General features: G+C 32.5%; 2 protein-coding genes, 3 long non-coding RNA genes and 1 pseudogene across 5 annotated transcripts; 2 read left to right on the top strand and 4 right to left on the bottom strand.

Moving 5' to 3' along the window:
• Positions 1 to 22,954: 22,954 nt before the first annotated feature.
• LOC114405078 lies at positions 22,955 to 24,816 on the bottom strand. Its single transcript, XM_028367757.1, has 2 exons — positions 24,035 to 24,816; positions 22,955 to 23,548 (listed from the first exon to the last, which is right to left on the bottom strand). Exons 1-2 carry the CDS (start codon positions 24,497 to 24,499, stop codon positions 22,955 to 22,957), a joined length of 1,059 nt encoding a protein of 352 aa, XP_028223558.1. The 5' UTR covers positions 24,500 to 24,816.
• A 365-nt stretch (positions 24,817 to 25,181) lies between these two features.
• LOC114405077 lies at positions 25,182 to 40,044 on the bottom strand (annotated as a pseudogene).
• LOC114406354 lies at positions 34,588 to 35,960 on the bottom strand. The gene is made up of 2 exons (XR_003665412.1): positions 34,917 to 35,960; positions 34,588 to 34,821 (listed from the first exon to the last, which is right to left on the bottom strand). It is a non-coding gene; the product is annotated as an uncharacterized LOC114406354 (long non-coding RNA).
• A 16,401-nt stretch (positions 40,045 to 56,445) lies between the features above and the next one.
• On the top strand, positions 56,446 to 57,632 carry LOC114405583. The gene is made up of 4 exons (XR_003665272.1): positions 56,446 to 56,658; positions 57,157 to 57,245; positions 57,400 to 57,465; positions 57,555 to 57,632. It is a non-coding gene; the product is annotated as an uncharacterized LOC114405583 (long non-coding RNA).
• A 559-nt stretch (positions 57,633 to 58,191) lies between these two features.
• Positions 58,192 to 59,713, top strand: LOC114405447. The gene is made up of 2 exons (XR_003665227.1): positions 58,192 to 58,380; positions 59,005 to 59,713. It is a non-coding gene; the product is annotated as an uncharacterized LOC114405447 (long non-coding RNA).
• A 3,311-nt stretch (positions 59,714 to 63,024) lies between these two features.
• On the bottom strand, positions 63,025 to 67,718 carry LOC114406353 (receptor-like protein 7). The gene is made up of 2 exons (XM_028369040.1): positions 64,336 to 67,718; positions 63,025 to 63,327 (listed from the first exon to the last, which is right to left on the bottom strand). The coding sequence occupies exon 1, from the start codon at positions 67,685 to 67,687 to the stop codon at positions 64,343 to 64,345; it is 3,345 nt and encodes a 1,114-aa protein (XP_028224841.1). The 5' UTR covers positions 67,688 to 67,718; the 3' UTR covers positions 63,025 to 63,327; positions 64,336 to 64,342.
• Between the last annotated feature and the right edge of the window lie 4,371 nt (positions 67,719 to 72,089).

Here is a 72,089-nt window from a genome sequence, read left to right as displayed (position 1 = left end):
TTTCATCTTTGAAGATCTAGATACCTTTAATCATGAAAAAGGTAACATCAAAACCTTTCTCTTTTGAAAGTTTATCTTGGTTGAAATTTTCCTTTCAAATTATGATGACTAACAAAATTTTATTTGTTTGTCTTGATTGATTGAAATTGTGAGTATGTTTTTATATGTTCTTGATTGAGTTATTTTTCTTTTTCAAAGCATGAAGTTTTTTTTTAAATATCTTGATTATGTCATTGATTATTTTGATATAATTAAATGTCTACATGATTTTTTTATGATTATACATGATTTTGAATGTGATATGTGAATTACTTGATACTTGATTGAAGTTCTTTCATAAAGTATTTTCAAAATTCAATGTTATATATTATTTTTAAAATATATATATATATATTGATATCCATTCAAATCTCTTTTCCCTTAAAAAGTCATTCAACATTTAGTTTTGGCTGAAATGCTCTCTAGTAATCGATTACAACAATAGTGTAATTGATTACAAGCAGTTAAGAAGGATGTAATCGATTACCAAATACTGTAATCGATTACAATGCATCCCTGCTCCTATATATTCAGATTTCAAAATCTGAAAACTGCAACCCCTCATTCTCTCGTGAAACCCTCGTTCCCAATTCTTATTTCTGCCATATCTCACTCAATTCTTGTCCAAATCACTCCCCACAAAGCCCAAACTTCATCTTTTTTCATTCTCTTTCATTTGAACCGATTGAAATTTCAAATAATTCCTTCAAATGGCAGAACCATCAAAGAAGCAAAAGGGTTCTTCGAGTCAAAGCCAACGGCATTTCGAGACTCAAGAAACGCAGATTTCTTCCTCCATTTCCTCATCCTCATTGTTCTCATCCGAAGAACAACGGATATGGTACACTAATCTTTTATCTTCTCATTCCATTATTGATCCAAAATTCATCGATATGGATTTCTTTTCAAATGAGAGTTTTGAATGCATTCAGGCATTTGAAAACTCCAATCTTATTCCTTTCATGTCTTTAAAATTGCTTGTTTACTCTGATTTAGTTAAAGCCTTCTATTCAAACCTAGAAATCCAAGAAGGCACTTTAATTTATGAAGTTTATGGGATTAAAATGGTCATTGACCAATCCCTATTCTATGACTTGACCCAATTATCCAGTGAAGGTGTACCATTTGAAGGTACACTGATTGATGATTGGAAATATGATTTCTCTGTGCATGATGCCCGCCGGTTGGTTTGCACCAACAAAGCGGATATGACCGGAAGGCTTCTTGCCGGTTCATTGGCTTTTGAGAGTCGCATCCTTCATTATCTCATTGTGCGTATCTTGCTTCCAAGATCTTCAAACCTTGCACATGTTTCTGAAGAAGATCTTATTGTTATGTGGGCTTTTCATAAAGGCCGACAAATTGATTGGGCACACTTAGTCCGATATCGCATGCATAAGGCATTGCAATTAAATGCTCCATTTCCATATCCACACCTAGTCACTCTCTTCCTTCAACACTTCAACATTCCTCTTGATTCTGAACCTTATGTTCTAATCAAGAGATCCTTTCTAATAGGCGCTGTTGTGATTGCATCCTTTGGTTATCGTAAAGAGCATGATGGCTCTTGGGTGAAAAAGGGTGCTCAACCCATTGATGAAGAAGGACATTTACATGATGGAGAAGATGCCTCTCTTCTTCAAAAGATTTTGGACAGGTTCGATGGTCTTCAAACCTTTGTTGGTAAAAGGTTTGATACTTTGGAGTTACAAGTGGACATGCGATTCAATGAGATGGAGTCAAGGATCATCAAGGTCGAAGAAGATGTTTCTTACATTCGAACAAGCTTTGATCTACCACCACCACCGCCACCAACATCTTAGTTTTCTATTATGTTTAATATTATTAGTACTTTGATTTCTAGCTGTGTATTTGGCTATATTATTATGACATTTGAACAAATTAGTATTTCTTTTATTTGCATAGTATGGTTGAACAATTATGAATTATGTTATATGACTATGTGGTTTTTATATATTTGATCTATTCATGTTTCTTGCTTCATGATTGGTTTAGATTTTTTCAATGAATGTCTTGTGAATGATTAGTAATGTATGTATGTTTTATATTTGTTGTCGACTTTGGCTTTTTTGTTGATGCCAAAGGGGGAGAGAAATAGGGATTACATCAAGCACTCACATAAGTAATTAACTTAATTTCAAGTGAAGCATAAACTCAAAAACAAAGAGGGAGAATATGGAGAATTGAGTGATCGACTAGAAAAAAAGTATATGTATGTGTTTCTTGATTTCAGGGTTGTCATCATCAAAAAGGGGGAGATTGTAGAAGCAAGATTCATGATGTTGAATCAAGATTGATTCAAGTTGTTTTGATGATAACAAGAGATGATGACAAAAAGTCCAATAGAATGATTTCAAGATTGAGTCAACAATTCAAGAATCACGAGAAGTTAATGATTTCAAGATTGAGTCAACAATTCAAGAATCAAGAGAAGTTTGATTTCAAGATTCAAGAAAAGATGAGTTCAAGTTCCAAGAGAAGAAATCAAGAAGACTTCACAAGGGAATTATTGAAAAGATTTTTCAAAAAACAAACATAGCACAGTTTTGTTTTTCAAAAGAAGTTTTTACAAAAATTTTGAAGTTACCAGAGTTTTTACTCTCTGGTAATCGATTACCAGTGGCAAAGTTTGTTTTCAAAAGCTTTCAAATGAATTTACAACATTCCAATTAATTTCAAAATGGTGTAATCGATTACAAGATATTGGTAATCGATTACCAGTGTGTTTGAACGTTGAAATTCAAATTCAATTGTGAAGAGTCACATCCTTTCACAAAAATGCTTTGTGTAATCGATTACAAGGATTTGGTAATCGATTACTAGTGACAAGTTTTGAACAAAAATCAAAAGATGTAACTCTTCCAATGGTTTTCAATTTTTTCTAAAGGTTATAACTCTTCTAATGGTTTTCTTGACCAGACTTGAAGAGTCTATAAAAGCAAGACCTTGACTTGCATTTTGGAGATATTCATTACAATACTTACAACCTTTACAAACAACTTTTCCACATATTCTTTTACAACCTTTGAATCTCTTTGAACTTCTTCTTCTTCTTCTTCTTCTTCTTCTTCTTCCTTTGCAAAAAGCTTTCTAAAGTTTTCTGCTTTTCCAAACCTTGAAAACAAAAGTGTGCTATTCATCTTTTTCATTTCTTTCTCCCTTTGCCAAAAAGAATTCGCCAAGGACTAACCGCTTGAATTCTTTTTGTGTCTCTCTTCTCCCTTTTTCAAAAGAACGAAGGACTAACCGCCTGAATTCTTTTGTGTCTCCCTTCTCCCTTGTCAAAGAATTCAAAATGACATAGTCTGAGAATTCTTTTAATTCTTCCCTTTCCTATAAACAAAAGATTTCAAAGGACTAACCGCCTGAGAATTCTTTTATTTCTCCTTCACAAAGTTTCAAAGGACTAACCGCCTGAGAACTTTGTCTTAACACATTGGAGGGTACATCCTTTGTGGTACAAGTATAGGGTACATCTACTTGGGTTGTTGCGACTGAGAACAAGAGAGGGTACATCTCTTGTGGATCAGTTCTAGTGGAGGGTACATCCACTAGGTTGTTCAAAGAGAACAAGGGAGGGTACATCCCTTGTGGATCTTTGCTTGTAAAGGATTTTACAAGGTTGAAAAGAAATGTCAAGGACCATAGGTCGCTTGGGGACTGGATGTAGGCACGGGTTGTTGTCAAACCAGTATAAAACTCTTGTGTTTGTCTTCTTCTTCCCTACACTCTTTATTTTCCGCTGTGCACTTTAATTATCGCTTTTACTTTTGGTTAAGTTTTTATTTCTATTCTTTATTTTCTTAACAACATAGTAAAAGCCTAAGAAGGGTAGATTTTTAATTAGTAAAGGTTCAGTAATAATTAATTCAACCCCCCCCCCCTTCTTAATTATTCCGAGGCCACTTGATCCAACATTTAATCCAACGGTTGGTATTGATGTTTATTTACTACCTTTGATTGATGATCTAAAAAAATTATGGAGTGGTGTTATGACTTACAATGTTTCAAGAATACAAAACTTCATGATGACGGCAGTTTTGATGTGGACTATTAAAGATTTTCCTGCTTATGGGATGTTGCTTGGTTCGGGGACACATAGTAGACTAGCATGTTCATATTGCATGGAGGACACAAAGGCCTTTCAGTTGGTAAATGGGGGGAAAACTTCTTGGTTTGACTGTCATTGTAGGTTCTTAGCTACTGATCATGCATTTAGGAGGAACAAAAATGCCTTCTAAAAAGGGGAAGTAGAAAGGGATGAGCCACCGCATATGTTGACACCTACACAAGTATGGCATAGGGACAGGGATTTGCCAAAAAGTCACAAAAACAGGTCTGCCACCACCAAATATACATGGATATGGGGAGTGGCACCATTGGACAAAAAGAAGCATCTTTTGGAATCTTTCTTATTGGAAAGATAATTTGTTGCGACACAATCTTGATATTATGAACATAGGGAAAAAAATTTTGACAACTTATTCAACATTATGATGAATGTCAATGGTAAGACAAAAAAGACAATGAGAAGGCTAGGACAGACTTAGCTTTTTATTGTAGGCGTAAAGACTTGGAGTTGAAGTCAGCGTCTAACAAGAAGTTATTAAAGTCAAAAGCAAATTACAGTCTAAATGCAGACCAAACAAAGTTAGTCTGTCAATGGATAAAACAACTACGAATGCCAAATGGTTATTCTTCTAACTTGGCCATACGTGCCAATGTTGATAAAGGATCCATGCATGGGATGAAAATTCATGATTGTCATGTGTTCATGGAGTGTTTACTTCCTATTTCTTTTAGCTCATTGTTGCCACATGTCTTAAATCCACTTCTTGAAATAAGTCATTTCTTTAAAGACTTGTGTTCTACAACTTTGATGGAGGATAAGTTGAGTAAAATGGAACAAAATATTCGATTAATTTTGTGCAAGTTGGAGAGAATATTTCCCCCTAGGTTTTTTTATTCAATGGAGCATTTGCCTATTCATTTGGCATATGAAGGTAAACTTGGTGGACCAATGCAATACGGATGGATGTATCCATTTGAAAGGTACTAACATGATAATTGTATTTTCTTTAAAATTCATTTTTAATGCTCATGAACGATGACTTGGTTTTCTTTAAAATATGTAGGTTCATGGGCGATTCTAAATGAGCAGTGAAAAATAAGGCTTGGGTGGAAGGATCCATTTGTGTGTCTTACATACATCGTGAGACAACTTATTTTTGTTCTCATTATTTCAACAACTTCATTTTTTCGTCGCGAAATGTTAGGAATTAAATTTCAATTGAAGCTGAAAGGTGTCCATCAATGTTATCAATGTTTGACCAGCAAGGTCGTCCTTCTGGGAAAGAGTTAATTCACTGGTTAACTGACGATGAGAAAGACTCAATCCATGTTCATGTGTTGATTAATTGTGCTGAAGTTAAACCATACCTCGAGTAAGTCTCACAATGTATTTCATTTGGGATTCAATAATTAAGGTTTTATCTTCACATTATTCCCCCCTAATTGACTCATGCAACATTATATTTGGACAGTTTATTCTTGCAATCCTAGTCAAATGCCTCTACAAATAATCTACATGCAAATTTTCCTACTTGGTTCCTTCAAAAAGTAAATATGTTATTGTATATTTTATTTTTCTACTTTATGGTAAAAAAAAATATAATTGTTCATACTATTGATATTCGTAGGTTATAAATGAGCCTACAAATGTGAGAAACCAACACTTACAGGATTTACCGTATGGTCCCATAAGTTACGTTAAAGAATGGCACACATACTTTGTCAATGGGTACAAATTTCATACTTAAGCATGGAGTGAAGGGAAGAAAATGATAAATAATGGGGTTCACGTAAAGGACCTTACATAAGGAGCTGCATATGATTTTTATGAGGTCATTCAACACATATATGAGCTAGAGTATGATACTACAACCTATCCTAAGCGAGTAGTATTATTTTAGTATCACTGGTTTGATCCAACGAGTAGAGGAACAAGGGTAGATCCTAAATATGGCACAGTGGAAATTCGAATGGATAAAAGCTATAATTTGTTTAACCCATTCATTAGTGCACATAATGTAAAGCAAGTGTATTATGTGTCATATCCAACAACAAGAAGGGACAAACGCGGTTGTTGTTAGTGTATTTTATTTTTGTTGTCATATGAAAGTTTGTTATTTATCTAATTTCCATCCATCCCAATATTTTATTAGAGTATTTATGTTAGAATATTATTTTTCTATATATAGATATGTCATCAGGTAGCACTGACCCTCCTCGACCCCGTCACATGACTCCAATGGGAAAGGGACAACAGCGAAGAAAAGATGATACATGGTTAGACTATTACTACCTCGAGATAGTCTGACATCATCTACCTCATCCCTATCTTTTGTGTCTATCCCAGTTAGGCCTCCCGATGTTGCACCTACACCATCTCCACCTCTGATTGAAGCTAGACCATCTTCATCTCATGTTAATGCACGTGGACCATCTCTGGTACTTGCATCCACACCATCTCCATCTTCCGTTGATGCACGTGGACCGTCCCCAGTACCTACATCCACACCTTCCCCATCCTTGCCTGTGGGCAACATGCCCGTAGATGAAGATGCTATAAATTTGGCGATGGAAGACCCTCCCCTTAATGATTGTCCTATGGTTATGCTAATTAATGGAGCGTAATAATTATAAAATTTATATAATTATCATTATATATGATAAATCACATGATATTTTACTATTTTGATTAATTATTTTTTTATATTTAGGTTTCATCCATCTAAGGTTACAGCAAAGGCTATCACTTTGTCCATTAGGCAACAATTTGGTCAGCCTTGGCCTACATGGGGAGCGATTCTAAAAGAATCATGGTGTGAGGTCGTGGATATCGTATAATTCATGAACATTTTCTACCTGCAAAAGTTGTTTTAAGGGTTGGACTTGAATCAAGAAGATGAGACCCTAACGGATTCTTCGGAGTCTAGACCTTGGGGGTAAAGACACTCTGTTTGAGTGCTCCTTTAAGCCTATATTGATCCCATATGGTTGGAGCATTCTTGCAAAATAGAGTGACCTTGATTGGTCATCTTATGATTTTACTTAGTGAAAGTGACCTGACATATCCATGGTATGGTATGTCTTGTTATGTACTCCTAAGGGCCCCAATTTGGTTTTTCACTGACATGGTACCATATTGCATATAAGCTTGAGTCTTAGTATAATTGTTGCATAACAGCTGTGAATTGTTTATTATGAAATTGATGAGTGTTGTTAAGTCTTGACTCAAGTGTGTGATTCATGTGTAATGTGATTAGTGATTGAAAAATGAATTTTAAATGATAAAGTGGTGAAGTAACGTGGATTATATTAAGTTGAACTATGTTATAAATACGTCTTTAATTTATATTGATTATGTCTTTGTTTATCTTTATTTAGAAATGTGATAACGTACTTTGTGTGTGTTGTTTGTGTTTGAATTCTATGATGGTCTCGAACATTGTGTTCGTGGGAGCAAATGACTAGGTGGATGACTTTAAAAAATCTTGTGCTGGACGCTGAGACACAATGCTCTAATAAGATGTGACATTGAGGCATGAGTTTTTATTTCAATTGCATGATGTTATATTACTTTATTTTATTACACTGTTTAACAAGATTTCTTTTGTAAACTTTGACAGCCTTATTCTAAGCCGGATATATTTTTAATAAGTTTTATTTGGTAATAGTAAATCAAATGTGACCCTTTTACTCACATGAGCTCTTTTATGTTAATTGAATAAAATTATTTTAGTTAATTCCACATTTTTATATGTTTTTCTTATTTATATGTATGTCGGGATATAAGGTGTCACAACGAGCAGTGTGCCAACAACAATGGACGAGGGAACAATCTGTAGAGACGACAACGGTGAAATACAATAATTCACAATAGAGAATGTAGTTGAATAGTATGTTAGAATAAACTTTAGTAGGTTTTTCTTAATGAAAGAGATTTGATGATCAAAACTATTTTCAAAGTGTTGTTGTCTAGTAAAAGAAGGATGTTTTCTTAAGCAAAGGTGAACTATCATCCAATGGATTACAAAACACAGTTCTTAATGTAAAACTTGTGTGCAATGATGTGTCAATAATATGTTTAGAAAATACTTTTACACTAGTTCAGTCAACATGAAGTACGTTCAGTTCTCCTTTACCAACCAATAAAGAGTTCCACTAATTAAATTTTATTACAACACATATTTTATCCTATGAGTCTTGGCTTACAAGTATTCTCTCATAACTGGCACAACCCTTATATTCCTCCAGAATCTAAGAACATTTGAGTATTATTTAGTCACTAAGTCACTTTTGACTTTCACAAATAATAGTTTGATATAAAATCAGAGATTGTTTAACACTCAACGTGAAGATCTTAATCTCAACAATGAAACTTTGTAAATACAAAGAATAAACTATATAAGCTAGGTGTTTCTTTTGAAAATGATGTTATTGTGTTTCTCTTTTAAATATTTTTTAAAAAATTATTTATTTTTAGAACATTTACTATTAAAATAATTACTTACTATTACAAATAAATAACTTAATAGTATTTCAATATATAAAATATAATATGTGAAAATTTAAAAATAAAAATGATCTTTTATATATTTATTAAATAGAAATTGCAAAAACTAATAAAATAAGACAAAACACAGTATTAATTTAATATTTTTCTTAAAAATAACTATATATATATGGGTGTATAAAAATTTAAGAGTCGTCTAATTGAAATTTTAATTCTACAATAGTCTATTGATCCGATTTAATTATGTAACTTTTATGTTAGATCTATAATTTCAAAGGGGTCAATGGGTCATTGATATAACTCAATGTGATGTGACATTATTAATTTTTAAAACAATAATTTACTATTATTTTAATTATTATCTTTTACATATTTATTAGATAGAAATAACAAAAATTAACGAAAAAAGAATAGATGTTGCATTAATAAATAAATTAAAAAATTTCATTTTAAAATAATTTTTAGTTTAAAAAATTTACTTTTACAATAATTATTTACTTTAAAATTAATAATTTAATAATTATTTAATATATGTATATATATTTAAAATATTTTATAAAGGGGCCTAATTTTTTTAACAAAGAAATTAAGTTAATAGCATATATTTCCAAATTAGATTCTTGCATATCCGTTAATTAGACCTAACTAGATTAAAGGGGCCTGATTATATTTAACGAGTAATTAATTAGTATACATTAATGATTTTTTTTTTATACAGGATACATTAATGATATTTAGTAAATATTTTTTTATCATTGAGAAAAAATATTTAGTAAGTATATAATTTTGAAAATGTAAATTAAGTTAATAATATGTATTTTTAAATATAACTGTTGGCGTCTGCATCGTAATATAACTTCATTGTATAATTTTATAAATATTCATGTTAAAAAAGAAGAAAATTAGGAAATTTAAGTGCTTCCACATGTGAGTCTCCAAATAACAATGCATCAGAGTTTCCAAAAAAAATTATGGTATTGCACATTAAAATTACAATTATGAAATGTGACCTTGATTTTCGTTACTCCATTTTCTCATTCTGTAATTAAAGGAAGAAGAAATTATGTAGTATACTTTTTTTTGGTTACTTTAATATAAATTAATATCTATGAATGAATAAATCATGTAAACTTTTTATAATATTAAAAAAAACCCAACAATGGCTGTAAAGATAACAAAACAAAACCAACAATTAATTAATATAAATAATGAAATATGTCTTCAATACATGAAACATATTAAAATGAACAAAACAAAACCAACAATTAATTAATATAAATAATTAAGAGTGTGTTTGGATAGGGGAATTTAAAATTCTGAAAAATTTTAAATTCTAAGAATTTCAAATATTTCAATTAAAATTCTTTTATTTTCAAAATTTTGTGTTTGGATAAAAAAAAATTAAAATTATGAGGGTGAAAAAAAAAGAGAAGATATGATTGGTGTGCTAGTTAGACGTGTTCCTCTACGCTCATATCCGATCGATGTTACACGAGCTCAGACAAATGTTTCTTGAAGAAGACTGTAAGAAAAGAATTTCAATTTCTCACCTTTTAGAAGAAAATTGAAATTACAGATTTTTAGTTGTTTAAAATTTTGTTTTAAAATTCCAAAATTTTAAATTCTTCAAAAAAAAATCCAAATAATGAATTCTCAATTACAGAAATTCAAATTCTCTGATAAATTACTTTTCTCAGAAAAAATATAATATGATTTTTGATGTTATTGATGTATTATTTTTATAATATACAACTAAATATATTTATATTTAAATAACATTAATTATTATTACTATTATTGTATATTTTTAAATGAAACAAATAGTTAATTTAATCAATAGAAAATTTAATTATCTTATAATTTAGGCTAAATTGCATATATAATCCTCCTATTTTTTCAATTTTATGATTTTGTTCCCTGTCTGATTTTATTGTAATATTTGGTGTTCTTGATTTTAAATCTTTGTGATTTTCATCCTTCTGGAGTTGATAGTTAAGACTTACACGTTGACTACGCTGATGTGTATTGTAGTTGTATTGGCTGGGGTAATAGTAAAAAGTAAGTATTGAATTAATTTTTCAACACGTGGGAAATTCTAACGGGTGGGGTAAACATCAACGTGAATTGGGCCCTTCCTCTTCCCCTTTCCTTCGCCGCATCAACATCGGAATGTCACCGGAAACGTCGACCTCTCCTACGCCAATCAGTTCTCAGGCCGCAAACCCCCGACACCACGTTTCACTAGATTCGAGCGCTACTTTTATTGTTACATGTTCTCGTTGGGATGGTGTGTTTTCTATGGGTAGGGAGGGGAGATTTGTGTTCTGGTTTTAAGCAATGTGATTGCAGGTTCCGATCAGACGAAGGCGCTCCTTCTAAAGCATAAGTTTGGGTATGAGGGTGGGACTAGGGATGCAAATGTCGTAGAAGACGGATAGTGGGTACGCGACGGTGGAATCAGAAACAGAGGACGAAGTGTAGCGATGGCCAGTTGTCGTATATTTATTAAATGGAACCCTGATGGTGGATCACAATATCGACACGGTGTTCTAATTCGGGGGCTCGTGGTTTCTCTGATGTCCATTGTGTCCTGCGGCTTGCCACCAATGCTACAACGGAAGGGCCTCGACCATTCCTTTAATTTTTTAGTTTTTAATTAATTTTAATTTAATTAAACAATAATTATATTTATGCACAGCATCTAATTGACCCTCAAGGATAATCACTTAACCCTCAAAGTTTTGAAATTAATGGAGAGACCAATATAAAATTTTTGTTTCTTAATATATAATTCGCTCACAAATACGTTTCTTAAGAGTAAAAATACAAAATTTAGGCATTAAAAATGTAAAAAATGCAATGAGAACGGTGAAATCCAAATTAATTTGATAGTCAATTTTGATCAATAATAATTACAATTTTTTCAATTTACTATTATTTTTAATGAATTTACAAAAAAAATTAACATCTTTACCATTTGTTACTAGGCGAAGTCAAAAGAAGAAAAGAATGCTTTAAAGGAAGATTGGTACAAAAATTAGAAGAAAAAGTTTTGAAAAAAGTTGGAGGAATTGGACAGTTCGCTTAACTCGCAATACAGGCTTAGCGCGCACTCTCGTTTAACGGCATGATCAAGCTTAGCGTGAAGAAGACCCACAAGGAAGCCAAAAAGCGCACCTAGCGCATAAGTCCGTGCTCAGTGCGAAGTCGGCGTGAAAAATAAATTATTTTAGGCCTATAAAAAGAGTAGGAAGCAGAAAGAAAAGATACACCAAGTCTTAGAGTTATTCAAAGCCTAAGCCTATCTCTTAGGGAAAACACTTCTTCTTTAGCCATTCCTTCATTTTTTTTCTTTTAGTCATCCAACCCCTTCTTCCATTTACATTAGCCTCTGAAGTGTAAAGTCTCTCATAGCCATAAGAGGCTACACCCCCATTGAATATATTTGTTCTTGTTATCTATTGAATGCAAATTCTATTTCTATTATTTCTTTTCTACTCTTCATCTTTATTGTATGGTCTGATAATCCATGCATTAGTTTTAGAGATTATACATTGGGAAATGATAATTTTTAAAGAACTGGAAAAGTGCATCTAAACAATTCATTCATAGGGATATAATGACTTTGGTTTGTCTCTGCATACATCTTCATGCTTAATGCGATTTACTATTCAATCTTTGCAAAGTGGTTTTTGAGAGAGAATAAATAAATTAGGCTCTTCATCCTAAGAGATCAGGGTTGAGTGTCTTAGTAGATGTGAGTGAAAATTGAGAAAACATTTAATAGAGAAAACATTGATATTACATCAAGGCATGCTAAACCCCAACATATTTAAATTCTGGAGTTATCTTTTGCATTAAATCTTGTTTATTTTATTGTTCTTACCTTTTTAATTTCAAATTCTTTCTTTCGTCTAATCCATTGCAATTCTTTATCTCTTACATACAAATTGGGTATTCATCAAGCAAGTATAAACAAAATTCCTTTGGATTTGACACTCGGACTTCCCTTTTAAACTTTACTACTTGTGACAAATTAGTACACTTATCAACGAGTTAACATGCAACAAATATATTCGGCCGTTAACTTCCAAATAAAATAGTCAAGATTCGAAGAAGTAAAATATGAGATATATTTATCTTTTATTTATAGTAGATTGTTACTAATTATTATAATTTAGAAAATTTATAATGATTGGGCACTGTTACAATGTTTATTTTGATAAAGTAGTACAATGTTTACTTTGGATAATTTCTATTATGACAAAAAAATTATGATTGATAATCAATATTAAAGTCATTATTATGTTTGTGTTTAATTTATGTTTGTCAATATATTTTTTAAGTGATTATTGTAATGTTATGCTTGTAATGATAAAAAGACAAAAATTTATCATAAAATTATATTTTACCCTTAAATGAAAAAAAAAAATTCGGGTCTACCAAATTAGTCCAATAGAAACATACTAATATTTAGGTCCAATAAAAAATTAATGACATTTTTGTCCAATAATCACAATTGATTGACATTTTGATCCAATGGAACGTACTAACATTTAGGTAAAAAAATATTGACATTTACGTCCAAAAATGATATCTTACTAATATTTTTGTCTAATCTAGTGAGTATGGTCACGTTGATAATCATTTCAGTAACAAATTCGTCCCTTGGTGGCATGTAGGCTATTTTATTCATGGTGAAGAATGAAAAGTTAACGGTCAAATATATTTGTCATACTTCTTACACTTTCAGGAACTAGATTTTATATTTTCATCTTTTAAGGACACATTTGTCAGCGAATTACACATTCAAGAACAAAAGTAACTATTTACCCTAAAATTTAAAAACCAAGGAAATCAAATGTTACAATAAAATTTGAGGTGATCAAAATCACAAAATTGAAAAATTAGGCAGATCATGTGTAATTTAATAAGATTATTTTCTTAAACTAATATTGGGTAAATTTATTTAAAATTTATAATAAGCAATTTTAAAATAAATATCTTTTTGAAAAGAACACTTATTTAATAAGCTGATAGGATTAATTTCTCAAAATAAGTAAAAAAATATTTTTTAAGCAAAAACAATTAAGACAAACTTACTAAAAATATAAAAAAATATTTGATTAAAATAAGTACTTTTTTAACAAATATGATTTAAAAAACTGACCTATTAAGTTTTTTCATCATCATTATTATTTTTTATTTTTTTCACATGAACACTCGTTGTTAGTAGTAAAAAACCAAACAACTACTCCCAAAACTTGAAGGAAAAGCTACCACAAATGAAAATATAGTTATTGTATGACTAATAATAATAATTTATACCAATATATAAAGAGGATATAATTTTATGTAATTATTTTTTATCTCCACTTTTATTTGGACGATTTTATCCTTTAAACTTTATTTTCATAAATAAATTAATGTAATTAATTATCTATACTAATATATAAAAGAGATATAATTTTGTTTAACTGTCTTTAGTCTTCACTTTTATTTGGTCTATTTTATACTTCAAAAATTATTTTCAGAAATAAAATAATATACTTAATTAAAGAATAAAATAGAAAAAGAATATAAACACAATATTAAGGCATAATGTTGTGCCTCTATCTTTATTTTTTTTTAAAAAGAAAAAAGTAGTTAATAAATTGAAGGTTTGGATTGGTTAACCTCATTGTGGCATAATTTCAAATGCTATTGTTATTACTAGTTGAAAAAGAGGCATTTCGTGACTCAATCTTCATTTTTTTTTAAATGTAGTTAAAAAAAATAGTGGTAACAGTTTTTTTTTTGGGGAAATGATAGCAGTTAAATCTTGAAGGTTTAAGAAGAAAATAAAAATAATTAAAGAATAAGAAATGTGTATATCAAAAGAAGTAATTATCTTTATTAATAGTTATAAATATTATTATTACTACTAATAAGAAATGCATTTATTAAGAAATGTGTCCACATTTTTATTTTACTATTATATTTTATTGTGTTAAAATTTATATATTGAAATAATATTTCTTATTATATGTATATTGATGTGTATATTAATTTTAGTTTAATATGCTTTAAAATATATAAATTATTTCTTATGTCTCTTCCTTTGTTATCATAATATGATAAATTAATATATTATAATTATAAATATATATTTATTTATATATAATTGATCAAATCATTTGTGGTATGTTGTTGAATATTATTCTATTTAATTAATGCATTTATAAAATATTGAATTGTAACGTATATTATTATGTCACTTGTTAGTTTTTTTTTCCTTATCTTAATCTTTAATTATCTTTGTTACCACTAATTAATGAATCCATAATTATGACATATTGGCTTGAAACATGAAAAGGTATTTATTGAAATTGCTACCTCTAAATAGTAATTCAAAGTAATTAACAATATAAACACATTATTATGTCATAATTATGCCAAACTCCCTTTAAATAATATACGACCGCACAACACCTCTCAAATTAATAACAATACCTGAAAGGAAGGTTCCCATTTTTATTCTTAATTTTCTTCCTCTACTTTTTTTCTTCCCCTTCTTCAACTTTATCTGTATAATAATTTTTTTTGGTAGAAATTTGATTTTTATGGTGCTTGAAATGTTGTTATTTAGATTATAGATTTGGAAGGATGGAAATCGTAACGTGCAAATTATAACAATGGAAATGTTGGTTTTTACTATTATTTTTGGATTTTTGAGGTGTTGCATTTGTCAGCAATAATTTTCCAAAGCTTAATATAGCATACATAGACATGGGTAAATATCAGGAAACAATTTAACACATTTGATATACGCCTACCTTTGATGACCGCCTGAGGTTGCAAACTTTCTCTAAGTAATATTATCAACCATATTATATCAAATTCTCAATTGAACAGTATACCAACTTTTTTTTTCCTGAATACATGTTTTTTTTTCCTTTTATATGCAAAGATGAGAAAATCTTCATAAAATTTTATAAAGTGTTTTGCAAGATTCAATGGAATTGTTTATGCTAACGCATGTACCTCTCCTTATTCTTCATGTTTTTTCTTCAAAGACATTACAATAGATAATATTTTGGAATGCACATATTTTAAAATTGAAAGGATTTTTTTTATTTTTTTAACTTTTGTTTTATTAAACTCCTTACTTTATTTGATTTCAACTTACTTTTTTTTCAGATTATTCTTCATGCTTTCAACTTTCTTAAACTCCCCTTTTTTCTATATTTTTTTGGTGATTTTTTTTGTTTCCATTTGAAAAAATAAATAAAAAAGAATAAAAAAGATAAAAATTTTAAAAACCTAAAAATTAGTTACCTAAAACTACCCATTTTTAAATTTTAAAACCTACAGATTTATTAATTAAAACTGCTTATTTTTTAACAAACCAATATTTTAATTAAAACTTTCCATTTAAAAATTTTAAAAACCTACTAATTTGTTAATTATAACTATCCATTTTTAAAATTATAAGAACCTAACCAATATGTTAATTAAGATTTAAAGGCCTGATTTTTATGAACATTTTATTTTAATTATTTGTGTTTGTTTAACCGCATATTACTTTTTTTTCAACATATACTTTCTTTAAACCAATAACAATACTCAAAGAGATTTTTTAAGTTTTTTTTAGTTTTGTTTTATCTTTGTGCGTTTAGGAAAATGAAGTCATAAGAATATATAATTTTTTAATATTCTAGGATGGTGGAAAGATAATATACTGTGCTGGCAAAAAACTTTTTAATCTAAAGAGACAAATTAAAAGATATAAGATGGGCCGGATCATGAGGTCGATGATCCATTATATCTTATGATATTGACCATCCCACAATTTTTTCTGAAGCCATTTCAGGTTATGTGGGATGCTACCTTGTTTGGCCTATTTAATGAAGACTTTCCCTTGTACATAAAACATGAAGATATGTCTAAAATAACATACGGTGGTCAATGTCTCAGTATCTCTGTTATATAGTTGTAGATTATATAAGTCAATTTAGATTATTGTTAATTACCTAACTTATTGTTTTACCTTCATACATAATATACTTTGTGTTAACAACAATAGGCATATGACTGAGACAAGTAAGCGAGCGAGGAATACCAATGTGTATGGATTCCTCGAGCCACAGTTTATCCACAGATGTGACTAATCACAATTTGAATCAGAAAGTTACATTAAGAACTGGATGCAAAATTCAAAACGGGATGTGTACCTAGGAGCCTACTTGAATGGGTAAGTTAAACTGAACAAATGAATTTAAATAATGTATAATAGTATAATAACCTATATTGATCTCCACTACAGTGCATATTGGCAAATGGTCGTCATTTTGCCTAAGAAAAATATTGTCATCTGATTTTGTTCGTTGCATAATAGGCTAAACAATTACCTCAAAGACATAATTAACAGGTCAGTGTTGTTTTTCAATACATTTGCATTAGCATTAGTCAGGAACATCAAAATTTTAATTGTACAATAAGCATCCTTGCTTGCATTCAACAGTGCCTTGAAAGGACTTGACAATACTTAACAAAGTAAATCCAAGCCTGCTGCTAGGTGGATTGTTGTTGAAGTAAGTCAATTAAACAATATGCTTCTACTTATATTTTAGTACTGTGTAGACTAATTTGTATTTAATGTTGAATATCTAAATTTTATAATGTATTTAGTGTAACAGACAAAAAGGAAGCACTGAGTGTGGGTATTACGTCATGCACTGGATGTCAACTATAATCTTAGGAAATTTCAAGAATAATTGGGAAATGCTAATTTTTAATTCACCAAATTTCATTTTGTTATGATTGCTATTATATTATTAACTTATGTTTTATTATATCATGCAGTATTTCACTGATGCTAGACCATTGGAACCAGAGAGATTGAAGGGGCTTCGCATCCAGTGGACAAAGTACTATTTGAAAGTTAAAAATGAAACTTAGGATGTTTAGGCTATTTTGTAATTGTAGTTTATATTTACCTTACATTTTTTACAATTCATGTCTCAACATTAAATATGTTTTTAATTAATAGTAATTAGTAAATTTCTCATGGAATTTCTGGTAAAAGATGTTTCAAAATAGAATGAAAATTATATGTTGTGTGGTCCGGTTTTAAAATTTGCATGTTAATTTTGGGTTTATTGAAAACACAAATAGCATATTAAAAAAAGGTTCTAAAAACAACATCGGTTTTTTTAAAAATTGATGTTATTAGTGCTAGTTAACATCGGTTCATTGAATATTACATCAGTTTTTTAAAATGACTTGATCAGTGGGAGTGATCAATCTTTTTGAGTAAGTCCCTCAATTGATCACTCCCACTGATCAAGTCATTTTCAAGAAACTTGACATTTCTTGATTCCACAATCCTAGTGATATGATATGGGCAATAAAACCTATAACCTTTAGACCTTTCGGCATATCCAATGAAACACCTACTAATAGTCCTCGGGTCAAGTTTCTTCTCTCGTGGGTTATATATTCTCACCTTAGACGAACAACCCCAAACCTGCATATGTTTTAAACTCGGTTTCCAACCTTTAAACAACTCAAAAGGTGTCTTTCGGACAACCTTGGTTGGAACACGATTTAATATATACACTGTCATTTTTAGTGCTTCAACCCACAAGGATTTAGGAAGATCTGGGTTGCTAAGCATACTCTGTACCATGTCCAATAATGTTTGGTTCCTTCTTTTTGCCACACCATTCTGATTTGGAGAACCATGCATATTGTACTGGGCAACAATCTCATGTTCTTGAAGAAACATTGCAAAAGGACCAGGTGCTTGTCCATTCTCAGTGTATCTACCATAGTATTCTCCACCTCTATCTGATCTCACTATTTTTATTTGCTTGCTACATTGATTCTCAGCTTCAGCCTTAAAGAATTTGAAGGCATCCAATGCTTCATTTTTGTTATGAAGCAAATAAACATTCATATATTGTGAATAAAATCATCTATAAAGGTGATAAAGAATTTCTGATCACGTGCATCCATATCTGGATAACAAATATCAATATGAATTATTTCTAATATGTTGGAACTCCTGTTAGCACCTTTCTTAGACATGTTGGTCTGCTTACCCTTAATGCAGTCCACACAAGTCTTAAAGTCAGCAAAATCTAGAGTATTGAGTACCCCATCTTTCACTAATCTTTTAATCCTCTCAATGGAGATATGTCCTAATCTCTGGTGCCATAACATAGAGGAATTCTCATTAATATTATACCTTTTAATACCAGTTTGAACATGCATTGAACTATAAGTGACATAATTTTGTAAACCAAGAAGATAAAGATCATCAGACAAGATATCATTCCCAACACATTCAGAATTATAAAATAACTCAAATGATGTGTCTTTAAAATTAAAGGAATATCCAAAAGGTACGAGTCTAGAAACAAAAATCAAGTTTCAAAAAAAAATTTGGTACATAAAAGGTCCTTTCTAAGTTCAAAATAAAGCCACTACTTAAAGTTAAAATGCAAGTTCCAATAGCCTCCACATGTGAGCTTAGCTTATTGCCTGATAAAATGCTTTGCCCACTTTCCACTGGTTTCCTAAGGTTTTGTGTGACACCCTCTACCCCATCATATAAATAAATAAAATATAAAAAATATCGGTAATCAAATTCACACGGGTAAAAGGTTCACATTCACTTCACTATTATCAATTAAAACTTATTAAAAATATATTCGGCTCGAAACAAGGCCGTCAAAATTTACAAAAATATTTTGTTGAATCAGTGAGATAAAATAAAATAGACTAACATTATGCAATTAATATAAAACTTATGCCCCACTGTCACATCCTATCAGAGCATTGTATTCCGACGTCCTTCAGCACAAGGTTCCTTTAAGCACTTCACCTAGCCATCTGCTCTCCCGAACACAAGGTTCAAGATCATCACAGGATCCAAACACAAACAGCAAACCGGGAGTGAGATATCACATTCCTAACTACTAGAGAGAAACAAAACAACATATAGTAGTCAAATACAATTTACTTAGCATATCTCACATTATTTCATCACTTTGTCATTCAAAATTTACTTTTCATCCATCAATCACACTTTTCAATCATCAATCACATTACACAAGAATCACACGTTCTGATCAAGACATAATAACACCTCAATTTCATAATAAACAATTAGCAAGCGCATGAGACAATATGCTAAGACTCAAGCCTACATGCAATGTGGTACCATATCAGTGAAAAACCACTCTGGGGCGCTTAGGAGTACATAGCAAGACACACCACAAAATGGGTTTGCCAGGTCACTCTCACTAAGTAAGATCATAAGGAGACCAGTCAGGGTCACGATGTTTTGCGAGAATGCTCCAACCATATGGGATCAGAACAGACTTAAAGGAGCACTCAAACCCGGTGACCCCTAAGGGCCTACACTCCGAAGAGTCCTTCAGGGCCTCTCCCTCCTGATTCAGGTCCAACCCCTAAAATCATTTTAGCACACAGACACTGCTAGTGAATTATACAATACCCACAACCTCACACTCGTGTCTTAAGCACATACAACATATTGCGCTACAATTTAACACTGGTTCCTAATAGAAAAAGTACTCGATTTATAGGGTTCACGCTCAACACAATAACATATCAATTTCACAACAATTGGTCTGTCAAACATATATAATTCACTGTAATAATTATAAGGATAAAATGAAAATTGCAAAAACACCCCAAAACTCATTCCAATTGATATCTCTAAGGATCCCTACACATGTTCTCACTAATTCCCAATTGTGAATAACTTATCCCTTACCTCTAAGCGGGCTCATGTGTCTTCAGCCAGCGATAGCAGCATCTCTAGTGGTTCCCTGAGATTCCTCCAATTTTTTTCCTCTAACTGCTCTGATAGAGTTCCCAAACGTCAAAGAGACAGAGAAGGGATTGAAGCCTCTACTTGTACTGTTATCATGTGATTTATTTTTCTCCCTCCACAAATATTATCTCACAAATCCCAACGATAAAAGCGTGCTAAACTGAATTTCGAAAAACATATCCAAATTTCATGAAAATCTAACGGTTAACGAAACCGGGATCGTAGTTTTTCCGAGACAGCTACGGGTTTCTGCGGGAAAGGAAAATGATACAATGTGAGGGGTATTTGTCTTAGCTCAGACATAATATCGAAATTCCCAACGGTGAGAATGCTTGGAATTGAGTTGCGAACGTGGTGCTCAAATTTCACGACGATCAAACGGTGAATGAGTCCGAGATCGTCATTTTTCTGAGACAGGTTAGGTGGCCTATGGGAAAAAAAGAGGGTTTTGGGAGAAGAGAGAAAAAACGAAATTGTGAGGCTGAGGAGGCTGAGCAGTCAGTCTGAAACTGACCTATCATGTTGCTATTTATAGCTACGGGCATTTTCGACCTATTATTTACTCTATTTATTTATTTATTATTTATTATTTTATAAAAATAAACTTTATTTTATTCTCTATCAAACAAATAAATAAAATACCCTTTTTATTTTTTCTCAAATCATCATTTTAATTAATAATTATATCTCCTTATTTATTTATTTATAAAATATCATCATTATTTTTAAAATTCTATTTATTTATAAATAAAAATTCTTTTTAATCTAGTTTACGAAAATTGGGATGTTACATTTTGCATACCCTGTAAAGAATTTGCAATATGGATATCAATCCACCAAGTGTTAATATTAACACTAATCATATTAGATTCATAATATACTAATGAGATTGATTTACCTTTCTTCTCAAGTCATTTCTAGAATTTGGGAAAATTCTTCTTCATGTGTCCTTTCTTCTTGCAAAAGAAACATTTTGCCACCTTCCTAATATTAGCTTGAGGTAGTATTTTATTATTCCCTTTCTGATTAACTTGAGACTTAGTTGCTTTGTTCTTCCCACAAGTAGTTGTCAGCAATGCACTCTCACCCATCTCCATTACAAGCCTTTCTTCTTCTTGAACACACATGATCATTAATTGATTGATAGACAATTTGTCCTTATCTGTGTTATAGGAAATCTTAAACGGCTCATATTCCTATGGAAGAGTGTTCAAAATGAAGTGCATTAGGAAGGACTCAAACATATCAACCTCGAGTTTCTTAAATTGAGATGAAATATCTCACATTTGCATTATGTACTCACGCACACCTTTCACACTGGTGAGTCGAAGAGAGGAAAACTTCGTGATCAGGGTGCTTGCTAAAGCCTTATCTGAAGTGATGAATTGGTCATCAATGGCCTTAAGCAAGTCTTGGACTTTTTCATGTTAGTCGATAGAACCACGTATCCCAACCAAGATTTTGGTCTTAATGAACATTACGCTGAGCCAATTGGATCACTCTCACCGCTCATATAGCGCAACATCAGCTGAGCTACTTCCATAAGTGATTGCAGGCGATTGGTCTTTTCTTATAGCATAGTCTATGTCCATCCATCCCAATTGTAGAAGAATTATCTCTTTTCATATCTTATAGTTATCTCCGTTGAGTTTGGGAACATCACTTTGAATATCAGAAAAATTAATAGTTTGAGGAGCTGCAAAATCCAAAGGCTTATGTCAAAATTTGAGATATATTAATCTTAATTGTATCTTTTTCCAATGTAAACATATCAGTAAATTGAATCTTGTGACATAAAAATTGCTTGTGGGCTAAAATTTTAATTCAATAAGAAACAATTAAACCTTATGATAGAATAATCAAATTTCATATTCAAATTCATGCTTTACGGGTACAACATGAAAATAATTTAATTTTTTATTGCAAATATTTACTTTATGATAAAATTGACAAATTATACATTCCTCATGATCCGGTGTGTAAACCATCAAAAATAGTATCATTTTATTCCAATTAATTATACAAATATAATAAAAATTCTTGTGGGATAAAGTTTATTATATAAAGTACAATTAAACACAATATTATGTCTAATTTCTTATATGATCTTTGAACAATTTAATATATAATTTAAATCAAAATATAGATGTTGTGGCTCATCTATAATTAATCAAAATTATAAAGATCACTTAAATATAAAACTTAATTATATGAGAATAAATTATATTATGCATTTCATGATCAAGATATAATATAATGATGAATAAAATTCTCATATATAATTTCATAATTGAAATATAATATTACGCATTTGATTTTATATATATATATATATATATATATATATATAATAATTATTTTTTTTCAAAATATATAAATAAAATAAGGATATAATATAAAAAAACCTTCAAGAATCCAATGACTCATGTGTACTCCTGTATCCTGTTCGTCATGGGTTCGAAACCCACTTAATACGCAATATAGTGCAACCAACTCACTACTAAACCGACCAGTACTGCCACTACTATATTTCCGAACTTTTTGGCAGAAGGCTTCATTTCCCTTGGGTCAACCAGCAACCAAATCATTATTAAACCTACCAGTATTCCCGCTCCCGCTACTATTAACCACATATATCCGAACTTTTTGTTGGCAGAAGGCTTCATTTCCTTGCCAATTGATTTATCACACGCTAGATAGACAGCTGTCTTCTTGACAACTAATCCATGATCAAAAAGCACAAAAATCTTCACCTTGTCTCCAGGTCCAAAATGTGATACTATGCCCTGCCAATCTTCATAATTAAAGGAAATTACTGTGTCTCGCTTGAATATCTGGATGGTGCACTTTGTGTAATTAACCATTACGACACTAATAAGAAATTTGGTTGCCATGATTTTAGGGGTTGATGAATAACCAACACACAAAGCCATTCCCTTCAAGGGACAATCCTCAGGCACAGTAAAACACACTGAATGTCCCTCACCTGTATGGGTCAACCAATAAGGATGATTGTCACCTGGGAGCAAAACATCCCGCCAAGCCTCAATGGTTCCCATTTCCTGTAGCATGAGCGAAAAAGCTTAATCATTTATCCAATTGTGATGTATAAATGGAGTACTTCAATCATTTTTTTGTCATTTCAAATTACAAAATGGAAATTTTAAGAGAATTAAAACGTATTGAATAAATTAAAACATAGCTATATGTGTATCCATCAACAGCAGATCATCAGGATGCATTTCTGTTTACGTCATACAGATCTTTCAATTTTTTTTGATGATCAATGGGAATCTAACAAACATGAAGCAAGTGTAGCAAGAAAGAACTGGAAATCAATTTGCTAATGCTTAATATGAGAATGGCTTGTTGAATATTAAAATCTTGTTCTTTTTAATGAAGACTTGTGGTTATAGAAGGGAAAGGTGATAAAAGAAGAAGCCTATTGAAGTTTCTTTTAGATACTTCATTAGGCTTATTTCATGTTCTCTCAATTAATAGCTAATATGAATAGTGAAGGTAGATAGACAAAAGTAAAGAGAAGGAACCTCAGATATGCTATCATCGGTGAGAGTATTGAAGACTTGGTATCTTCCAATTCCAATAAAATAAGACCTGTAATTCTTTGAATTTTCTAATACTGTAAAATTAACACCATAACCGAAATTCATAATTGCATTTACTTGTTTACGTAACTGGAACTCCGTGTCACATTGCATCCAAACACTTCGAAGGTTTGAAATTCTGCTAAGCATTGGTGCTAGATCACCCAAATCATTATTCTGCAGATGCATGGAAACTAGCGATGATGAAGTACCAGAAAACGAACGAATACGAGATAGAGGATTCATTGTCGGAGACATCCAAGACAGAATGATAGAAGGAAAAACATCATGTGACAATCCTTTAAATCCACATAGGGATATATATCCAATGCTTTTTGAGCTTACTATTGAAAAGGGCACTTGTTTCACAGCAGTATTGTCGGAAATTAGAGTTGTCAAGGATTCCATCTGCACTATATCTTCTTCCAATTTGTCAATATTCAAACAACCAGATAGGATAAGAGTTTCCACAGATTTCAATTTATATATCACTCTTGGGAGATTGCTAAGGCTTTAACAGTCCTTCAAATTTATCAAAAGTAGATTGTGGAGATCTCCAATGGATTGGTGTACCTTGCGCAACCTTGGTCAATCTTTGAGAATGAGCTTTTCAAGACTTGGTAGTCCTGAAAAGTCAGGAGTTTTTGTCAAATACTTGGAATGACTAAGATTGAGGATTTTCAGCCTCTCCAAAACCTACAAGATAGTTTCTTTGTAAAAGATTAGATAACAAAATAGTGGTTTGCAACAATTACTTTTTTAATAAACCTATGAGTTTTAAAAGAAAATGACATTTAATATATACCTGGGTTTTTTTTCATAGTAGTTTAAGATTACTGTGCTTTAAATCAATAGCAATTACACCTTCCAGATAAAAGTTGTTAGGTATGTAATTTAGAGGAAATCCTTTCCAATAGATACATCTCAGTTGCTTAGAAAGATACCCATAATCTCCAGTGAGGTGTACATGATCAAGTCGCAACAGTCTCAATCTTTTCATTTCCTTAAAAGCTTCAACTTTGAAGAAATCTCCGATGGATAAATGCAATTGCAGAGCCAATCCCTCAATAGCTTTGGTCCCATGTGATAAAAAAATTTGAGAAATCTCTATTGTTAGCTCACTAGAAAGTGATACTCAAAGCCTAGCCTTACTATGCATGTATTGCACATGAAAAGGCAAGCTTTTGAACAGTAATTCCAAAACCGTATATAAAAAATGTTCTTACAGTATTCTTTATCAATGTTGAAGATATACTTTTGTAATTGCATAATATTTTATGTTTTAGTTTTTAAAATAGGATTTAGTAAATAAGTTGGTTTCCTATATTTTAGGAGTAAGTCAGTTTTAACAATAAGTGATTCCTATCTTTAAGGAGCAAGTTAGTTTTAATATTCTGTTTTGCTAATATCTTGTTATCTAATTAGTTTATCTTTTACTATTTATTGTATCGTTGCTGAGAACAATTTGAATTAGAATAGAATAGTTTTATTTCCTCCACATACGTATTGTCTCTCTTCTCTCCTCTGTTTTTTATAATTTCCTCCACAAAACCAACAATTGGTATCGAGAGCCTTATTCTTACGAGACATGTACCATGGAAGGTGAAGCAAGTTTTTCCCACATAACTCTTCCAATCTTTGATGGAGAGAATTATGATCTTTGGGAAGTGAAAATGCAATCCTACATGGAATCTTTGGATTTGTGGGATGCTGTGGAAGAGGATTATGAAATATATCCGTTGCCTGAAAATCCCACCACGGCCCAAATTAAAAATCACAAGGAAAGAAAGATGAAGAAGACAAAAGCGAGGTCATGTTTGTTCACTGGTGTTTCACAAATTATATTCATCAGAATCATGACTCTTAAATCACCCAAAGTAATTTGGGATTATCTGAAAGAGGAATACACTGGAGATGATAGAATACGAAGCATGCAAGTGCTGAATTTAAGGAGGGAATTTGAGCTTCAAATGATGGAAGAGTCAGATACAATCAAAGAATACTCAAACAAATTGTTGGGTATTGCCAACAAGATAAAGTTGTTGGGAAGTGATTTTGCTGATTCGAGAATTGTAGAGAAAATTTTGGTAACGGTGCCGAAGAGGTATGAAGCATCTATAGCTTCATTGGAGAACACAAAGGATCTGTCGAAAATCACATTGACAGAAGTGCTACATGCCCTGCAAGCTCAAGAGCAGCGAAGGTTGATGAAGCAAGATCGTGTTGTCGAAGGTGCTTTGCCTGCCAAACATCATGAAGTTGATGAAAGCAAAAAGGATTTTTTCAAGAAGAATCAACCAGCAAGCAACGAAAATAATGCAAACAACCAAAACAAAGGTAAGGATAAAAAGAAAAATTATCCACCTTGTCATCATTGTGGCAAAAAAGGTCATGCACCTTTCAGATGTTGGAGGAGACCAGATGCAAAATGTAACAAGTGCAACCAGATAGGGCATGAAGCAGTGATCTGCCCCAACAAAAATCACCATGATGAGGGAGCTCAGATTGCTAATCAAGAAGAGGAGGACCAACTGTTTGTGGCCACATGCTTCTTGAGTAGTGAATCAAGTGAAAGTTGGTTGATTGATAGTGGTTGTACGAATCTCATGACATATGATAAGACTCTATTCAAGGATTTGAAGCCAACTAATGTCTCAAAGGTCAGAATTGGGAATGGTGGCTATATTGCAGTAAAAGGAAAAGGAACTGTTGCAATTTCAACGTGTTCAGGTATCAAATTAATATCAGATGTTCTTTATGTACCTAATATTGACCAAAACTTGCTAAGTGTAGGTCAGTTAATTAAAAAGGGATTTAAAGTGTCCTTTGAACATCAACATTGCTTTATCTATGACATTGCTGGCCGGGAAGTTCTAAGGGTTAAAATGAAAGGTAAAAGATTTTCATTTGATCCAGCAGAGGAGGAGCATACAACCTATTTCACTCAAGTCACACTCACAGAATTCAAGCACAAGACACTTGATCATTGCCATCTTGAAAGAATGCTAAACATGAAAAAAAGGAAATATGCAAAAGAAAATTTGAAGAAGTTTCAAATGGAGGAATGCAAATCTGTTAGCACACTAATGAATCAAAAGGAGAAGTTCAGAAAAGAAGAAAGTGTTGATAACATTGATGAAGGATATTATGAGAGCTTGATTGGATGTCTAATGTATCTCACTACAACAAGACCAAACATTCTATTTTCTCAAAAGAACAAAACTGGAATTTTTGTTGACAATCAAGTAGCTATTGCTATTGCAAACAATCCCGTGTGTCATGGGAAGACTAAACATTTCAATATCAAGGTCTATTATTTGATAAAGATGCAACAAAGTGGAGAAGTGAACTTAATTTACTGCAAGTCTAAAGATGAACTGGCTAACATGTTTACAAAGCTACTACCTATCAAAAAACATGAACTCTTAAGGCAAAGAATTGGAGTTTGCAGTTCCAAAAGCAAGGAGGAGTGTTGAAGACATACTTTTGTAACTGCATAATATTTTATTTTTTAGTTTTTAAAATAGGATTTAGTAAATAAGTTGGTTTCCTATATTTTAGGAGTAAGTCAGTTTTAATGGATTAACCTAGTCAATAAGTGATTCCTATCTTTAAGGAGCAAGTTAGTTTTAATATTCTGTTTTGCTAATATCTTGTTATCTAATTAGTATATCTTTTGCTATTTATTGTATCGCTACTGAGAACAATTTGAATTAGAATAGAATAATTCTATTTCCTCCACATATATATTGTCTCTCTTCTCTCCTCTGTTTTTTATAATTTCCTCTACAAAACCAACAATCAATACATCAAGTACATCCTCATGAAACCACAATCGACTTCGCTTCCCAGGTTCCTTTATTGAACTTCCACGAATTATCTCTCTTCCCATTTGTTGAAGTAAAGGATGCATTCCAAGTTTGTTGTTCTTTTCAATTTTTATGAGGCTACGCTCTATAAGAACAGGTATCCCAATATCAGCATGTAGTCCACAGCCGTTTAGTATCTCTGTAACATAGGCTTTGTCTTTAGCAATAAAGAAACAACATACATAAAGAAATATATCCTTTTCCATGGGATCACGTAAACCATCAAAGCTTATTCTTAATTTTTCTTGAACTTGATAATTGGGAATTTGCTTTAGTTTTGACAATACACTTTCCCATTCGTCAATCCTCCTACCACGTAAGTAAGATCCAAGAACTTCAAGAGCTAGTAGTAGTCCTCCACAATAAGCAACTACATTTCTTGCAAGTTCATTGAAGTCTTCTTTTGGATTTGGTTCTCCAAAAGCGTGCAAACAAAAAAGCTCAAGAGACTCATTTTCGTCCATTTCCTCCATTTCATAAACATAATCAACTTTAAATAGGTTCAGTACACCTGCATCTCTTGTTGTAATGATTATTACAGATCCTTGACCGAACCATTCACAATTTCCACATAAATCTTCTAATTGGCGAATCTCATTCACATCATCAAGTACAATGAGCACCCTTTTTCCTGAAAGTCTATTCTCTATCATAGTTGTTCCCATCCCAATGCTATGTATCTTGACCTTTGTGTTTAGGACATCGGAAAGCAATTGTTCTTGTAAATGAACATGTCCTTTACTATTGGGTCCATGGGCTAAGTATGAGTCCACTTATCTTTGTACATATTAGATTAGGATTTCATTATTTTTGGATCTTGTATTTAGGGCTACATAATGTAAGTAGGGTACCCTAGAAATATAGGATTTTTCAGCCCTTGTTGTAACATCCCATTTTTTTCATAAATAAAAAGTTTTTTAGTAAAAATAATAAAAATAAATAAATAGAGTAAATAATAGGTCGTAAATGCCCCTAGCTATAAATAACAACATGCTAGGTTTTTCAGACTGACTTCTCAGCCTCCTCTGCCTCTCATTTTCGTTTTTCCCCTTCTCTCAAAATCCTTTCTTTTTCCCACAGCTCACTAAACCTGTCTCAGAAAAACAACGATCTCGGACTCATTCACCGTTGGATCGTCGTGAAATTTAAACACCAGGTTCACAACCCAACTCCGAGCATTCTAACCGTTGGGAATTTCAAAATCATGTCTGAGCTTATAGGAAAACCCTTCGCATTGTAGCCTTTTAATTTCCCGTAGAAACCCAAAACTGTCTCAGTAAAACTATGATCCCGGTTTCGTTAACCGTTGGATTTTCATGAAATTTGGATATGTTGTTCGAAATTCAATTTCGCACACTTCCACCGTTTGGATTTGCTAGATAATATTCGTGGAGAGAAAAAAAGAATCGCATGAAGACAGTACAAGTGGAAGTTTCAATCCCTTTTCCGTCTCTCTGACATTTGGGAATTCTATCGGAGCAGTCGGAGGAATAACTAAAGGAATCTCAGGGAACCGCTAGAGATGCTGCTATCGCTGGCTGAAGACACGTGAGTTCGCTCAGAGGTAAGGGATGAGTTATTCACAATTGGGGATTAGTGAGAACATATGTAAAGATCCTTAGAGATATCAATTGGAATGAGTTTTGGGATGTTTTTGCAATTTTCATTTTATCCTTATAATTATTACAATGAGTTATATATGTTTGACAGACCAATTGTTGTGAAATTAATATGCTATTGTGTTGAGCGTGAACCCTATAAATCGAATATTTTTCTAATTAATATGAATTGATGAAATAAAGTAAGGTAAAATTTAGAGAGAGATATTGATTTTGTATTTTCTCTTTTTCTTGCTTTTTTTAGGTTTTTATATATAATTTAAAAAATTAATGTCATAATTGAAATTGACCAAAGTGTTCATATAATTATTTAGAATTTGTGCATTGAAAGCTTACTTTGATATTTGTGATTCAATATGATGTATGCTAGCTTATATATAGAGAGGTAGTTATTTATATTAATAATTTATGTAAATAATATTGTAGAGTATTATAGTATGATTCCAAAAATTATTAAGTGTTGGAGTTTGAGAATATTATGGTTAAATTTGATGAACATGTGTGTGTTGTACCTTATGAATATCATTAGGAATGTTATGAGATGGTTGATGTGATGTTATGAGATGTTAAAGTGTGGACATTATATTCGATTGTGAATAAGTGGATGTGTTTAACACTTAATGTTACATTAATTATATTGTGAGCTATGAATTATACAATAATCCGGCCAGTGTTTATGCGCAGTGTTAAAGAGAAAGTGTAGGTTCCTAGTTAGGAACCAGTGTTAAATTGTAGCGTAATTGTGTTAAACATGTTTGAAACATGAGTGTGAGGTCGTGATATTGTATAATTCATGAGCAATGTTTATAAATGAAATATGTGATGAATTATGGAATAATATGTTGCCTTGAGATTATAATATTGTTATTGAGATTGAGTAAAAGTGTAAAGTAGAACATGTGTTGAATTGTGAGATACATGAAAATATGTGATGGTGGATTGTGACATTATGAGATGTGAAATTGTGAATGAGTTTTGGTTGTGAATAAGTGTGTGATTAACTCTTGATGTGACATTATTTGTGCTGTAAGCTGTGAATTGTACAATAACCCAACCAATGTTATCTTGAGAAAAGTGTAAATGCGCAGTGTTAAAGAGAAAGTGCAGGTTTCCTATTTAGGAACCAATGTTAAATTGTAGTGCAATATGTTGTACGTGTTTAACACACGAGTGTGAGGTCATGGGTATTGTATAATTCACGAGCAGTGTCTGTGTGCTAAAATAATTTTAGGGGTTGGACTTGAATCAGGAGGGAGAGGCCCTGACGGACTCTTCAGAGTGTAGGCCTTGGGGGTCACCGGATTTGAGTGCTCCTTTAAGCCTATTCTGATCCCATATGGTTAGAGCATTCTCGCAAAACATTGTGACCCTGACTGATCTCCCTATGATCTTACTTAGTGAGATTGACCTGACAAACCCATTGTTTGGTGTGTCTTATTATGTACTCCTAAGCGCCCCAGAGTGGTTTTTCACTGATATGGTACCACATTGCATATAGGCTTGAGTCTTAGCATAACTGTCTCATGCGCTTGTTAATTGTTTATTATGAAATTGATGTGTTATTATGTCTTGATAAGAGCGTGTGATTCTTGTGTAATGTGATTGATGATTGAGAAGTGATTGATGATTCGTGTGATTCTTGTGTAATGTGATTGATGATTGAAACGTGAACTTGGAATGACAGTGGTGAAATTACGTGAATTACGTGTAACTAAGTTTTATTTGGTTTATATGATATGTATATCTAGTTGCCTTGTTTCTCTATTAGTTAGAAATGTGATAACTCACTCCCCGTGTATTGTTTGTGTTTGGATCCTGTGATGATCTTGAACTTTGTGTTCGGGGGAGCAGATGACTAGGTGAATTGCTTTAAAGAACCATGTGCTGAAGGACGTCGGGACACAACGCTCTGATAGGATGTGGCATTGGGGTATAGGGTTTTATAGACGACCTTGTTTGAGCCGAAGTGAATTTATTATTTATTTAGAAAAGTTTTATGATGATGTTAGAAAGGTGAATGTGAGCCTGCTACCCTCTTGAAAGGCTTGTATTTAAATATGTTTTAAAAACTCGAATTAAGTTTAATTTTTTTAATTATTTCTTTTATTATTAGTACATATATGTGTGAGGTAGAGGGTGTCACACTTGTATTTTAGGGCACATAGACTAGTTTTTATATTAGGGGTAGTTTTGTAATTTCACATGCATTAAGTGAATATTTGATGTGTGTTAAGAAATAAATTTAATTGAATTGGGAGAAGCCCAATCCAATTAAATTTTAGAGGGAGATGTGAGTATTTGCTTGCTACACCCCATTGTCACATCATATAATCACACTTTGTGCATGTCCTCCATGCTTTACATGCCTCATGATACCTAAGCACACTTAGTGGAGAATCTTGGACTTGATCTTGGATTAGTGGGCTAAACCATAGCTAGAATTCACTAATCATAATTAGTGAAATTTTGGCTCCAAAATTTGGCTCCACAAATTCAATTTCAAATTCAAGTGAAATTAGAATAGAAATTCAAATTTTGCTCCAATTTTGTGTGACACTTAGGCTATAAATAGAGGTCATGTGTGTGTATTTTTTCAACTTTGATTATTTGAAAATTAAACTTCAGATTTCAGAACTCTCTTAGAGCACAAAATTCCGTGCTCTTCTCTCCCTCTCCCCTCATTCATCTCCTTCTTCCTCCAAGCTCTTATCCATGGCCTCCTATGGTGGTGAGCTTCTTCTAGACTCATCTTCTCCTTGAAGTGGCGTCTCCTCTCTCTCTTCCTTCTCCATTCCGCTATCATTCATCTTCCAAGAAGCAAAGGAATCCATTGATGAAGAAGATCCAAGGCCTACAAGCTCCAATGGAGCTTACATCATATGATATGGGCAATAAAACCTATAACCTTTAGACCTTTCGACATATCCAATGAAACACCCGCTAATAGTCCTCAGGTCAAGTTTCTTCTCTCGTGGGTTATATATTCTCACCTTAGACGAACAACCCCAAACGCGCATATGTTTCAAACTCGATTTCCATCCTTTAAACAACCCAAAAGGTGTCTTTGGGACAACCTTGGTTGGAACACGATTTAATATATACACTGTCATCTTTAGTGCTTCAGCCCACGATGATTTAGGAAGATTGGAGTTGCTAAGCATACTCTGTACCATGTCCAATAATGTTCGGTTCCTTTTTTCTGCCACACCATTCTGATTTGGAGAACTAGGCATATTATACTGGGCAACAATCCCATGTTCTTAAAGAAACTTTGCAAAAAGACCAGGTGTTTGCCCATTCTTAGTATATCTATCATAGTATTCTCCACCTCTATTTGATCTCACTATTTTTATTTACTTACCACATTGATTCTCAACTTCAGCCTTAAAGACTTTGAAGACATCCAATGCTTCATTTTTGTTATGAAGCAAATAAACATTCATATATCGTGAATAATAATCTATAAAGGTCATAAAGTATTGTTGACCACATGTATCCATATCTGGACAATAAATATTAGTATGAATTATTTCTAATATGCTTGAACTCCTGTTAGCACCTTTCTTAGACATGTTGGTCTGCTTACCCTTAATGCAGTCCACACAAGTCTTAAAGTCAGCAAAATCTAGAGTATTGAGTACCCCATCTTTCACTAACCTTTTAATCCTCTCAATGGATATATGTCCTAATCTCCGGTGTCAGGAATTCTCATTAATATTATACCTTTTAATACCATTTTGTGTAGATGCATATGTTGTATGAAGCTTTTGATGATGCCAAATAGATGAAATCTATTCAACGTTGATCCAAGTCAAGATCAACAAATCAAGAGAAACGATTAACAATTAGTCCTTTATATGTTAAAAGAATCTCTTAAAGAGATTGCAAAGGTTTGGCCTTAAAAGTTAACCTTTCAAACACCTTACAAAGTTTTTAAGTAAATTTCAGTTTTGAAAAAATATGCTTCTCTTTGGTAATCAATTACTAGAGACTGTAATCGATTACTAAAAGCAAGAATAGTTTTTAACAGTTTTCAGAAAACATTTGAATTTGAATTTTAAATGTGTAATCAATTACCGTGAGACTGTAATCGATTACAAGAGGCAAAACTATTTTATAACAACTTTCAGAAAGTTTTGAATTTGAATTATAAATATGTAATCGATTACCAGTCATAGAAATTTTGAAATTCAAAACTGAAGAGTTGTAACTCCTCAAAATTAAATGTGTAATCGATTACCATACATCTATAATCGATTACTAGTGAGGAAATTTTTGAAAATAACTCTAAAAAGTCACAACTCTTCACAAGTTTTTGAAAGGTCACCAAAGGCATATAAATATGTGACTAGTACTCAAAATTCTTTAGAGTTTTTCAGAACATTGATTGTCTTATCCTCTCACAAGAAAACCTTTAGCCAAACACTTGCAAAATCATTAAGGATTCTTATAAGTTCTTCAACTTGTATTATTCTTCTCTAAAAGAGAAAAACATTTTTCTGTACTTCAAAGCAATCAATTGTTAATAAAGAGACAGTGAGTCTTTTGATCTGTAAAGTTTTCTGAACACAAGGGAAGGATATCCCTGAGCGGTTCAGAATTTGTAAAAGGATTTACAAGTTAGTGGAAATCTCAAGTAGGTTACTTAAGGGTTGAACGTAGGCACAGGGCGTGGCCAAACCAGTATAAAACTGAGTTTGCAATTCTCTTTTCCCTAAACTCCTTTAATTTATTGCATTTTAATTTTAATTTGCATATTTTAAAGAAGTATCAATTAAATTGTTATTTACTTCTTTTCTATTAAGTCTACATATTTCATTTAAAAAGAGAATTAAAATTTATTTGGGGAAATTTTTTTAACTTAATTCACCCCCTCCTCTTAAGTTATTGAGGTCACTTGTCTAACTGTTTGAATATGAATTGAACTATAAGTGACATAATTTGGTAAACCAAGAAGATAAAGACCATCACACAAGATACCATTCCCAACACATTTAGAATTATAAAATAACTCAAATGATGTGTCTTTAAAATTAAAGGAATATCCAAAAGGTATGAGTCTAGAAACAAAAATCAAGTTTCGAGAAAAGCTTGGTACATAAAAGGTCTTTTCTAATTTCAAAATAAAGCCACTACTTAAAGTTAAAATGCAAGTTTCAATAGCCTCCATAGGTGAGCCTAGCTTATTGCTTGATAAAATGTTTTGCTCACTTCCCACTAGTTTCCTTAGGTTTTGCATACCCTGTAAAGAATTTGCAATATGGATATCAATCCACCAGGTGTTAATATTAACACTAATCATATTAGATTCATAACATACTAATGAGATTGATTTACCTTTCTTCTCAATCCATTTCTGGAATCCGGGACAATTCTTTTTCATGTGTCCCTTCTTCATGCAAAAGAAACACTTTGCCACCATCTTAATATCATCTTGAGGTGGTATTTTACCATTCCCCTTCTGATTAGCTTGAGACTTAGTTGCTTTTTTCTTCCCACAAGCAGTTGTTAGCAATGAACTCTCACCTATCTCCATTACAAGCCTTTCTTCTTCCTAAACACACATAGTCATTAATTCATTGATAGACCATTTGTCCTTATGTGTGTTGTAGGAAATCTTACACGGCCCATATTCTTGCGAAAGGGTGTTTAAAATGAAGTGCATCAAGAAGAACTCAGACATATCAACCTCGAGTTTCTTAAGTTGAGATGAAATATCTCACATATGTATTATGTACTCACGCACACCTTTCACACTAGTGAGCATAAGAGATGAGAACTTCATGATCAGGGTGTTTGCTAAAGCCTTATCTGAAGTGATGAACTGGTCCTCAATGACCTTAAGCAAGTCTCGGACCTTTTCATGTTGGTCGATAGAATCACGTATCCCAGCCGATTGGATCGCTCCCATCGCTCATATAGCGCAACATCAGCTGAGCTACTTTCATCAGTGATTGCAAGCGATTTGTTTTTCCTTATAGCATAGTCTATGTTCATTCACCCCAATGATAGAAGAATTCTCTCCTTCCAAATCTTATAGTTATCTCCTTTGAGTTTAGGAACATCACATTGAATACCAGAAAAACTAACAGTTTGAGAAGCTACCAAATCCAAAGCCTTATGTCAAAATTTGAGTCATATTAATCTTAATTATATCTTTTTCCAATGTAAACATACCAGAAAATTAAATTTTATGACATAAAAATTACATGTGGACTAAAATTTTAATTCAATAAAAAAATTAAACCTTATGATAAAATAACCAAATTACATACTTAAATTCATGCTTTACGGGTACAATATGAAAATAATTTAATTTTCTATCGTAAATTTTTACTTTATGATAAAATTGACAAATTATACATACCTCATGATCCCGTGGATAAACCATGAAAAATAATGTCATTTTATCCCAATTAATTGTACAAATATAATAAAAATTCATATGGGATAAAATTCATTATATAAAGTACAATTAATCATAATATTATGTCTAATTCCTTATATGATCTTTAAACAATTTAATATATAATTTTAATCAAAATATAGATGTTGTGGCTAATCTATAATTAATCAAAATTATAAAGATCACTTAGATATAAAACTTAATTATATGAGAATAAATCATATTATACATTTCAAGATCAATATATAATATAATGATAAATAAAATTCTCATATATAATCTCATAATTGAAATATGATATTATGCATTTGATTTCATATATATATATATATATATATATATGCATAAAATAAAAATTTTCCAGAATATATTCATACATAAAATAAATCAAAATTCTATAAATCGTAAAGATAAATAAAATAAAGATATAAGATATGAAAAACAAATACATGAAAAAAAAACCTTTAACGATTTAGTGGCTCATGTGCATTGGTGTATCCTGTTCGTCATGGCTTCGAAACCCAGTAAATGCAAAAATGGAGCATCCAAGTTGTTACTACCAGTACTGCCACTACTGCCACTACTTTAAGCTTGTCGGCAATTACCGTGCCAAATGGTACTAATCCAGTTACCAGTTCTTTTGCCACTAACATATTTCTGAACTTTTTTGCCACTAACATATTTCTGAACTTTTCGGCAGAAGGCGGAGGCTCCATTTCCTTGCCAATTGATTTATCACACGCTAGATAGACAGCTGTCTTCTTGACAACTAATTCCTGATGAAAAAGCACAAAAATCTTCACCTTGTCTCCAGGACCCAAATGTGATACTATGCCCTGCCAATCTTCATAATTAAAGGAAATTACTGTGTCTCGTTTGAATATCTGGATGGTGCACTTTGTGTAATTAACCATTACGACACTAATAAGACATTTGGTTGCCATGATTTTAGGGGTTGATGAATAACCAACACACAAAGCCATTCCCTTCAAGGGACAATCCTCAGGCACAGTAAAGCACACTGAATGTCCCTCACCTGTATGGGTCAACCAGTAAGGATGATAGTCACCTGGGAGCAAAACATCCCGCCAAGCCTCAATGGTTCCCATTTCCTGTAGCATGAGCGAAAAAGCTTAATCATTTATCCAATTGTGATGTATAAATGGAGTTCTTCAATCATTTTTTTGTCATTTCAAATTACAAAATGGAAATTTTAAGAGAATTAAACGTATTGAATAAATTAAAACATAGCTATATGTGTATCCATCAACAGCAGATCATCAGGATGCATTTCTGTTTACGTCATACAGATCTTTCAATTATTTTTTGATGATCAATGGGAATCTAACAAACATGAAGCAAGTGTAGCAAGAAAGAACTGGAAATCAATTTGCTAATGCTTAATATGAGAATGGCTTGTTGAATATTAAAATCTTGTTCTTTTTAATGAAGACTTGTGGTTATAGAAGGGAAAGGTGCTAAAAGAAGAAGCGTATTGAAGTTTCTTTTAGATACTTCATTAGGCTTATTTCATGTTCTCTTAATTAATAGCTAATATGAATAGTGAAGGTAGATAGACAAAAGTAAAGAGAAGGAACCTCAGATATGCTATCATCAGTGAGAGTATTGAAGACTTGGTATCTGTCAATTCCAATAAAATCAGACCTCAAGTAATTCTTTGAATTTTCTAATTCTGTATAATTAACACCATAAACGATATGCATTGCCTTTACTTGTTTATGTAACTGGAACTCTGTGTCACATTGCACCAAAAAGCTTCGAAGGTTTGAAATGCTGCTAAGCATTGGTGGTAGATCACCCAAATCATTATGCAGCAGATGCTTGGAAACTGATGAAGTACCAGAAAACAAACGAATATGAGATAGAGGATTCATTGTCGTAGGCATCCAAGACAGAATGATAGAATGCAAAACATCATGTGACAATCCTTTAAATCCACATATGGATATATATCCAATGCTTTTTGAGTTTACTATTGAAAAGGGCACTTGTTTCACAGCAGTATTGTCGGAAATTAGAGTTGTTAAGGATTCCATCTGCACTATATCTTCTTCCAATATGTCAATATTCAAACAACCAGATAGGATAAGAGTTTCCACAGATTTCAATTTATATATCTCTCTTGGGAGATTGCTAAGGCTTGTACAGTCCTTCAAATTTATCAAAAGTAGATTGTGGAGATCTCCAATGGATTGGTGTACCTTGCGCAACCTTGGACAATCTTTGAGAATGAGTTTTTCAAGACTCGGTAGTCCTGAAAAGTCTCTGTCAAATACTTGGAATGACTAAGATTGAGGATTTTTAGCCACTGCAAAACCTACAAGATAGTTTCTTTGTAAAAGATTAGATAACAAAATGAAAAACAAAATACTGGTTTGCAACAGTTACTTTTTTAATTAACCTATGAGTTTTAAAAGAAAATGGCATGTAATATATACCTGGGTTTTTTTCCATAGTAGTTTAAGATTACTGTGCTTTAAATCAATAGCAATTACACCTTCCAGATAAAAGTTGTTAGGTATGTAATTTAGAGGAAATCCTTTCCAATAGATCCATCTCAGTTGCTTAGAAAGATACCCATAATCTCCGGTGAGTTGTACATGATCAAGTCGCAACAGTCTCAATCTTTTCATTTCCTGAAAAGCTTCAGCTTTGAAGCAATCTCTGATGGATAAATGCAATTGCAGAGCCAATCCCTCAATAGCTATGGTCCCCTGTGATAAAAAAATTGAGAAATCTCTATTGTTAGCTCACAGTTCCCGGACCGAACCATTCACAATTTTCACATAGGTCTTCTACTTGGCCAATTTCATTGACATCATCAAGTACAATGAGCACCCTTTTTCCAGAAAGTCTTTTCTCGATCATAATTGTTCCCATCCCAACATTTTGTATCTGATGATTTGTTTTTAAGATTTCTGAAAGAAGTTTTTCTTGTAAACTAACAAGCCCTTTGCTTTCCGTTTGACTATAAACTTCTCTGATGTCTTCAATGAAACTTTTATGCCCGAATCTACAATTAATTTCATTGTAGATGGCTTTTGCTGCGGTAGTTTTACCCGATCCTCCCATTCCCCATATCACTATGATACATGCTCGGGTGGATTGGTTTTCTATAAATCCAATCACTTTTTGCACACGGGATTTTAGTCCAACAGGAAATTTAGTAATAGGCAAGACATCATACTCTATTTTAGTAAGAACGTCTTCCACAATTTTCTCCACTAGTTCAGCATCATTCCTTCAAGTTCAACAATAATTACAAAACAATTGATCAAAAAAATAATAATTATAAAACAGACATAATGGTCATCAGTTAAAAAAAAACATAAGCTTAAATATGTTTCATTCAGACTGAATTTTAAAATAAATTCAGGGATTAAAAACTTAATTAAGCCATATAAAAGAAACGAGAAAATATTGATTGATTTTACCTGAACTTGCTCGCATCCCAACCAGAGAATTTTGAAGCTTCGCTGAGTGCGCGGCTCCACCTGGACAAACGCATTTTCCAGATGTTCTCCTGAATAATTTTTTTCCGCAGTTGATTTCAAAACTTTGCCAAAATCATGTTTCTCATCACGATGACGCACAACAGATGGGTCAATGTTGTAAAACACGGGCAGAACACTTTGGCCGTAAGTTTCGTTGCATTCGATGACTTTTTCAAGCTCACGAAGACACCAAGTAGATTCAGTATAGCTTTTGGAGAAAACAACTATTGCTATCTGAGACCCTTCTATTGCGGTCATTAGTTCATCCAGCTTCATTCCCTTGTGTAGATTCTCCTCATCAAGGAAAGTCTTGACTCCAGCTTTTGAGAGGGCACAATTGAGATGACAAACGAAACTCCTACGTGTGTCTTCTCCCCTAAAATTTATGAACACATCGTATGTCCATTGGGATTTCGGTTTTGAGAAGGATGATGAAGAAGACTCTAATTCCATCGAAGAAGTTGAGGTCAACTGTTAAAGAGAAAGCTATAGTACAAAATACAGAGAGATGATATTCAATGCTACGGCTTCTGTAATACAACTTATTATATAAAACTTAACTCGATGTTGGAAAGAGATATTTTTTTTATAGTCGTCCAAACGCGTCCGTGTAGACCGGCCCAGAAGCGCAGAAGTACTTTTAACATTAACCATACAATTTTAGTAGGCGTTTGGTTTTCAGGAGATGCTTTTGTTTTCATTTCTTGAAATAGTTTTCAATTTTACATTTCAAGAAAATCTGTTTGTTTTTACTTCTTATTTGCTATATTTCAAAAATCTAAACATAAAAAATGTGTTTGGTTTAAATTTTTATAATAAAATTGATAAAATATTTTGCATTTAATTTAAAATAAAAACAATATATTAATAAAATTTTATTATTGAAAGCATAGTTAATAAAATTTATATATTATAATTAAAACATAAATTATAATTCTTTATTCTATAATATTTTTTGTAAATATTGAACATAATTAAAATGTTAATGAAAAATATGATAATCATAAATTACATGATTATAAAATGATAGAGTGTATGATCTATTTGGTAGTTTTTATTATGTAAAGATGATTTTTCGAAGCAATGATCATTTTCTATTTATAGATAGGATTTTGAACCCTTATTTTTACTAATTTAAAACGTGATATTTGGTATGCTAGATTCACTTACATAAAAATTGAAAACGGTATAACTCAATTGGTATTCGAACCAAAAAGGGTTATAAATATGATAAAAATTGTGTGAATAGTAAACTCAACAAATGACTCAATGATTAAAATATCTAATATTGGAGATTTTTTTTGTTTTATTCTGAAACTCATTCCTCATCCAAACATCAACATATTTTGTTCATTTGTATTCGAACATCATTTGTCTTTCATAATTATGATGTAAGTAAATCTAATGTAACAAGTTTCATCTTTCAAATTAGTCAAAAATATTCAAAATCATGTCTCAAATTAAAATCGAAAAACTGTCATTGTTTCAGAATGATTATTTTGACTTACTTTAAAAACATAAAAGAAATAAACTATATAAGACACCAAATTAAGTATAATTAAAAATATAAAGGACTAAAAATATATTTTGGCCTTGAAAAGTTTTAAAATAGGTTAGCATGAAGAAGAGTTGAAACTCAATTCCATAGTGTTCCTAATATGCTCATCCTATATAAGAGATGAAAATAACTTCTTTTTTTTCTGTAAAAAACAACCCTTTTTCTTTTGGAAATTGATCAATTTTAGAATGTTAAAATTCTACATTTCGAAAATAGTTTTCAAAAGTGTTAAAAATTTAACGCATTATAAAAAGTACTTTTTAGATGACAATGGAGAAGCGAGACTTACCAATGGCGGACCTTGGATTTTGGAAGCCTTTGGAGATGCGAGACTCACCAAGGACAGACCTTGGGTTTTGCGAGCCTTTAGCGATGCGAGAATCACCTGTTGGACAAGTGGCCTCAAAAATTTTAAAAAGGGGGGAGGGGGTTGAATTAAGATTTCATTGACTATTCCTAATTGAAAATTTTCCTTTCTTAGATATCCCCTATATTCAATTATTTCTTTAATTGTAAGTTACTTGAATAACAAATAAGGAGAAATAAACTTAAAGAAATATAAACACAAAAGAAAGTAAAAGAGATTAAGGAAAGAGAGAATGCAAAACCGGATTTATACTAGTTCGGCCACTATCCGTGCCTACGTCCAGTCCCCAAGCAACCCGCTTGAGATTTCCACTATCCTTGTAAAATCTTTTACAAGCAATGAACCACAAAGGACTCCCCTCCTTTGTGTTCAGTGATTACAACCAAGAAGTTATTGCCACTTCTTGCAATGAACCCCAAGGAACGTTGGTCCCTTGTGTCCAGTGATAACAACCAAGAAGTTATACCCACCTCTTGCAATGAACCCAAGGAACATTGATCCCTTGTGTTCAGTGTTTGCAACCAAGAAGATCTTCTCTTGAAAACAGTCACCAAGAGTAGGTCTCTTGAAAAAGCTTTTTGTAAGAATGGAGGAGAGGAAGAAAATAGAATAGCACAAGTTTTTGCCCAATGAACTTTTCTTGACAAAGCAAGTGTTGAACAAAAACTCTTAGAAAGATGTTGAGAAATTCTATTTGAAATTTGTGTCATGGTCACATATTTATAGCCATTTGATGGCTCTTGAAGAAACCATGTTAAAAGTTGTGACTTTTGGCAATTTCTTCAAAACCAGTCACTTTAAAAAAGTTGTGACTCTTGGCAATTTCTTCAAAAACCAGTCACTTTAAAAGTTGTGACTCTTGGCAATTTTTCAAAACCAATCACTTTAAAAGTTGTGACTCTTGGCAAAAGCTAATCATTTTAAAAGTTGTGACTCTTGGCAAAAACTAATCACTTTAAAAGTTGTCACTTTTTGGCAATTTATTTTTAAAAGTTGTGAGTCTTCATGTTAAAGTTTGAAATCCAACGATCAGAACCACTGGTAATCGATTACAAATATTGTGAAATCGATTACACTATTTTGAAAATATGTTGTCACAAGTTGTGACTCTTGAGATTTGAAATTCAACGTTCAAAAACATTGGTGATCGATTACATGCCCATGGTAATCGATTACTACTTTGTAAAACAGTTATAAAACTATTTTGGGCTTCTGGTAATCGATTACGCCTTATGGTAATCGATTACCAGAGAGTAAAAACTCTGGTAAAAGATTTTTCTTTGGAAAATTCTTTTGGACAAATTGTGCTATTCAATCTTTTCTTTGAAAAATTCTTTTTATACTTATCTTAATGCTTTTCTTGAGGTTCTTGCATATCTTGAGTCTTCTCTTGATTCTTCACTTGAATCTTTTTTATTCTTTAATCTTGTTTGAATGAATCATTAATAATCTTTGGCATCATCAAAATAATCTTGGAAGCTTTGCTTCTACATCACCAAGGGCGGGCCTTGGGTTTTTCGAGCTTTTGGCAATGCGAGACTCACCAAGGACAGACCTTGGGTTTGACGAGCCTTTAGAAAAGCGAGACTCACCAAGGGCGAACCTTGGGTTTAATGATCCTTTGGCGATGCGAGACTCACCAAGTACCCACCTTGGGTTTGACAAGCCTTTGGAGAAGTGAGACTCGCGAAGGTCGAACCTTGGGTTTTATGAGCCTTTGGATAAGTGAGACTCATCAAGGGCGGGACTTGGGTTTGACAAGCCTTTGGAGACACGAGACTCACCAATGGAGGACCTTGGGTTTTGCGAGCTTTTGGAGAAATGAGACTTACCAATGGAGGACCTTGGGTTTTGGGAGCCTTTGGAGATGCGACCTGGAGCATGTCTGTCCTGGGTTTTGTCAAGGCTCACCAAGGGTGGACCTTGGGTTTGATAAGCCTTTGAAGATGCGACCAGGAGCCTGTCCATCCTGAGTTTTGTCGAGGCTCACTAAATGGCAGACCTTGGGTTTGACAGGCCTTTGGAGATGCGACCAGGAGCATGTCCATCTTGGGTTTTGTCGTTCTGTTGTTCTTTGAAAAATAGCCTCCTTATTAATGGTTCCTTGACCTCAACAAGGATCATGGCGCCTGTGCCATATGTGAGTCGGAAAAAAGTTTTGTTGGTCGTTGCATGCGGTGAACAATGATAGGCCAAGAGTATACTAGGGAGTTCCTCCTTTCATAAACCCTTATACTTGTCGAGTCTAGTGGGTAGGGCCTTGAGGATGACTATATTGACTGCCTCTTCATGATCGTTGGTCTGGGGATGTTCAACAAAGGTTACGAGGTGCTTGACACTGAGTCTTGTCAGGAAGTCTTCAGAAGCCTTATCTTTGAATTGGGTGTTGTTGTCGGTGACAATGGCGTAAGGGAGGACATACCTTCATATGAGGTGTTTGCAGGTGAACTTCTCCACCTTGTTGGCTCTGATTTCTCACAATGGTCTTGTCTCAATCCATGTGGTCCATGTGGTGAAGTAGTCAATAATGACTAGTAAATATTTGATTGCTCCTAGCAAAAGGCCAAGGGGAGCTCAGGCTGTGGAGATTGTCAGGAGGGATGCACACGTTAGTCATTATTCAACAGTTAGTTTTATGTTGAATATTTGCATGGAAATAGTGTTTTACCTCCAAATTATGGTTCTTTTTGTAGGAATTGTACATATTTTTCTGTTTAGTGTGATTTTATAGAGTAGATACTCTCATTCTATGAATTAATGTTGAATCCAACTCAGTTTTAGGCCAAAGAAGAGAAGGTTCAAGTAGCTGATGACTCCCTCAGCGAGGCAAATCTGCTCAGCGAGTGACATCCGCTAAGCGAGGCATACAACTCGCTTAGCGGTTTGGGAAACCCTGGAAGATGATCAGTTAGAGATGTGCTCGCCCAACATGCAGTCAGCCCACCCAGCGAGGTCGTTGTCTCTTCTTGCACTTAGCACGCCTAGTCTCGCTAATCCAAAATTCACTTAGCGAGCCAGTCTCGCTAGGTGAGCCTTCGGTGTAGAAGCAAGCTTCATGATGATGAACCAAGCAATTTTGATGATGCCAAAAGCCCAAGTGATTGATTCAAGACTTCAAGATTAAGCACCTAGAATCCAATCCAAGATTCAAGATTCAAGATTCAAGAGAAGAAATCAAGAAGCAACAAGTCAAGACTTCATATAGGATAAGTGTTAAAAGATTTTTTCAAAAACCAAATAGCACAATTTTGTTTTACAAAAGAATTTTCTCAAATTTTCTAAAGTTACCAGAGTGATTACTCTCTCGTAATCAATTACTAGTTGGCAGTAATCGATTACCAGTGACCAGATTGGTTTTCAAAATTTTTTCAAATGATTTGTAACGTTCCAAAATGATTTTCAAATAGTGTAATCGATTACACTATATTAGTAATCGATTACAAGTGAATCTTAACGTTGGAATTCAAATCCAATTGTGAAGAGTCACAAATTTTCATAAAATACATTGTGTAATCGATTACACCATTGTGGTAATCGATTACCAGTGAATAGTTTTGAAGAAAAAGTTAAGAGTTATAACTCTTAACATGATTTTCTCAAAAGTCATAACTCTTCCAATGGTTTTTTGACCAGACATGAAGAGTCTATAAAAGCAAGACCTTGACACGCATTTTACAAGCATCCAAAAAACACATATCTCTTTCAAATCTTTTCTGACCATTGCCCATTTTTTTCTTTGCAAAAAATTTCTAAACTTTGGTTTCAAAACTTTGTTTTTCTGCAAGTGGAAATTCTATAGAAAACAAAAGTGTGCTATCTTTTCTTCCTTCTCTCTCTTGCCAAAAGAATTCAAAGAACTAACCGCCTGAGAATTCTTTTGATTCTTCCTTCTCCCTCTTTCCAAAAGAATTCAAAGGACTAACAGCCTGAGAATTCTTTTGATTCTTCCTTCTCCCTCTTGCCAAAAGAATTCAAAGGACTAACTGCCTGAGAATTCTTTTGATTCTTCCTCCTCCCTCTGAACAAAAGATTTCAAAGGACTAACCGCCTGAGATATCTTTTGTTTCCCCTTACAAAGATTCAAGGGACTAACCGCCTAAGAATTCTATGTCTTAACACATTGGAGCGTGTTGGATCAAGTGACCTCAAAATAATTAAGAAGGGGGGGGGGGTTGAATTAATTATGAACGTGTCTTGACTAATTAAAAATCTATCCTTCTTAATGTTGCAAGATTCAATTAGGCTTTTACTACTAAGTTAAGAAAGTAAAGAATAGAAATAGAAACTTAAAAAAAAGTAAAAGCGATAATTAAAAGTACACAGTGGAAATTAAAGAGTGTAGGGAAGAAGAAGACAAACACAAGATTTATACTGGTTCGGCCACAAAACATGCCTACATCCAGTCCCCAAGCAACCTGCGGTTCTTGAGATTTCTTTCAACCTTGTAAAATCCTTTACAAGCCGAAGATCCACAAGGGATGTACCCTTCCTTGTTCTCTTTGAAAACCCAAGTAGATGTACCCTCCACTTGAACTGATCCACAAGAGATGTACCCTCTCTTGTTCTCAGTATAATAATCCCCAAGTAGATGTACCCTCTACTTGTACCACAAAGGATGTACCCTCCAATGTGTTGGGACAAAGAATTCTTAGGCAGTTAGTCCTTTGAATCTTTGTAAAGGGGAAACAAAAGATATCTCAGGCGGTTAGTCCTTTGAAATCTTTTGCTTAAGGGAAAGGGAAGAACCAGAAGAATTCTCAGGCAGTTAGTCCTTTGAATCTTTTGTAAGGGAGAAGAGAGACACAAAAGAATTCAGGCGGTTAGTCATTCGTTCTTTCGGAAAAGAGAGAAGAGAATGAAAAAAATGAATAACACAAGTTTTTGAACAAAGAACTTTTCTTGGAAAAGAAAGTGTTTGAACAAAAACTTTTAGAAAGATGAAGAGAAATGAATCATAAAATTCTGTAGAAAGAGTTGAAAGATATTGAATGATGTTGAGAGAAGATTGAAAGATAGATGATTGATCTCTTCTTCAAATTCATGCCATGGTCACATATTTATAATCTTTTGATGACTCAAGTCAAAGCTTGTGACTCTTGGCAATTTCTTTAAAAAACTAGTCACTTAAAAAGTTATAACTTTTGAAAGAATTTTTAAAAACAAGTCACTTGAAGTATTGTGACTTTTGGAAATGTATTTTTTGAAATAAGTCATTGGTAATCGATTACCATTAAAAATCGATTACACATCAACAGAGGTGACTCTTCATTCTGAATTTTGAAAATCTTAACGTTTTAAAACACTGGTAATCAATTACTACCTTCTGGTAATCGATTACTAGAGAGTAAAACTCTTTGGTAATAATTTTGTGAAAACTTCTTGTGCTACTCAATGTTTTGAAAAACTTTTTAATACTTATCTTGATTGAGTCTTCTCTTGATTCTTGAATCTTGATCTTGATTATTCTTGAATCTTGGATCTTGAATCTTGAATCTTGAAACTTGATTCTTGAATCTTTGCTTGAAACTTTGCTTAACTCTTGATTCTTTGGCATCATCAAAATAACCTTGGAAGGCATTGCTTCCACAGAGCGTACATCCTTTGTGGTACAAGTAAAGTGTACATCTACTTGGGTTGTAATACTGAGAACAAGAGAAGGTACATCTCTTGTGGATCAGTTCAAGTGGAGCGTACATCCACTTGGTGCTTCAAAAAGAACAAGGGAGGGTATATCCCTTGTGGATCTTTGCTTGTAAAGGATTTTATAAGGTTATTGGAAATCTAAAAAATCGGTGGTTACTTGGGGACTGGATGTAGGCACGGGTTGTTGCCGAACCAGTATAAAAATTTGTGTTTGTTTCCTTCTTTCCTACACTCTTTAATTTTTGCTCTGCACTTTTTATTTGCGCGCTTTACTTTTGTCTAAGTTATTGTTTCGATTCCTTACTTTCTCATAACTTAGTAGTAAAGCCAAATTGAATCTAGTAACATTAAGAATGATAAGTTTTTTAATTAGTCAAGACTCGTTCATAATCAATTCAACCCCCCCTTTTAATTTTTTTTCCGAGGCCACTTGATCCAACAAGTGGTATCAGAGCAGGTATCTTGAGAAAAGTTTCACAACTTCAAGATAAATGGCCTTTTTAAATTCTCTGTTTTCCGAAAGTAATTTGAGGTATAGGTCAAATTTGAAGTCATTTCAAGATCATGATGAAGACCATGCAAACTTGTGTCTCATGACAAAATCTCATGAGTACAATGAGGAAGAATCTGTAAGGAAGAAGTGGTACATCGATAGTGGATGTTCCAAGCATATGACGGGAGATGTATCCAAATTTACAACCATTTCCCCCAAGAAAAGTGGACATGTTACATACGGCGACAACAACAAAGGAAAAATCATTGGAGTCGACAAAATAGGTACGAGTTCCTCTACTCCCATTGAAAATGTGTTACTTGTAGAAGGTTTAAAGCATATCCTATTAAGTGTTAGTCAATTATGTGATAGAGGATATAAAGTATCTTTTGATTTTGAAAAATGTGTTATCAAGCATGAGCATGACAAAGACAATGAGCATATAGGTTTCAGAGAAAATAATGTTTACATGATTGATTTGAAACAAAAATCTAAAAATGATAAATGCTTTTTAAGTAAAGATAGTGATCCTTGGTTATGGCATAAGAGAATTGCTCACATTAACATGGATCATCTAAATAGATTAAATCTCAAAAGACCTAGTTGTTGGTTTACCAAAATTAAAGTTTGAAAAAGATAAATTATGTGATGCATGTCAAAAAGGTAAGCAAACAAGATCATATTTTAAATCTAAAAATATTGTCTCTACCACTCAACCATTATAATTACTGCACATGGATTTGTTTGGACCCTCTAGGGCCATGAGTTTTGGTGGTAGTTACTATGCATTAGTAATTGTTGATGATTATTCTAGGTATACTTGGACTTTATTTCTTACTCACAAAAATGATGCATTTCATGCATTTATGAGACTTGCCAAAGTCATCCAAAACAAGAAAAGTCTCAAAATCATCTCCATTAGAAGTGATCATGGAGGTGAATTTGAAAACAAGGATTTTGAAATGTTTTGTGATGAACATGGCATAGAACACAATTTTTCTGCACCTAGGACACCCCAACACAATGGTGTAGTAGAAAGGAAAAATAGATCTTTAGAAGAAATAGCTAGAACTCTCTTAAATGACACTCCACTCCCAAAATATTTTTGGGCTGAAGCTGTCAACACCGCATGTTATATTATGAATAGAGTCTTAATAAGACTTATTCTTAAGAAAACCCCATATGAACTGTTTAACAATAGAAAACAAAACATTACTCATTTACATGTTTTTGGATGTAAATGTTTTGTCCTAAACAATGGTAAAGAAAGCCTAGGTAATTTTGATGCTAAGACAGATGAGGGCATCTTTCTTGGTTATTCCCTACATAGCAAAGCCTTTAGGATATACAACAAAAGAACCATGACAATTGAGGAATCAATATATGTTTCTTTTGATGAAACTAATATTATCTCTCCGAGAAAGGAGTTTCTTGATGATATTGCAGATTCTTTGAAAGATATGCACAATCAAAAAAGGAATCTAAAAAGGAAGAGAAATGAAGAAAACAAGGATGTTCAAGATGACATAGCACAAGAAAATGATGATCTTCCCAAAGAATGGAAAACCTCAAGAAATCATCCTCTTGACAATATCATCAGAGATATCTCAAAAGGGGTAACAACTAGACACTCTCTCAAAGATTTATACAATAACATGGCATTTGTTTCTATGATAGAACCTAAAAACTTTAAAGAAGCCATAATAGATGATTAATGGATAGTTGCTATGCAAGAAGAGTTAAATCAATTTGAGAGAAATAATGTTTGGGAGCTAGTTGAGAAACCACATAACTACCCCATTATAGGAACAAAATGGGTATTTAGAAATAAACTAGATGAAAATGGTATAGTAATTAGAAATAAAGCTACACTAGTTGCAAAAGGATACAACCAAGAAGAAGGGATAGACTATGAAGAAACCTTTGCACCCGTAGCTAGATTAGAAGCCATTAGGATGCTTTTAGCCTATGCATCTATTATGAACTTTAAACTATATCAAATGGATGTCAAAAGTGCCTTCTTAAATGGTCTAATCCAAGAGGAGGTATATGTAGAACAACCTCCTAGGTTTGAAGACTCACAAAAATTAGACCATGTCTATAGATTAAAGAAAGCACTTTATGGGTTAAAACAAGCACCTAGGGTTTGGTATGAAAGATTAAGTAAATTCCTATTAGTAAAAAATTTCACTCGAGGGAAGGTAGATACCACCTTATTTATAAAGAAGAAGGATAATGATATCTTATTGGTACAAATTTATGTTGATGATATAATCTTTGGATCTACTAATGAATCTTTGTGCAAGGAGTTTTCTATTGAGATGCAAAGTGAGTTTGAGATGTCCATGATGGGTGAGTTAAATTACTTTCTTGGACTACAAATCAAACAAAAAAATGATGGGATCTTTGTCAACCAAGCAAAATATTGCAAGGAACTCATCAAGAGATTCAGAATTGGACTATAAATCAAACAAAAAAATGATGGGATCTTTGTCAACCAAGCAAAATATTGCAAGGAACTCATCAAGAGATTCAAAATGGAAAACTCAAAATACTTGGCTACTCCTATGAGCACTGGTTACTACCTTGACAAAGATGAGTCCGGTCAACCCGTTGATGAAAAGCAATATAGAGGTATGATTGGATCTCTACTTTACTTATCTGTAAGTAGGCCATATATTATGTTTAGTGTGTGCATGTGTGCAAGATTCCAATCAAATCCAAAGTTTTCACATCTAACTATAGTAAAAAGAATAATAAGATATCTCTTAGGAACAGTTAACTTAGGATTATGGTACCCTAAAAATTCTTTATGCAATTTAATAGGATACTCAGATCCAAATTTTGCTGGATCTAAAATAGATAGGAAGAGCACTTGTGGCACATGTCAGTTCATAGGGTCTGCTCTTGTCTCTTGGCACAACAAGAAGCAAAATAGTGTAGCATTATCCACAGCCGAAGCAAAGTACATCTCTGCTGGTAGTTGTTGTGCATAGATCTTGTGGATGAAACAACAACTATCTGATTATGGGATTGTATTAGACCATATTCCTATAAAATGTGACAACACAAGTGCCATAAATCTATCTAAGAACCCAGTCCTCCACTCTAAAACCAAGCACATAGAAATTAGGCATCATTTTCATAGAGATCATGTCCTAAAATGTGATTGTGTTCTAGAATTAGTAGATACCAAAAATCAATTCGCAGACATCTTGAACAAAACCACTACCCAAAGATTCTTTCTACTCCATTAGAAGAGAATTAGGACTTCTAGATGCTAGTGACTTAGACAAATGATTTGTTTTATGTTATGACTTATTTGATATATATGCTTTTATTATAGTTTATGGATGAATTATTATCTTCCTTGCTTAGTTTATGTATGAATTATTGTCCTCCTTGCTTCTTGTATGGATTAAAATGCTTGGATGATTATGAGTGAATGTATGATTTTATGTCTCTATACGCACTTTGGCTTTTTGTTGATGCCAAAGGGGGAGAGCAAGTTGGGATTAAATCAAGAACTCAAATAATTAAATAACTTAACTTCAAGTGAAGCTTAAACTCAAAAATAAAGGGGGAGAATTAAGTGAGTGATCCATTAGAAGATAGAGTTTGTATGTGTTTCTTGATTTCAGGTTTGTCATCATTAAAAGGAGGGAGATTGTAGAAGCAAGCTTCATGATGATGAACCAAGCAATTTTGATGATGCCAAAAGCCCAAGTGATTGATTCAAGATTGATTCAAGAGTTCAAGATCAAGCATCAAGAATCCAATCCAAGAGTCAAGATTCAAGAGAAGAAATCAAGAAGCAACAAGTCAAGACTTCATATAGGATAAGTATTAAAAGAATTTTTCAAAAACCAAATAGCACAATTTTGTTTTACAAAAGAATTTTCTCAAATTTTCTAAAGTTATCAGAGTGATTACTCCCTGGTAATCGATTACCAGTTGGCAGTAATCGATTACCAGTGACCAGATTGGTTTTCAAATGATTTGTAACGTTCCAAAATGATTTTCAAATAGTGTAATCGATAACACTATATTAGTAATCGATTACAAGTGAATCTTAACGTTGGAATTCAAATCCAATTGTGAAGAGCCACAACTTTTCATAAAATACATTGTGTAATCGATTACACCATTGTGGTAATCGATTACTAGTAAATAGTTTTGAAGAAAAAGTTAAGAGTTATAACTCTTAACATGATTTTCTCAAAAGTCATAACTCTTCCAATGGTTTTTTGACCAGACATGAAGAGTCTATAAAAGCAAGACCTTAGCACGCATTTTACAAGCATCCAAAAAACACATATCTCTTTCAAATCTTTTCTGACTATTGCCCATTATTTTTCTTTGCAAAAACTCTTGCCAAAAAGCTTTCTAAACTTTGGTTTCAAAACTTTGTTTTTCTGCAAGTGGAAATTCTACAGAAAACAAAAGTGTGTTGTCTTTTGTTCCTTCTCTCTCTTTCCAAAAGAATTCAAAGAACTAACCGCCTGAGAATTCTTTTGATTCTTCCTTCTCCCTCTTGCCAAAAGAATTTAAAGGACTAACCGCCTGAGAATTTTTTTGATTCTTCCTCCTCCCTCTGAACAAAAGATTTCAAAGGACTAACCGCCTGATATATCTTTTGTTTCCCCTTACAAAGATTCAAGGGACTAACCGCCTAAGAATTCTTTGTCTTAACACATTGGAGCGTACATCCTTTGTGGTACAAGTAGAGTGTACATCTACATGGGTTGTAATACTAAGAACAAGAGAGGGTACCTCTCTTATGGATCAGTTCAAGTGGAGCGTACATCCACTTGGTGTTTCAAAGAGAATAAGGGAGGGTACATCCCTTGTGGATCTTTGCTTATAAAGGATTTTAGAAGGTTATTGGAAATCTCAAGAACCGGTGGTTGCTTGGGGACTGGATGTAGACACGGGTTATTGCCGAACTAGTATAAAAATTTGTGTTTGTTTCCTTCTTCCCTACACTCATTAATTTCTGCTGTGCACTTTTTATTTACGCTTTACTTTTGTCTAAGTTATTGTTTCGATTCCTTACTTTCTCATAACTTAGTAGTAAAGCCAAATTGAATCTAGTAACATTAAGAAGGATAAGTTTTTTAATTAGTCAAGACCCGTTCATAATTAATTCAACCCCCCCTTTTAATTTTTTTTCATGGCCACTTGATCCAACATTCAAAAGCTGAAAGGTCCAAGAGACTTTAAAACACTGAAGTTAGCGGAAATAAAGGAGAGAGCTGGAGAGAGCGCACAAGAGGAAGCTGAGAAGACAGAAGGAAGGCAACTGAGAGAGCTTAGGTTAGAAGGAGTGAAGTCTAGGGTTTAGAGGTTTTAGGAGACATCCTTAACCATCCTTTGCCATTTTCTTTCACTTAAAACTATTCCTTCCTTGTATTGAGAGATTGCATTACTTGTAATGGAAGGCTAAGCCTCTTGGTTGGGGAGTTTTGTCGAAATCTTGATGTAACACTCTTTCACTATCTATTTGATGTTATTTTTATGTGTTCATTGCTTCTATCTATGCTTATTTTACATGATTGTGGCTTGATCACCCATTTGTATCTATAGTTAGGATTTTTAGCATTGGGAAATACTTTAAAGCCTTAGAACTTGGTAGAGTAAGCTAGAAATTTGTATGTCTAGGAATGGAGTGCTGTGATCTAGTTCATATTATGCTGTAGACTTAATGCAACTCTTTTATACTAAGTTTGTTGAAGGATCAAGGACGAAGTTTAAAGAGAGTTAGGCTCATTCACTAGAGGAATCTTGGTTTGAGTAGTTTCTCAGCATAAGAACACTAGGATAACGTGAAATAAAGAAAAATACACATTAACATCAAGAGAAATTCAGTAGAACACCCAACACTTTTTACTTGATAGTTTTCACTTCCAAAATTCTAGATATTTAGTTTATATTCCAATAGACTTTAGTACATAATTCAACTTGATATTTTCTTTGCTTTTAATCCATACAAATGTTTGCATACTGAATGTACAGTGTCTGAGTCAAACAAATCCCCTGATGATACGATACTCGGTCTTACCATTTTATATTACTTGAGCGAATCAATACATTTGTCGAATACCACCAACAACACGTAAAATCAGCAAATTCATGGCATTGTCTACACTTTTTTGTGAAGTTCAGGGCGTCTACCCTGAGTGTTGAGAAATAGTAGCCGGCGCACACCACTTTGGTTGCAAGGGAGCGTCCCCTTGTATAAAGGTCACAAATCCCTTCATGAAGTTCTCTCATGACATAGTTTTCCTGTTGATTGTTCAGGCATTTTAACAAGGGTGTTCTCAACCCTCTTGTGAATTGCTCGCCATTAAGAATGACATAGTAGTTGGCCTTCTGTTTCAAGTGTTGAGCTTCATTCTCGTTTGGTGGGAACACCCCTCGAATTAGGAAATTCTTGTAGGGAGTTATCCAGTCTGGTTCCTCCTCTTCTCCAACCATAATTTCCTTAGTGTCTATGGTAGGAGTTTGGATCGTCTCCTGAATAATAGTCCTTAGGTGCCCGATCTTTTTAGTGGTCGCTAGCTTGGAGAGCAAGTCTGGTATGATGTTTCTTTCCTTGAGTATGTAGTTAATCTCAAAGATTTCCAACTTGTCAATGAAAATTTTGGCAATGTGGTAGTACACTTGGGTAGCACTATTTCCTTGGTCATGTATCTATTGGCAACTTCCCCTTGAATAAGCTGCGAGTTTGTCTAGCATTGTAGCTTCTTGGTCTCAACTTCTCTTGCTAGTTTTAGACCTACAATAAGTGCCTTGTACTCAACTTCATTGTTCGAGGCTTTGAAGTTGAGCTCAAGGGCTTGCTCTAGAGAGACGTTGTTAGGGCCTTTGAGGATGATTCCTGCCCCGCTCCCCTTCATGTTGGATGCACTTTCGACGTAGAGGCTCCACCGATTTGGGGTGGTTTTTTGTTTCTAGAAAATTCTGCCAGAAAGTTTGCCATGAACTGTGTTTTCATGGGGCCACAGGGTTTATATTGGAGATCAAACTCTAAAAGTTCTACTAACCATGTTACCATCCTCCCTGTCAGTTCAGGCTTTCACAAAACTTGTTTGATAGGGTAGTTTGTCTTGACTACCACTTGGTGACTCTCAAAGTATGGCCTGAGACGTCAGGCCAAGGTGATGAGGGTCAGTGCCACATTCTCTATCATTTGGTAGCACTTCTCGGCATCATGGAGTATGTGGCTAGTGATGTAAATGGTAAGCTGGTGCTTCCCTTCCTCTTGTACGAGGGTTGAGCTAATAGCTTCGTCAACTATTAAGAGATATAGGAGGAGGGGTACTCCTGGCCCGAGTTGCCTGATAACTACGGTACATAGGTATAATTGATGATTAAATCGTATAAAAATTGTTAGATTTCCTCTCTTTTATTGCTCATTTTTATGTGAAAAATTAGAAATTTAGCATCATTCAAATTCTTGACCAGCAGGTGTTTAATTTGGGAAATTTATAGTGCTTTGGTGTTAGAATTGCTACAGAATAAAACTTGAAAGAAAAACTAAAGACCTGAAGACTCTTGCCCAGTGTTGAGCGCTCGCTCAGTGCACAGAAGTCACATGGAGAAACTAGATATCACGTGAAGGCACACTTAGCATGAGTCGTGCGCTAAGCGCATGATCATTGACTCACTCGCTAAGCGTGGCAGTCGCAGTTAGCACGAGGTTGCATAAATTTTAAGCTAGTTTCACCTATAAAAAGAGGAGGAAGCAAAGGAGAAAAACACACAAAGACACAGAGCTCTATACTGAATATCCAGAGTTTCCCAAATAAGGGAAACCAACCTTTAGGAGTTATTCCTACTCTTCATCTCTATCTTCTTCTCCACAAGTTTTTTGTGGTTTCCTACATGGGATTTTACTTTCTGTGTTCCTTCACCTCTATGGATAGACTTCTGTCTTTTTTCTTCTTCCAGGAAAATCTTTTCATACATGGTAGAGTAAGGTTATAGTCATTGTGGAAAACCAAAAATAATGTTGGAAAAACTTTGGTTATGTGGTATTTATTCTTATCTCATGCAATAAATACCTTGTAACCAAGTGGATATCTTTTGTATATGTTATGGATATCTTTTGTATATGTTACAGCATTTTTGGTGCCATACATCAATATATCTTCTTTGCATTAAAAAAACAAAATTAATGGTCCTCAACACACCACAGTACGCTTCCATAAAAAACATAAGCAGATTTAGTTATATATGAAATTTTTGTCTATACACGAAACCCTATTATTTAATAAAATCTAATGACAAATATTTTTTCTTTGTTATATATAGATTTAAAATTTAATTTTTAATTATTTTATTCTTTGATCTATGCTCATATTAGGTAACATTTATTTTGCACTTAGAACGTCATTCATTAATTGCTTTTGCTTGCATAATTCAAAGCTGGCGAAGAACTTTTCTATAGGTTCACTTTATTGCAAAACATGTTCACTTTATTGCATACTGGTGAAGAACTTATGCTCATATAGGTTCACTTTATTGCAAAACAGGTGTCAAATGTTTATAGGTCCACATTATAATTAGAATCTATATACTATCTATAAAAGAGAAGTGTCTGAAAAAGCCTATTGTGCCCTTATCTAGAATTGCAACACATGTCACTTTTTTTGGTTTTTTTGGTCATTTTGCCCCTTTATTTATTTGCACCTTTTTTCTGTTGCCCCCGCCACATGTCGTGTTGCATGTGCAGTCAACACCACTTGTCATCTCCTGATTGGCGGATTTCAACTTTCCATTAAATTTTGCTTAATAATCCAAATTAATTCCTCAACTTCTCTTTCTTGGTCCTTCTCCTCTTTTTCTTCTTTTTCTTTTATCTCTTATGGTGGATCCGGATTGTTTTAGGCAGAAAAAGGAAGATGGAAGAAGAGAATAGAAAGCCATCTATATCTGCAGAGAAGAATTGCATACGGTCAGTGGCTTTTGTTTTTCCTCCCTCTATCTTATTTCATTTTGATTTTTGGTTAATTTTTGTTGTTAGGGATTAAGGAACCAAATATGGTTACCAAAAAAAAAAGAAGGAGAGAGAAGAAGAGAAGAGAAGCATACGGTGTGTGCCTTGCAGTATATTTTATTTAATTTTATCAAGTCTCTGCATTATTTTGATAAGGTTATGACTTTCTGAAATTGGAATTATTTTTAACTTTAACATGTACTAGGAACGAGTATGTAGAAAGAAGCTCTAATTATTGTGTGTTGTACTCGCATGGATCTTTGTCTTGCGTTGTTGCCTGATGCACGGGTGTTTGATTTTGTTAATTTTGATCTTTTTGCGGTTTTTGCGATTTTTATTTGGATCGGGGTGTCTGTGGCCCAATGGTATTTTGGGTTCAATCGCTTACAATTGGTTTGTTTCTTATAATTTCTTATCTTTTCCAATACTGTTTTTTTACCTAATTTAATTATCTAGATTTGCATGCAAGCTCTCCACCTCATTCACGGGTGTTTGATTTTGTTAATTTTGATCTAATAAAAGAGAAGTACCTGGAAAATCCTGTTGTATCTGAAAAATCCTTTTTGTGGTTTTTGTGATTTTTATTTGGATTAGGGTGTCTGGCCGAGTGGTATTTCGAGTTCAATCGCTTACAATTGGTCTCGGCTCAACATGAAAACTGGTGTTAAGATCATTCACGCAAGGTTTGTTTCTTATAATTTCTTATCTTTTCCAATATTGTTTTTTTACCTAATTTAATTGTCTAGATTTGCATGCAAGCTCTCCACCTCATTCACGGGTGTTTAATTTTGTTAATTTCGATCTTTTTGCGGTTTTTGCAATTTTTATTTGGATCAGGGTGTCTGTGGCTCAGTGGTATTTTGGGTTCAATCGCATACAATTGGGGATATATTCTGATACAGGGTATGAACTCATCAACCTTAAGCTTTGATCATGAGCATGCCGATGTTCATTTATTCAAGCCTTTCTGATCACTTACAGTTTCTTTGCAGAAATCAAACTTGCAGTAAACGTATGCCTGGATCACTAGGACATGAAGAACAAGATGCACAAACATTTGCTTCTTGGGTATATATGATGATACATTCATTTGAAAGTCATCTTGCATTTTTGTCAACTTATTTCTAACATAATGTTAACTAATATCTGAATTAAACATTATTTTAGGGAGTTGGCTACTTGAAGTATGATAATTGTGAAAATGATGGCATATTAGCCACAGAAAGGTATGCATGATATTTAAATGCAAACAATTAAGTATCTACATGCTTATAATGTTATCAAACAAGGAAGTCACAGTTTCATATAATACATTTTTTAGAATAGGTATCCACCAATGAGTGAAGCTTTGTTAAAAACTGGAAGGCTAATCATCTTCTCTATGTGTGAATAGTGAGTTACATTGGTGATGATCTCATATAGAGAGAAAGTAAAATTAGTATTCTATTTGCTCTAATTTCCCTTTAATTAAGTTGACAGAAACTGCATATAATATGAACCAAGCTTTGTTCACAAAAGTTGTTGTTGGAAGCTTTGTATTCAGAGCTTGAGTAAACAAAGTCTATTAAACTATAATTTAGATATTATATATCTCAATGGAGTCTAAGCATGTTTGAATTGTTGTATGATTCTTTTTCTTTTGTTATTAATTCAATTGACAAACTGAAATTGATATAAAGTTTGTGTTACAACTTACAAGTCCCACTTTAAAGTTCTATTCATTGCACTTTGTATTTCAGCTTCTAATCACAATCCATTCCTGATTTTGCTAGACCAAATCATGATGGTCTGTACAGAGCTATAGACATCTACTTGAAGGTAGGATTTTATTTATTCTTCATGGTTTTTATGTCCATTCCTGCTTAGTTCATAACTTCTGATTGTTGTGTGTCTCAAGCTTATGCGTTAGATGTAAATATAAAGCATGCTGTCTGACCATAATCAACATCAATTGACTGACACTCAATTTCTTTTTTGTTGCTATCTTTATTGCTCTAAAGAAAATGTTTTGTTTTATTTGATTGGTTCCTATTTTAACCGACTGCATATTTTTGGTAACTTGAGAGTCGGTGCCTTTGTGATGTTTGTCATCTTGATTTATTAATTTACCTATGAATTTAACTTTCTCATATGAATATTTTTACAATGTTCAGAGTTCTTTAGCAGTTTTCTACTGACACATTAATCTGTTACTGCTTAATGACGTCTGTATATATATAGTGAGGAAATACCTTTCCCCAAAATGTGAGGTTTCAGAGTTCAAATTCACTCTGAGCCATTTACTGATATGATGAGAAAACAAGCAATATATATGTGCAAGCTAAAAAATATGCTTCTGATATGCTTCTTCAGCAGGAAAATAGGGAAGCTGATTGCTCATGATGCACGTGCCGCCTTGCCCAGTTGATGACATTTATTTTACTAACTTTGTTCTTTTGTTAGGAGCACCCGAATTTGACAAAAGCTGAAAGGAAGAAGCTATATGGACTGATGGATGTCCGAAAATTGACAGCAGATGCTTTTGTGCATACAGCACAGCATGAACGCCTTCCTCTTCGAGTTATAGTGCATGTTCTCTTCTTTGATTAGGTCAGGTCTTCTATCTGCTTTCAAACACCCGGTAACAATAGTGCACGCGACCCTTTATGCTCTCCAATGAACCGAGATGAGGGATATGAGACAACAGCGGGAGATAGCTGCCAAGCCACCCTCAAGAATCAGATGAGTCATTTGAGGATCAAGGATGAAGAGTTACATAAAAATGGGAAATTGAGCAAGAAAAATAGCAAAAACAACAAAACTGACATTCAATTGTTGCCATCGCGGTCAAGGAGAATCTTTGACAAGTTATGGAGTGTGTGAAAAGCGCATGGAGAGAATAGGAGTTCAGAGGCTTCTGGGAGTTTCAGTAGCCCAACTTCTTTAGGCCAGGGAGATACCAAATCATATGGCCTATCTTTGAGACACCAGATGCATTCTATCTCTTAGGGAATTAGAAAATTATTTGCAACAAGTGAGATTGATTCAAATTGTTGTCTAAGTATAAAGTGGTAGGATGTTAGCATTAGTGGAGCTTTAGCATGTTTGAAAAGTTGTATGATTCTTTTTCTTTTATGCTTTTTGATTAACTGGAAACAACATTATTTGCACATCCTTGCTGCCATGTTGCTTTTTAGGTTCAGTTGTATTGCTTATTTCACTTCTTGAAAACTTATAATGAAAATACTTCAAGAAGGTCTTTGGGCTGAGATGTTTATCATTTTTTTAAGTGATGTGCTATTTATACATGTATGCATTCATTAGTAATATTGATTATTTTACCATCAGCATAATAATAGCTACATACAAGAAAGTGTTTGATGTAGAGATATAATAGAACATAGAACATATAGTACATGTGGCACAATTCTGGAAATATCTCTATATAATATTCAACTAATATGGAAATAGCCAACATCAGCATGCCATATAATATATACCTATAGGTATCAGACGTAAAACATAGCAGACTATAACATGAGGAAAGATGAGATATTCTCACTTCATCAAAAGCTTGATTATGTGGTAACATTCTCAGAGGAGATATATAGTATAGTAACTATGCCATGTGGAGAGGAAAAATGAAAATATCCCCAGACGTGAATGTGACTATAATTATTATACCTTTCTTTTAATTCTTGCATCGAAAATCAATTGACGAACATGACCCGTGCGTATGCACGGGTTACCAACTAGTTACATATAAAGTAATTCACATTTCAGGTTGTTGCATTGTATGAGAATGATTATGTGAGGCTCAAAAAGTCATTCAATAGCTCTGAAACCAATTTGGCCTTTACCAAAAGCAGCACACTGACGGTAATATACATAACAAAACTCACTTTATTTGCTTCATTTTATGTTAGAAGTAAAAAAGAAGGAAATAAGAAACAAAATAAAGAGACAATTTTTTTTCTTCTGACATTGTATGAATAAAGAGAACAAAAGAGAGAGAAAAGTAGAGTGAAGAAACTAAAATTATGTTACATTCTATTCAAGCAAATGTAATATAAAAAATATCAATTAACAAGAACACATTTCTAATTTCATTGATTTTCTATTATCTCTCCATGCCTCCTCAATTGTGAAGTGGTGAAAAATATCAAAAAGGGTCCACGAATTTTCTCTTTTTTTCCCTTGATTTGTGCCATTTCAAATAATTAAAAGAAAAAAGCTTAAGTAATATTTGGTATACAAAATATTTTAATACTTTTTAGAAGATGACATTGAAATAATATTTTCTTTCGTTTGGTAGAACTGAAATTAAAAATATTTCTCGACATATTTTTAATTTTTTTTTAAAAAAAAACACATTTTAGGACGATTCTTCGGAGAATCGTCTTAGAATATCTACCTTCTAACTAAAAATCGTCTTAGAATTCTCTATATATTTTTTATTTTTTTTAAATGGATTCTAAGACGGTTATCTAAATAACCGTCTTAAAAAGTGTACCCTTCTTAGAATATTTTTAACTAAGAATCGTCTTAGTAAGATATTATTCTAAGACGGTTTTTAACTAACGACCATCTTAGAATGATATATTTTTTCAAAACGGTTGTCTATTGAACCGTCGTAGAAAGTACAAATTTTCTATGACGTCTTTTATAACGACAATTAATAACCAACATAAAATACTTATTTTAACCAACGTAAAAAATCATTTTTATAGTAGTGATCTAACAACACAAAAAATCTTCAAGTATTTAAAAGAACATGTATTGCTTTTGGGATAATATAAATTATGTATAATATACAATATCTATATTATGTAAAATATAATTTGAATTCACAATCAATATCAATAAATAAATTAATTAAATGATATAATTTGATACTATAAACTTGAAGAAAAAAATTCCTCAGATTATATAAATATTTAAACGGGTATATTAATTAAGTTCAATCAAAATAATTATGATACCCAAATTTTGGTATATTGATTTTTTAAAAACCAAAATCAATTCCCTTTTATTGCGATAACAAAAATAATTCCCATGATTTGATGGTTGTTGTCATTTGTGCAATTTTGAGTCACGCAAACGAGAAAACTTAACAATCCTGAAATTAGGGGTCTCGTTTGAAAAAATTAAAGTCAATTATTAATTGAGTATTCAAGATATCAATTAGGATAGAAATATGTATATTAAAGATATAATTAATTGAGTAGAATTGCTAACAAGGATAAATATTGACTACGTTAAATAAAAATGGAAGTTTTATAAAAAATATAATAATATATAAATTATAAAAATTCTTTTACATAATTATAATGATAGATTTGTGCATCAAATGAGAATCGTAACTATATAATATAAGTTATTAATTTAAAAATAACTAATAAAATATTTATCTTTGTTGAATTAAATTGATACTTTTTATTAATTTAACGCAACTAATATTGACATTGGTTGTGTCAAAAGCTAATAAAATGATTAATTTAGTTTAAAAGTGATATTAGTAGAGGACTAAATTAAATGAAAATTTTAAGTATAAGGGAGAAAACTTGGCAACATTATGCCTAAATTAAAACATTTTTATTGCTTAATTTGGCAATCTTTTAATTGATTTTTTTTTCTATAATTAATTATTTAATTGCAATGTTTAAATTTAACAGTCTTGTATTGATAAAAAATTAACATTGCGTTATAATTGATAATTTAATTTATTGTGTTAATATATTAATTCTAACAATTTATCTAATATATATAGCTAATATTATAGTTTAAAAACTCGACTGGTCCAATCAAGACTTGATGATATAATCAGATCGGTTTTGTTATTGAATTAGTCATGCATCTGACTTAAGATGAGCGGATTGGTTTGAAGTAAACCGGACGATCCAAACCGGTTTTTAAAACTCGTTTTGTTTAAAAAAAACAAAAATGCTAATTATAATATTTTGATGAGCAAACAACTAATTGCATAACATTTGCAATAAATAAAAAAATATAATCAAAAGAACTAGATATTATTGGTAATCACACAATCAATATTTTGTTATATGAAATTAAAATCAATAATAATCCTTTTAATAATATCACTTTTATATATATATATATATATATATATATATATATATATATATATATATATATATATTCATATTAAATTTTAATCATTAAAGTCAATGATAATTTCATTAGCATTGTCATTTTTAAAATATTATAATTTCATAAATTATAATATTATGATTGTACCAATTAAAATATTATGATTGCAAAAAAAAAATCCTGAGTTTTTTACATACATAATAAAAAATATATCTATAACGAGTAACAATTATTAATAATTAAAATATTATGCTTTGCAATTTATCTATGGTTAGAATAAATAAATAAAAAATAATTATTATTATAAATTAAAAAATATTTATAAATTTATATATTATTTATAAATATATTCATAAATAATGTTTATCCCTGTTTATCACTGTAATGTATGCGCGTGACAAGATATAACTTACAAGTTTTACAACAAATGCAAATTGCTATAGATTAAGTAATAAAACTAAAAAAAACTTGCATTATTCTTTCGTTGACTGGAACACGGAGGAGACAGAGACCTGCTATATCAACAAAATATATATACTACCTCGAACGACGATGGCCTTCAACTTGAGTGCCTATCACAATCATAATTCACAAACTAAACCAAGAATCAACCCTGTTTTTTGTTTTGCCGCTGCTTTTAGCTGTCCAATGTGCTTTTGCAGTCTTGTTAAGGTGCTTGACAAAGAAAAAAATCATTTTAGTTATGATAAATATTTCCATTTGAAATCAGTTCTAATATTTAAGCTATATTTTGATAAACTTTATTACGAATACTTAGAAAAAATAAAAAGATAAAATACACTGAAATTTTTATAATTTAAAAGTAATTAATTAATTTTACTTTTTGAAAAGTTTAATAAAAATTTAAGTTAAAAATATAAATTGATTTTAATTTTAATTTTAATTTATTTTTTGATTTTTTTCTCCTACAGACATTTATAAAATATCATCCAAACAAGACCGTTTTTTGAGGAAACCCAAACAAGACCCTAGTGTATACCTTTTATGAAAAATGCTAGTAATATATTATTATTAGAACATTACGTAGAGTTATTTTTTTTTCTTATACAGAGGAAATAAAACATGACTGAAAAAAGTGTGCTCCTAAGTGATAGGAGCAGTACGAGTTTATCTAACACAGACTCCTTATTTAAGGAAATTCACATCAAATAAATTAAACTAATAATAATATTGGAATGAAAAAAGTGTGTACTCTTAAATTTCTCAACCTTTATTACTTATTGTAATGTTTGTTATTTTGTTAACAAGTAGTATGAGTTTTGATTTGAAAAGGAATAGCCCCACAATGTAAAAGGTTTTTACTTTTTTAGTTTTTAAGAAACACAATGTAAAATGTTAATTAAAGAAGGCTTAAAATGTATTTTTAGTTTTTGTAATTTAACTTTTTTTTTTCATTTTCATCCCAACAATTTTTTTTCGTTTAAGTCCTTACAAAATATTTTGTTTTTAAAATATTTCAAATGATATTTTTTTTCACCGTTTAAAACACTTTTTTTACTGTTTAAAACATTGTCTAAAACACACTTTAAGAATGAAAAATAAACAAAACACATTTTATAACGAATAAAAAAATTACAATAGCAAAAATAAAAAACAATAAATTACAGCAATAAAAAAATAAGTATTTAAGCCTTAAAGAAAATGACATGAAATGTTACTCACCGCAAAATCAACCTTGCCTCCACCGTAAAGACCTATACTTTCGCTCTCCACGGTGTTGATACACAAAATAAAGTTGAGGAAAAATCCAACAAAGTAAATCCTCCACATTCTCGATGTACCATAGCCTCCATCTATTCCAAAAAATAAGGGGAAGGATGACTAATCCAAGTCCAAAAATGAATCCCAATTCAGCACTTAGAAAATTCCAATCAATCGAGCCATGTGTTCCATAGTAAGCTAGAGATGGTGGTGTTGGCGACCCATCATTATCAATACAATTCTTGGTTATTGGAGGTCCACATAACCCTTCATTCCCTTCAAAGGAAACTGGTTCAAAGGATTGAATTTGAGTTCCCGTTGGAATTTTCCCCACCAAGTAATTAAAGGAGAGATCCAAAACTGAGAGGAAAGATAAACTTGCAATCTCTTGAGGAATTTCTCCACTCAGAGAGTTACTTGATAGGTCCAAGGACTCAAGTTGTGTCAAATTTCCCAAAGATGATGGTATGTGGCTTGAAAAAGAGTTATGGGACAAGTTAAGAACAATCAATGCTCTAAAACTCATAAGCTCTTTTGGTATTGGGCCTTCAAAATGATTTGATGAGAAATCTAATGAAGCAAAGATGGCTGGAATTTTGACAAATTTCATCTGCAAGCCTTTGGTGACAACAGTAGCTGAATCCAAGTAGGCTCCCCCAAATTGCAATTGGTAAGCATTTACAAAATATGAGAACATGGAGTCAATTGCCAAAGGGGGTATAGTTGCTACAACTTGGGCTAATCTCATCACAATAATTTTGTCAAGAGAAGCTAGTGCATCCTGGTAACGCACAGAATGATGGAAATCATACAAGTCAAAAAATAAATTGCCAGACTTTTGTTGTGCTTCACCTTCATTACCAACCATTGCTATCCAACTTTGCAGAAGTGTTTGTGGTATTGCACCAGTGAAATTATTGTAGGCAAGATCGACAATATGAAGCATCTTCCAATTACCAATGTTATGCTGACATTGAATGGGGCCATGAAGTTTGTTTAACCTTAAAATCAGCACTCGAAGGGTGGAAATACTCCATAAGAAGCATGGAAATCTATCACTCAACATGTTATTTCCTAGGTTCAAGACTTCTAAATTTTGACAATTGACCAGAGACTTTGGAATAGTACCCCCCAAGAAATTCCCATTGAGATTTAGGAATCTTAAGTTACACGAACTAGGAATTGTATTAGATATGGAACCTGTTAGTTTGTTTCCACCTATATCTAATACCCTTATAGTACTGCTTCTTGAGGTCAAACACTCGGGCATGGAGCCATTAAAGCTATTATGGGAAAGATCAAGCATCCTTAGAATAGAACAATTACAAAAGGATTGAGGAATTTTCCCATGAAAGCTATTGTTTGAGAGGGAGAGGAAATATGTGAAACGAAGAGACTCTCTAATGTCAGGTGGGATAAAGCTGAATTTATTGTTTGAGAAGTCCAAATGGACAGCACCTCTTACGAAATTAGGAATAGACCCACGAAGTTGGTTAGAGTGAAGATCAACCATCCACGCATTACAAATAAGATTTTCAAAGGGTCCTTCCATACCTATGAAAAAGTTGTTGGAAAGGTTCATATCAAGCATATTATCAAATCTCCAAATCCAATTGGGTATCATTCCTTCAATTTGGTTGTTAGACAAGTCTAAAGCAACTAATTGGGATTGGTTGCTCAAGAAAGAGGGAATTTTTCTCAACTTGCAATTACCCAAATAGAGATTTTTCAACATAGGAAATGATGAAAGGCCATGATCATCATTGAAAGTGGCATCAACTGTCAAGTTGTTGTCTGAAAGGCCTAATATATGTAGATTTTGCAGCTTTTGAAACATATCTAGCCGTATGGTGCCATTGAATTTATTTGAAGAAAGATGGAGGTAGCCAAGACTTCTTAGATGAAGAAAAGACATAGGAATAGGTCCTTGGAATTTGTTATTGCTTAAATCAACAAACTGCAATGTGGAGAAAGATGCATTTTGGAATTCATCCAATACACCATCAAAATCATTATGAGAAAGAATAAGCTCTTGTAGAAATGGAAGTGTAAAGAGAGTTGGGGGTACTTTTCCACTGAGGGAGTTATCACCTAAATTGATTCTAATGAGATTTGAAAGTCCCTTCCAATTAATAGATGTAATTTGTCCTGATAAATCATTTTGAAAAAGGGACAAATATTTGAGATTCTTGGTCTTATTGAGAGATGGAAGAGGACCGCTGAAGTTATTGAATGACAAGTCCAAGTGAACAAGTCGGGTGAGTCTTGATAATGAAGTAGGGAGTGTCCCATTGAATTGGCAGGTAGATAGATCCAATGTAGACAATTGCTTCAAATTGGAAATTGTACCTGGTAACTGCCCAGAGAAATTTGTATTGCTAACATTCAAGGCTTGAAGATATCCATCTTGTGAGAAGTTTGGCAATGAACCACAAAGATTTTGATTATTTGATACATCAAGAACATTGAGCTTTTGTATTTGGAAGATACCCTTTGGAAAAACATCAGTCAATCCACAACTACTTAGTTGTAGGGTGGTCAAACTTGAGAGATTTGCCAAGGATTTTGGCACAGGGCTTGACATATTATTCAAGCTCAATTGAACCAGTGAAAGTGACTGAAGCTTTGATAGTGAGGAATCAATGGGTCCAGAGAGGTTGCAGGATGACATACTCAGAACTTCAAGTTTGTGCAATGAAGATATGGCTTGGCACCACTCGTTTCCAATTGCAGATACCTTGACACCATCTAGATACAATTCTGCCAGTTTTGTGAGGTTTTGCAAGAGTGTACCTATATTTGGCTTCTCAAGTTTTAGAGTATGTTGCGAGGTAAATGATGTAGACAAGTCAAGAGTAGATAGCTTGGTTAGATGAGCAATCTCAATTGGAATTTGCCCTTGAAACCCAGCATTTGACAAGTTCAAATACCTCAAATTCTTTAGCAAGCCAAACTTTGAAGGAATCATCGAAGAATGGATGTCATTGTGTGCCAAATTCAAACTTTGCAAATATTGTAGGTTGAAGAGACTTGAATTGTCCAAGCCTCCACTGATAAATTCTTCACTCAAGTCGAGGCCAATTACACGTCCCTTGTTGCATGCTACTCCATTCCATTGACAACAGTCGCCACTTTCATTCCAATGAACTAGTTTTTGCGATTTGGAAATGTTGAATATCAGGTTATGCTTCGTATTGAGCAACAAGAATTGTTGATGTCCAAGATTGTGGCTTTTTGCATAGACATTGATACTCAGGTTTATGAAGCTTAAGGATATAAAGAGAGGCAATAATAAGGGTAGTTGGAGTTTCATTGGTGATGATGGTTTGAATGCACCTTTTGATTATAGATATATCAATAAGGATTAGAATGGTTTAGCTTAAGAATATTTACCACTTATTTATAGTGTGTTGGGTCATCTAATTCTAATATGAACGAGTTTATTTCAACCCCTATCATTTTCTGAAAGGAATTTTTACTTTTTTATTTCTTTAGTCAATGTTCATTTTTTTCAATCAAAATTAGGTATAATAACATGATTCCAACTTCTTAGGAAAACAATTCCATATCAATCAAATCAATTTTTAAATTTTTTGGAAGTTGGAAAGTTTAAATGCCTGTATTTTTGTTTTAAATTTATTTTTTATTATCAACAAAATAATTTCATATCAATTTAATTAATCGGTTCTGAAATATTTTTTACTTATTTTTAAAATTGTATTTATAATCAGCGTAATATTTGTTAATTTTAGGAAAAGTTATAAAAATTTGTCTTTAATTCACGCATAAAAAGTAGAAACTTATACGATGACGAGAAATTAAACAATAAATTAACAAACGTTGGTGTACGTAGTTGAAAATTGAAGCCAAATTTTGGAACACGGTTCACTTACATGACATGATTCTGGACCAATTAGTCATTATTCAAAACAAATTTTCAAGTAAAGAAGACTTTTTCAAACACGAAATGCTACTTTGTTAACGATTTGACGTTGTGCATTACTTTATTGTGTTGACCTGCTGAAACTTGATCAATTAGCACAAGAATTTACCATAACATAACGAAGTTTAAGTGGAGAAAAGGTTCATGAAGTTTTTAACAATCTAGCATGAATACAAAACATACAAAATTAATTCAGAGTTCAATATTACGTATACGAAGGGATTGAGAAAAACTTACTACCCTTAAGTTTTGGTTCGGTGTGTGAATTTAAGTTTGTTTCTCTTAATGAGTCAAACCTGAAATTTATTTGTTTATAACTTAGTTATTTTGATCTTATAAAAAAGATTCTTGATTTTTTAAATTTCTTAATTTAATATTTCATATATATTTGTGTTCTAGAAGATGAATGTAATAATTAAAAAATATATAATTTTTTACTCGTAATGATAATTAAGTTAAGACCGGAAGATAAAATCTTTGACAAAGGAAATGGTAAAATTTTCTTAAGAAATAAAGGTCAACTAGTAACTAATTTTTTTTAAAATTTGGTATTTAGTCTCTAAACTTTTATTTGATTGACGAAGGTTCCTAAACTTTTAAAATTTTATATTTTTTAGTCTCAAAAAAAGTTTGAAATCATTATTTTTGAGATAAAATATGTTTTTAATCTCTTAATTATTCACTATTTTTATTTTTAGTCCCTCAACTAAAATTTGACGGGTCTTGATCCTCCAACTATTTTTCCATTTAGCTTTTGATCTCTACCATAAAGTTCTCTAGTTAAATTATGATGGTCAATTGATGTGTGACATTTTTTTGGAAACTAAAAGTTGCCATAAATTGTTTGACGAAATTATATTCAAAATTAGATTAATCAAATGCTGGCGGCTAAAAACGACCAAAAATTATTTTTTCACTTCAACATAAAGGGGAAAAAGTATCATCTACTAGATGAATAAACAACAACATCCAATAACAATCAAAACAATTAAGAATTTTAATCTTGAAGAAAAATTTAAACCACTCGTTATTATCGCTAAAATCGGGGAGGAGAAATGTATCGCCAAAAACCCAGTAGAAAAATAGTTGGGGGACCAAGACCGGTCAACTTTTAGTTGAGGGACTAAAGACAAAAATCATTAATAATAGAGGGATTAAAAACATATTTTATCCTTATTATTATTTATTTAGAGAGATTTCAAGGACTAAAAACTAAATTTTTTAAAAGTTTAGAACCTAAAAACGTTAACAGAAAAACGTTGAGGGACCTTGATTAAGCAAACAAAAGTTTATGGACTAAAAAACTTAATGAAAAAAATTGAGGGACCTTGATCGGTCAAACAAAAATTTAGGAACTAAAAATCAAATTTAAAAAAAACATAAGAACTAAAAACTTAGTTAACCCAAACACACTACTACAAAAAGCACATTTAACATCGTCAAATTAACATCAGTTTTATACAAAATCGATGTTAAGCTAAACACGGTGGCATATTTGTAAATAATGTATATTCCTTAACATCAGTTTTCTGAAAAACCGATGTTAATTAAAAGATGTTAACATTGATTTTTAAAAACCGATGTTGACACCATTCGTTAACATCGGTTTTTTTAAACCCGATGTTAACATGTCATATGATAACATCGGTTTTTTGGGAAAACCGATGTTAACATCTTTTAATTAACATCGGTTTTATGGAAAACAGATGTTAACGAAATGGTGTTAACATCATTCGGTTAACATTGGTTTGTTATTGAAAACTGATGTTGGAATCATATTTTAAAATTTCAGAACCCAACCCCTAGCTACTTTCCTCGCGCTCTATTCTTCGCTTCTTTTTCTTCTTCTTCTTCTTCTTCTTCTTCTTCGCTTCTTCTTCTTCATGACCGTGAGTACAACTTCTTCAGGTTCTTTGTACAGCTTCTTCGCGACCATGACTCGTAGCCACGTTACCTAGGTACAACTTCTTCTTCTTCTTTGTAACCGCAAGGACCTTAGTCTTTGTTGTCTTCTTCTTCTTCTTCTTTGTTTCTTTGTTTGGGGAACTTGTGCTCACTGCAAGGATGTTTGTTTGTGTGTGTTGCAAGGAGTTGGTTTGTGGAAGTCGTGCTCACTGCAAGGATTAGGTTTTTGCTCGCAAGGTGTCATTTTGAGTAAGGTAAACTATTTGATGTCTAAGCTTCATTTCGTCTAACCTACTAGGTTTGTGTTGTTTCGGTTAACCCTAGGTACATTTTGTGGTGACCTGATCGAGGTAGGAGGAAAGCTTTAAGTCTCCACGCCATTGTTTTAGATCTCACTGCCATTGTCACTGTTTGGGTTCGAGGTAAGCTTGGTCCTTATGCCTTTGTACATCTTCAAGTTGTTTGGACTTAATCTCTAGTTGGCTTTTTGTTTTCAATGTATTTGGTTCAAGAGCTATTACAGTTTTGATTCATTCTGATTTGTAATAAGCCTGAGCTCTTGATTGCATTTCTGGAGCATACTTACATTCAGTTTTGTGATCATGCATGTAGCGTGCCATTCCTTCATAGAGTAAACAGGAAACTAACTCTTCATTTTCAACACCTATTCTCAACAAGTTCAGCAGTGCAGTCCTAATTAACAAGCTTTGAATATGTAGAACCTATTCTAGTATACATGTTCCATTTTGCCTATATATGCAGTCCCTAATTATGCAAAAAAGGTTATTTATCTCATACTTTAGTGTGACCAAGCTAAGAAGTGAGAACAAAATAAGAATTAATTTAAAATTAAGTATTAGTCACATGTTACATTCTATAATGCAACCTTATCATTCCCTCACTAACATAGTACCAACCTTACCTACCAATCACCACTAATCCTTATAAACTTAGAATTATGCAGAAAAATGGTATCTAGTGCCTTGATTCAGTACCATACGTTGATTATAGAAAGATACACTAAGTCCCTGTGGCTTTTGCTTACACTTACTAATATCTAACCATGTCATACTCATCCTAAATGACACCATATGTGGCCCTATAGTTCTATTTGTTTTAAGACCCACCATTATGAAGAAAACAAGTGATAACACCACAAGCTGAGAAAAATACACATCCTTGGTTGTAACAACCAAGGATGCAAACCAAGCACACTCACACACACACACACATACACATGTCACAACCAGCAAATACTTGAAACCGATGTTCTCAACTCATTTGGTAATTCAACACGTTAAAGACATTTTTAGCATAAACAACGTAGAATAAGCTACTTAATAATCATAAACAACCAATAAATATTTATCTACTATCTATGTCTTTAGTTCTACAAATGAAGTCACCAATCTAATAGTCTGATATGTAATATTAATAGAGATAAAGTTGAAAAAGAAAAAATGATAGCTGATAGCAATGATTCTTAAAGCAAGGGTATTGAGAATGAGTTACGTTATAGTGCAATGCAGGCAAGGAACTACAACACATAGGTGTAACATACCATTCATATATAACTGTAACCATGATACAGTTCGTTGTTATTGAAAATTTAATTTATTTGTTATCATTAGACACATGAGATGGTGAAACTAGTATCTAGGCATGCTGTCTTATTTCCAATCATATATGGTTGTATGATATTAATTTCATGCTGGCATTTCAGGTTAGAAGTGGTATTATTTAAAATTATTGGTTTTGTGGGTGTTCAGTATGATTTGACAAGTCCTAGCTGTTGAATAATGTGAATTTGTTCTTTGCTCAATTATATTTGGCATACAATACTATTTTGTACATATGTTAATCAATA

This window comes from Glycine soja, chromosome 3 (genome assembly GCF_004193775.1).
Source record: "Glycine soja cultivar W05 chromosome 3, ASM419377v2, whole genome shotgun sequence".
NCBI lineage: Eukaryota > Viridiplantae > Streptophyta > Magnoliopsida > Fabales > Fabaceae > Glycine > Glycine soja.
The sequence above is the reverse complement of the archived record's forward strand: the minus strand, read 5'-3'. Positions and strand labels throughout refer to the sequence as shown.

Bases quoted from the DNA above. Each gene is read 5' to 3' on its own strand.
- LOC114405078 (XM_028367757.1), bottom strand. From the start codon at position 24,499: ATGGAATCCTTGACAACTCTAATTTCCGACAATACTGCTGTGAAACAA. The intron at 23,549-24,034 runs GTTCCTTCTCTT...CTCATGCTACAG, and splicing joins CCGATGATAGCATATCTGAG to GAAATGGGAACCATTGAGGC.
- LOC114406353 (XM_028369040.1), bottom strand. From the start codon at position 67,687: ATGAAACTCCAACTACCCTTATTATTGCCTCTCTTTATATCCTTAAGC.